At 35.2% G+C, this 72,089-nt stretch overlaps 4 protein-coding genes, 1 long non-coding RNA gene and 2 other non-coding genes across 9 annotated transcripts; 2 read left to right on the forward strand and 5 right to left on the reverse strand.

Annotated features, from left to right (window-relative positions):
- Window positions 1-2,824: 2,824 nt before the first annotated feature.
- LOC133805536 (uncharacterized) lies at window positions 2,825-3,278 on the reverse strand. The gene is made up of 2 exons (XM_062243720.1): window positions 2,931-3,278; window positions 2,825-2,842 (listed from the first exon to the last, which is right to left on the reverse strand). Exons 1-2 carry the CDS (start codon window positions 3,276-3,278, stop codon window positions 2,825-2,827), a joined length of 366 nt encoding a protein of 121 aa, XP_062099704.1.
- Window positions 3,279-13,042: 9,764 nt separating this feature from the next.
- LOC133807208 (glycosyltransferase family protein 64 C3) lies at window positions 13,043-14,891 on the forward strand. The gene is made up of 2 exons (XM_062245386.1): window positions 13,043-14,383; window positions 14,462-14,891. The coding sequence occupies exon 1, from the start codon at window positions 13,355-13,357 to the stop codon at window positions 14,357-14,359; it is 1,005 nt and encodes a 334-aa protein (XP_062101370.1). The 5' UTR covers window positions 13,043-13,354; the 3' UTR covers window positions 14,360-14,383; window positions 14,462-14,891.
- A 286-nt stretch (window positions 14,892-15,177) lies between these two features.
- LOC133807207 (uncharacterized) lies at window positions 15,178-22,733 on the reverse strand. The gene is made up of 13 exons (XM_062245385.1): window positions 22,582-22,733; window positions 22,436-22,501; window positions 21,956-22,021; window positions 21,751-21,826; window positions 21,053-21,130; window positions 20,233-20,330; window positions 19,771-19,844; window positions 19,039-19,126; window positions 18,779-18,936; window positions 18,068-18,110; window positions 17,285-17,350; window positions 16,935-17,012; window positions 15,178-15,669 (listed from the first exon to the last, which is right to left on the reverse strand). Exons 1-13 carry the CDS (start codon window positions 22,678-22,680, stop codon window positions 15,583-15,585), a joined length of 1,077 nt encoding a protein of 358 aa, XP_062101369.1. The 5' UTR covers window positions 22,681-22,733; the 3' UTR covers window positions 15,178-15,582.
- Window positions 22,734-36,542: 13,809 nt separating this feature from the next.
- LOC133803565 (uncharacterized) lies at window positions 36,543-52,704 on the reverse strand. Of its 3 annotated transcripts, none has more exons than XR_009878058.1 (4): window positions 42,055-52,704; window positions 38,461-38,644; window positions 38,214-38,316; window positions 36,543-37,933 (listed from the first exon to the last, which is right to left on the reverse strand). It is a non-coding gene; the product is annotated as an uncharacterized LOC133803565 (long non-coding RNA). The 3 variants fall into 3 exon arrangements; XR_009878059.1 differs by having other exon boundaries at window positions 39,471-52,704; XR_009878057.1 differs by having other exon boundaries at window positions 38,461-52,704.
- Window positions 52,705-55,409: 2,705 nt separating this feature from the next.
- Window positions 55,410-55,498, reverse strand: LOC133807516 (small nucleolar RNA snoR118). Its single transcript, XR_009879425.1, has one exon. It is a non-coding gene; the product is annotated as a small nucleolar RNA snoR118 (small nucleolar RNA).
- Window positions 55,499-64,991: 9,493 nt separating this feature from the next.
- Window positions 64,992-66,101, forward strand: LOC133805537 (uncharacterized). Its single transcript, XM_062243721.1, has one exon. The coding sequence runs from the start codon at window positions 64,992-64,994 to the stop codon at window positions 66,099-66,101; it is 1,110 nt and encodes a 369-aa protein (XP_062099705.1).
- LOC133807569 (small nucleolar RNA R71) lies at window positions 65,400-65,506 on the reverse strand. Its single transcript, XR_009879475.1, has one exon. It is a non-coding gene; the product is annotated as a small nucleolar RNA R71 (small nucleolar RNA).
- Window positions 66,102-72,089: the final 5,988 nt, after the last annotated feature.

The following is a 72,089-nucleotide window of genomic DNA, read 5'->3' on the forward strand; positions in this document are numbered from 1 at the left end:
AGCCAAGGAAGAGAAGTTGTTTAGTGTGGTGGTTATGACGACTATTTCTCAAACACCTAATATAAAAGAGATTCAACAAGAGATTGCTGAATTGCTAGATCTAAGTTTCGGCTAAATAGAGAGAGCATAGGCGAGAGAGCAGGTCTACTACAACAATGATTGGAGTCGAAAAATAAGATTTTGTTCATTCTTGACGACATTTGGAAGGAAATTGATCTCGAAAATATTGGAATCCATGATAAGTGCAAGATGCTACTAAACTCTAGATATCTACATGTTTTACGTAACTCCATGGATATTGCTGAAAGTAATGTGTTCTTAATTGGAGTTAAGGCTCGAGAAGCTATAAATTTGTTCAAGAAAATCATTGGAGATATTAAAGTTGAAAATGTTGATTACAAGTCTTTAGCACAAAAGATTGTTGGGGAATGTGCAAGCCTACCAATTTCCATTGCTACAGTGGCACATGCTTTGAAATGCAACATGCATGGACTTGCACATATGGGAGGATGCGTTGCAACGATTACGTAGTTCAAACTTTATAGGGATTGAAGAAATGCATGAGAAAGTGTACTTAAGCATTAGGTTGAGCTACGATTTTCTTGAAAATTGTGAAGAGGAGGCCAAATCATTTTATTTCTTTGTGCTTTTTACATAAAGAAGATCAAGAAATTAAAGTTGAAAACCTGATGAGGTAGAAAAAGGGTGAATTCGTTGGTTGATAAATTGAAATCTCATTGTCTTTTGGTGGATGGTTTGAGCAAAAATGGTGTGATGATGCATGATGTTATTTGTGATGTTTGCATATTAATAAGGAAAATGAGTATAGGATGAATAACATTACCAGTGTTGCTATGTATAAGGAATTTGTTTTCCATGAAGGACATAAAGCAACTTCCTTTCTCAATTATTACGATTTTGATAAGCTTCCGGAAAAATTGGAATGTTCTGGGTTAGGGTTACTTCTTCCATCTAGTTGGTCTTTGAAATCAATTCCAGACTACTTTTCTAAACAAACTAGGAAGCTTGAAGCTTTGGATATGAATGGTACACGTCTAAAATCATTACCATCATCCTTCATTTGATTCAAAATCTCCAATCATTATGTCTACGTGGTTCTTGTCTTGAAGACTAACTGTTATTGGTGATTTAAAGAATTTAAAAGTTCTTGATCTATCATAGTCTTATTCCATTAGGTGGTGCCAAAAGAAATAGGAGAATTGCAGCGTTTGCAACTGCTAGATCTACAAGGATGTCGTTCTTTAACATAAATCGAGCCGAATGTCATTTCGAATTTGACACGGATGGAAGAGCTCTATATGCCACACACATTTCAAGGATGGGTGAGTGAAGAAGGTGTTGTAAGTGAAAGAAGAAAGGCTAGTCTTACATGTTTTTCCAGAGGGGTTGTTTAGTGAAAAATTGGAGAAATACCAAATATTTGTTAGAGGAACATTTGAATTTCATTCTTCAAGATGTTTGCACCTAAATCTCTCACAGATGAATCATGAATGAAACAAATGCATTTGGACTTGTATCATTGATTAAAAGGTCTGAATATTTATCTTTAGAGAGATTAATGGATATCAATAATGTTGTTCTCGATCTTGATAAAAAAAAAAGATGGTTTTCCAAGTTTAGAGTCAATCACTAAGGCTTACACAGTTAACAAGCTTAGAAATGATATGTTATGGTAAACTCCAAAGAGGCGTGTTTAATGAATTGAGACAGGTGGAAGTGAGCAATTGTGGTAGATTAAAGAATTTGTTCCCTTTGTCTGTCACCAAGCTACTTCATGAGATTACATGAATAGAAAAATGCGAAATGTTGGAAGAGATAGTCAACCATGGGAGAGAAGATGATGATGAAACTTCCCATAACATTGATGAGTCTTTGCAATTAGGCTCCTTCTCTCTACATTCTTTACCAAACTTTGTCCACTTCTATTGCTCCAAGCAGAAGCCAACTTTTAGGTCTTCAGTAATCAATTATACAACGGTAAAACTCTTTCTGGTCATTAAATAACAAGTGCATATTATATATATATAGGACAATTCTTCTATAGGGGCTTCACTTTAAGCCCTACCGGTAGGACTTTCAGTGTTTCTCGACCCGTGAACAATTTTCGACGCGACTTTTTTTTATGACCGTGTATATTGTAGCTATTTAGAACATCCTGCAATTTTTCATAAAATTCTGAATAGTTTACAGTACCGAAAACTAGGTTCAAACATGTTTTTTCCACGCACATAAAAAAAATTAGTCACGCCTGCAACAACATGTTTGAACCTAGTTTTCGGTACTGTAAACTATTCAGAATTTTCTGAAAATTTGCAGGATGCTCTAAATAGCTACAATATACACGGTCATAAAAAAAATCGCACCGAAAACTGTTCACGGGTTGTAAACACTGAAAGCCCTACTGGTAGGGCTTAAAGTGAAGCCCCTATAGGAGAATTCCCCTGTATATATATGCATATTATACTAGATAGTGAATCTAGGTAAATTATATTTTTAGTGTAAATATTCCACGTATAAAATTTGGATTGATCAAGTGCTACATCTTCCCCATTCTAATTTTGTTGGGTTGAATTGTAGTATTCATGAGTAATGATTGGCAGGCTTTAATAAAAATAGTGGTCTCACTTTAATAAATTTAAATGGTTTAAAATTCATGTTATATCATTGTCTACAATTTGAATAAAAATAGTACTAAATATAATATATATTTATATTAAAGGGCAAATTTTTTTTTTTTTTTGATCAAGAAGAATAGAACTTCATTAATCAACCAACAAATACACCCTCAACTCACCACTTCAAACTAAGAAGAAGCAGCAGGCTGCAACTTCCAAAAAAACAAAAGCCTAATACATTTTTAATCTATGTATAACATCACTCTCTTGTCTTGACATTTTTCTATTTTTTACAATGTATAACCTGTAAGACAGAACACTTTTTATATCATGAGCAAGCTTTACATCAGATTTGGAATGGCCTTCAAAAACGCACCTATTCCTGTTTAACCATAAGCTGTAGCAAGTTGCTGCAATTGCAGCTACACTAACCATATTCACAATTCCCTTAGCAGGCACCGAAAGCCAACTCAACCAGCCATTAAAGTCCATCGGCCATCCTCTGAAACCCAGCCAAGTGAACACAAGCTCCACCACCCTTTGAGAAAGACAGCAGCTAAAGAATAAGTGGCTGTGAGTTTCAGGATGATCACCACACACAAGGCACAAAGTAGATTCTAAGACAATATGAAATTTGCTCATGTTGTCTTTCGTTAGCAGCTGTGAGTTCACCACTTGCCATAACATAAAACGATGCTTTGGCAAGTTGAGACTACTCCATATGGCCCTATGATAATGAAACTGAATCTAAGGAAGGGTGCTGGTATATAACATGATGGTACTGAACTTACCCGAGCCTCCTGCTTTCGATATTTCAGCTTGAGTGAATTTTTGTCTCAATCTACATATCTTGCGCCAATACCAGCTTGTGTCCATTTTTAGCTCATAGGACCAAAAAGGGGTATCTTTAAGATAGATGTTGTTGACCCATTTTACCCAAAGTAAGTCTCTCTTCTCAGTAATAGCCCAAATATACTTGGCTAGAATAGCTTGGTTCCATTTTGATCCCTCTTTGAACCCGAGACCACCATAAGCTTTTGGGAGACAAACTTTCTCCCAAGAAGCTACATGAATTCTGCTCCTATTCCCATTAACACCCCAAATAAACCCTCGACAGAGTTTTTCAATTTCTTTTGTAACACTTTGAGGTAGAACAAAGATACTCATCCAATAATTGCGAAGTCCAAGCAATACAGAGTGTATTAATTGAACTTTTCCAGCAAATGATAGGTGTCTACTCCCCCATGTTTGCAGCCTCAATCTGATTTTTAAGGATAATCATGCAGTCTTCAGCTCTCCATTTGGTTGGTCTTAAAGGCACCCCTAAGTAATTTAAAGGAAAGGTACCTTCAGCCAAACCAACTTCTCCAATGATCTCCTCTTTCTCCTTAGAACCAACCCCTTCGAAAAAAATTGGGATTTGCTAACATTTATAAACAGCCCTATAGTAACACTAAACTCATCAAGAACAGATTTCAACACCTTGATGGACTGCTTGGAACCTTTGCTGAGAAGAATCAAGTCGTCCGCAAAGCAAAGGTTGATCAATTTCAGGTTTTTGCACAGAAGGTGAAATCGAAAGTTGGATTTCTGAGCCGCTTGAAGAAGGCTTCTTGACAAATATTCCATAATCAGAACAAATATCAGAGGGGATAAAGGATCTCCTTGACGAAGACCTTTAGCTCCTTGAAAATCTCCTTGAACTCTACCATTCATTAGAAGAGAATAAGTTGTACCTTTAATACAATTCATCACCAAATGAACAAATTTACCAGGGAAGTTCATAGCATTCAGCAAGTCTTCTACAAATTGCCAATCCACTGTGTCATAAGCTTTACTTATATCAATCTTGATGGTGCAGCGGGGAGAAGTGTTTTTCCTTATGTAATTCTTCAAGATATCTTGAAGAATCATCACATTGTGAGCAATTGATCTCCCTTGAATAAAAGCACCCTGATTATGATGAACTAGGATAGGAAGAACCAAAGCAAGTCTAGAACATAACAGTTTGGAAATACACTTGTAAACTGTAGAACAACAGGCAATAGGTCTATAGTCTATGGCTCGAGCAGGATTCTCTTGCTTGGGAATAAGAGAGATCATTGTGTTGTGAAATTCAGATGGCATGTTACCTGTGTTGAAGAAACTGATAATGGCATCAGAAATTTCTCCTCCTATAACCGGCCACATCTTTTTAAAAAACCCTGAACCAAATCCGTCAGGTCCCGGAGATTTTGTATCTGGAATACTTAACATTGCTCTCCTTATTTCCTTGTTGGTGAAAGGTCTCAACAAACCCAGCTGTTGCTCAAGAGTAAGTTTCGGTCCCTGCTCAATACAATTCATTTTTAACCTGGCTGATGCACTACTTTTAATTCCCATGTAGCCACGGAAATGATTCAGAAAGTGCTTCACAACTTCAGGGAACTGATCAACAATCATACCTTGATCTGTTGTGTATGTAGTTATTCTATTTTCAACCTTCCTCTTCTTCAAACAGGCATGAAAATAAGAGGTGTTTGAATCCCCTTTTTGCAGCTAAGTTATTTTGCTTTTTTGTTTGAGAAAATTATGATACATTTTCTCTTGAATTATGAATAATTCAGCTGCTCTAGCTTCTTGCTGCTGGAAGCTAGCATCTCTCGGATTAGCTTCAGCCTGTTGTTTAGCCTCAATGTCTGTATGATAAGATTTCCCAATATCTCCAATCTTATCATGATTGAATTTCTTGAGACAGTGTTTAACCCTCATAAGCTTCAAGTAAACCCCTTTTAGCCCTCTAGCCGCCAATGGTATCTTCCAATTCTGCTCCACTAAGGTCTAAAATTCCTGATGCTCTGCCCAAAAATTAAAATATCGAAATGGTTTAACCCCTATCATTTCTGTAGTGCTTGCTGAAATCACACAGGAGCAGTGGTCAGAAGTGACCTCCCAACAAAATCGAGCTGAAGTGTTTGGAAAGTCATCATGCCATTCTTCATTCACAAAGACATGATCTATCTTGGAATAGATTCGCTTATTTCCATCTTGATTGTTGGTCCAAGTAAAAAAAGAATCATTACTTTGGAGCTTGTCAACATGAGCTTGAGCCAACCAGTTGTTTGAGTCATCCATTTCAGAACGAGTCACTGGATTCCCTCCATTCCTATCATCCACATTGAAAACAGAATTAAAATCCCCAAGCACTACCCAAGGTTTGACAGGAAACCTGAGCTGTAACAGGTTTTTCCATAGACCCTTTCTTTCTTCAATAGAGTTATAGCCATAAACAAAAGGTCTTGGCTTGACCAGTCCTTTTGACCACACAATGAACATGCTGATGTGATTCTGATATAACTATAAGACGCACAAAACTTCTCCTCCACAATATCAATAAACGACCCTTTATAATGGAGCTAGTATAACAGTCCCAGTTAGCAAATTTATTGGCCATTAACTCCTGAATTTTATTCCCTCTCAATTTTGTTTCTAACAAACCACAAACACCAACTTTACTAATATTGCAAAACTCCAAAATATAGTTTTGCTTCTCCTTATTATTCATTCCCCTTACATTCCAACTTCCTATGTTGCAACTGTCCATGATTAATTAGCAATTAAATCAGGACCCTTTGCCTCTCCTTTTTCAACTACCTGTCCCTCCCAACTTTCCACTCCTTGTAACACACTGAAAGTGTTGACAGATCTTTGACTCATATCAGGATCAATATCCATAGAGGACCCTGGAATAGGCTCCTGCATTTTTGGACCTGCTGGTTTTCTAGGAGTTTTCCAGCCATCAGCTTTCAATATCTCACTTTTCTTAGCCAAAACAGAGGGTTTAGACATCATCTTAGATGTAGTAGGAACTGGGACTATTGGCTTCTGGTTTTTCTCCTCTGGTTTAGGAACAGGTGCTTTGTCCTCTGCCTTCTTTACTCGAGCATCAGTATCCCCTTTCCTACAATCAGTCATGATATGGCCATAGCCCAAGCATTTTTTACACTTCACAGGTAACCATTCATAGTCTATGCCCTGCTCCATTAATTGACCATTTTCATTGAGAAATTGTATCGTTCTTGGAGGATCGTCTGTGATATCCATTTCAACCAAAACCCGAGCGAATTGAACCCTTGTGCAATCTCTAGTATGTTGGTCCACCATAATAGGTTTCCCAACAGTAATAACTAAGGCACTTAGGCACTTGTTCCCCCAATACTGAAGACCTAGATCGTGAAGCCTAATCCACAGAGGAACAGATCGGATTAGTTTCAATGCATCTAGGTCGGTAGACCAAGATCTAACTATAACTGGCTTCCTATCGAATTGAAGAACACCAGTCTCCAAAACTAAGTCTCTTGTAGCGTCATCGTTAAACTTCACCATCACTAACCCCATGGTCATTCGAGCTATCTGTGCAATACCAAGATGACCCCATATGTGTTTAATATATCCCTCAAAAACTGCCATTGGAGGATTCGCACCTAGTACCATACATATCACTGCTGAACTCAAGTTTGTTGTGTGTATCTTCACCTCCTCAGGGTCGACTTGCGCTATCTTGATGCCATCTTTGATGATAGGTTCCGTGTATATAAGCTGAGGGTCACGAACAAAAATGTTGTCCTTCGCAAATGACTTCCAGTGATTTTTAGCAGAGTTTTGGAATTTCTCATGATCAACATCCTCTAAAACTACTGTCTCCAACTCATCTTCCACCTCCTGAGCCCAATTCTTATTCGGACGACGATCCTGGTTCGAATTAGGGCGATTCTCTGTTTCAGCACAATTTTCAATCTGCACTTTCTCTCCCACTTTCGCTGCTTCAGCTATTAGGGACAATCCATTGGCGGCAATAGCGCCACCAGTCTCCTCCCTCTCATCAATCTTGCTGCTACTAGATCCTTGATCAGACAAATGAGGTGCAGGCTTCCGTACCACGCGTTTCTTCTTCGCCATTGAAGAGAGAGAACCGTGAACAAAAGCTCTTCCCTTTACAAGATACGTGCAAATTTATTTTTGGCATATGGAGAAATTATAATTTTTTTTTAAATGACGATGTACATTGTAGTTATAGTAGACATCCAACTAATTTTTGAGAAATTTCAAATAATGTACGGTGCCGAAATTATGGTTCAAAAAGTATGTTTTACAAGCATATAAAAAAATAGGCATGCGTGCAACTGACGGTTTGAACATTAATTTCGGTATCGTAAATTATTCAAAATTTCTTAAAAATTAGTGAGATGTCTGCTATAATATATATATAGACATGCTATCTTTTTAGCAATTTTCTATTTTAAGTAATTTATATGAAACTATGTTATTATAAATATTTGTGTGTTTCATTTCCTAGCTTAGTGCAATTAACTATGTCGAAAATGAATATAGAAAAGTTATGGGCAGATGAACATCTGTCAGGTTCATACTTCATATATACAAAACTTAACGCGCTTTGAAGTCCAAAGTTGCAACTGTTTAAAGTATGTATTATCTTATTCTCTTGCTAAAATGTTGTGAACCTAAAGGAAATAAAAGTGAGCGATTGCATGGCAATGGTAATGCCCCGGATTCCCTAATATGGTTTAATGGCTGGATTAGTAGGCCGGGAGGGTCATAACTGTTTAATTATGCAATTAAATGTATTTATGCATGTTTATGAGAATTATATTATAATATGATGTTAAATGCATGCATGTGAGTCCACATTGGTTTACAGGGGTGTTTTGGTAATTTGGCCCGTTGAGGGTATAATTGAATATTTGTTTGCATGTCAATGATATATTGTGAGACCACATTATAATTTGGATTGGTTCGAGTATTTCAGCATGAGACGATCCTTAAACATGATTTATCGGTTTGGTCATAACAGGTTTAAGCTCGGGGCTCGGGGTGAGTCTCGGGGTGATTTTAATGATTAGAGCGTTACCGGGGATTTTGGGGTAACGGGATATGAATTATTGGTGTTTGAGGATATTGAGATTAGCGGGAATTGGGAAGTGTTAATTATGATTAACGGGATAGGTGGAAAGTGCCAATTTTACCCTTAGAATAGTTTGAGAAGCTTTTGATGACTTAAGGGTATTTTGGTCATTTAGGTTTGGATATATATGACTTAGGTTAGCTGCTGGTTGTAGAAGCTTGTGGATTTAACAGAGTAAAACAAAGAGACTTTCTCCTTCCCGTAGACCACACTTCTCTATTTTCTTCTTTGGTGTTCTTGAGCTCTAGGTGGGGATTCAAGCTAGGAAATCCAAGGGCTGAGTTAGTGGACCTGGTTTAGCTATTGAGGAAGGTTCAAAGCTGGTTTCAAGGTGAGTTCTAGTCACTAAATTCAGGTTGTGCTCTGTTTTTCTCTTTAGTTTTTCAGTTTTGATTCTTGTTGGAAAATTGGATTTGAAGAGGTTTTAGTTGATGATAAGTTTGGGTTTTGATGAGGGTCAGTTGTGGGTGGTGTTTAGAGATTAAAATGGGTGTTTGGAGGAGGTTTTGGGTTGGTTTAAAGGGCTGGTTTGAGAGGAAAAACGCAGGGGAAAATTTCTGGTGCGTGCAGCCTTTATGGCTAGTTTGGGCTGGGCGCTGCGGCACAGCTGTGGTGCGCCGCGGCCCTTGGCGTCTGGCAGGGAAGGCCCTCTCTGTCTGGAGGGCACGCCGCGGCGCAGCTGGGGAGGGTCGCGGCCCTTAAGGCAATTTTGGCCAGAATCATGTTTTTAGCTTGGGGATTCAAACCTTAGGCCTCGGGGTTGAACCTAGTACCCGGTTGGGTAGTATTTGATGTCTCGGAGGCTAGGTTTTGGTTTAGGAACCCTCAGTTATCATTTTTATTGATGAATCCTATATTTTGGTTATGACCAGGTGACCGTCGAGGAATTTAAAGGTTGATCGTTCTCAGGGGTTGTTCATATAATAATTCTCACTCGAACCAGAGATAAGAAAACAGTGTATGAATACAGTTGCACCCTGTATAGGTATATGACATGCATGGTTTGCTATTGAAGCATGTTGGTTGATATATGTGGACATGGATTGCATATTAAATGCTAGTGAACGCTAATTACATGTTTATGACACTGACTAGTCAGGGACCGACTCTAAAGTCGATGAACACGCATTGAATGGCTCTATGGCATTAATGCGGGACTGACCCTAAGGTCGAAGAACTTATAAGCGCTTGCCTGGTTTAAGACCATATGTTCATAGCCAAGGTATATGACCCCGGTGACTGTTTGTCACATGGCTAGGAGACGTTGTCCATAGTTACGACTCTAGAGTCGAGAGGAAGGTTATGTTGGTGACTAATCACCATGCACCTGTCCTGATCAAACTTATGAAAGAATCACTTATCAGTTAAGCCCTGGTGACCCTATCGTCACATGGCTAGAGGGAGTTGTGCTCATTATTGTGACTTTTGGCTATTGTCACCTATTTGCTTGGACTGATAGTCCTGAATGGTTATTATGATCGTTGTTGATATTATATCATGCCTTATTGTGTTTTCTTGCTGGACCTTGGCTCATGGGTGCTATGTGGTGCAGGTAAAGGGAAAGAGAAGCTCACCCAATCCTAAGTGGAGAGCGTGGGCGATGTTGTGTACATACTGGGCCGCTTGACCACCACGGTCAGGGAGTTCTCAGAGGGACTAGGGGTTTACCCTATTTTTGCCGCTTAGGCCGGCGGGGATTGTACATTTGAAACTGTAGCGACCTTTTGTATTGTATACAGTTGTAAACATTTTGAAAGGCTCATGAGCAGTTTATTTACTTAATGAAATGTATCATTTCCTTTTTACTGGTTTTTCACCTTAACCCAATAATAACACTTAGATCACGTTTTTAACCAAAGGACTTGGGTAGCAGGTCAAATTTCCAGTTCACTGTTCAGGGGTAGCCAGGGCGTTACAGCAATGGAAAGAAACTCCTTAAAGAAAAACTACGTGGAAAAAAGCTAATAATAAATGAATAAAATGACATGACTATATATAACTGCAAAACACATTCAGTTTTATAAGTTTTACTTTGAGGATATCATATCCTTGTAGTTTAGATTTTCCTTTTTATCTTTCTATTCTAATATCTTAAGATAATTATTATATACGTGATTTCCATATAGATTCTTTGTTAGTTTTAACAGATCTATAGTCGCACCAAAATCAATTACTTAGATATAGCATGTCGTCCAATATTTTACACAAGTGTTACAAACATAAATTTTCCAATATATACAAATATTTATAGGTTGACAATTTGTTTAAGAATCGACCATTAATTCCTCTAATTTTAACCTTAATTAGAGTGACAATTTAGTTGGTAACTAGTATGTCTATTGATGAATAGTAGTAAAGAGGAATGATATATATATATATATATATATGTTTGTTTATTAACTAAGATTATTTGTTTCATTTTTAAGTACATATTTGAGGTATTCAATTCTTAAGTAATTTATGCAATTAATTGTCTTTGCGGGTTTCTTTCTCTCCCTAACTTTGGAAAAACTTATTTTAAAAAAATTAAATGTTGTAACATTAGAGCATCTCCAATGCAAACTACCCCAACCATTGCCTAAAATGTCTAAATCAACTAAAAGATATAATTTTTTATTTTCTCTCTCATCCACATCACTTTTGGCAACATATTTCTTAAAAATACTCAAATGCAAGCTACCCTAAAAATTGCCAACCATGGTCCCTACATATTATTATTTAATATATCATTTTATAATTATAAATATTATCATACTAAATTTTTTAAATTCATATATTAATATAAATAAATAGTACATGATATTTAAATTAGACTAAATTTAAAAAAAAAACTTATAAAATGACATAATCGTAATTAATCAATCTAACATAATTAAAAAAAAACTAATTAAAATGATTTCCAAATTTTGACCATATGTGTTCCACCAAGTCTGCTTGAAGATTGTGATTAATATTTTTTTTTTTTTGTGATATTGATAATTTGGAAGAAAAATATAGTGTGAAAATGAAATTAAGTGAGTATTTATAGAAAAAAAATTCTAACGGTAACAAAAAAAAATATGTATATATATATTTATATAAAAAACAGTAAGAAAATAAATATATGTATATATATATAATTATATGTATATATATATTTATATATAAAAAAAATTGAAAAAGGATCGTTGCCTCTCTGAGGCAACCAAGTTAGGCAATGGTCAAAATTTTTAAGAGCTCCAATGCATAAGCTACACTTTGTGTCAGATTTTGGTCAATGGCTACTGCTATAGCTCTCCCCATTGGAGATGCTCTTATGGTCAAACCAACCTATATCAAGTTTTGACATACAAAACTTAACAAGCTTAACATTCGAAAACTGCAACAGAATAAAATATATATTTTGTTTTGCTATGGCTGAAAGAAGTATGAGTATATTCAACAATTTATAAGAGTATACTCAACAATTTATAAGAGTATGAGTTACACCACTCATTACTAATTGGTTTTGAGATGGAACCTCATACTTCTTACCATGCACTACTTTCCACATTCTAACATGGTATCAGAGCCAGGAAAAACTCTAACGAGATCCGATCTAAATCCAAAATCGGTCCAAAAAAAAAAAGAGTCAAAAGAGTCATTTGTGATTCGGGGATAGTGAGCAAAAAAAAAAAGCCACAAGGCCCAACGGGCCACATGCAATCAAGCCGTCCAAGATTGGTAAGCAAAAATAGCCACCATCTTGAGAGGGATGTTAGAGAAAATATCCCACATGAAAAGCGTGAGTATATTCAACAATTTATAAGAGTATGAGTTACTCCACTTATTACCAATTGGTTTTGAGATGGAACCTCATACTTCTTACCATGCATCACACTTTCCACATTCTAAGCGTGAGTATATTCAACAATTTATAAGAGTATGAGTTACTTCACTTATTACCAATTGGTTTTGAGATGGAACCTCATACTTCTTACCATGCATACTTCTTACCGTGCATCACTTTCCACATTCTAACAGAGATGAAGGAGTTGAATCGAATGTGTGGCTATGGAAGATATTCTAGAAAGTAATAAAAACTGGAAGAAGAAGAAGAAGAAGAAAGAAGTAGGCTAGAAAATAATATTTTGTTGGCGAAACTACATATATAATTATAGTACACTACTACGTATTGACTAACAAGAAATTGATTTTGGTTGGTGGTTATGGAATAATGCAGGTATGATATAGTTGGTCTTTTGCTGTTTCTATCTTCTTTTCAAGGAAGCAGGAAAGTAATATCAGTTTTAATTTTACATACAATCTGTTATTATGCCTTTTACAATAAGTAATAGCGGTTTCTTTTACATTCTGTAATGAATGAATGAATGAATGGGGTGCTGTACTATTTTTACAATTTGTTTGTAGTATATATATCTTGCTAATAAAATAATTCAGCTTCACCTTGTGGTGGTCGTTTTAAATGGTTTTCCAAACTATTTTACTTCATTTTCAACCATTTTTGGTTCTCTCTAAAACTGATCAAAATCAAATAAGACTAGTACAATAAGAGAAGGTTTTGATTGATTAAGGCTTGGCTTCGATTTGGGAAAGAAGAATCTGATAGATGGAGATTCATGGTATATCTCATTGGGAAATAAAAACAGATGGTTAAACGACGACGTTTCTGATTTTGTCGTAAAAATAAGGTAAACTTTGTTAAGTAGTCAACGCAGCCAAAAAGTCAAAACATTCAGCTCATCCTCCTCCTCTTCCCTTCGAAAAGCTGCCATAGATGAATCTTTTTCTAACAAGCTTTGCATTACTCTTCTTCTTCTTCAACTCATCGCTTTCTCTGCGCAACCTCACCGTCGATCCATGTGATCCAACGGTCCAGCATGACCCGCGGACGCTCCGATCAGACAAAATCACAGTCCTCATCAATGGCTACTCCGAATCCCGCACCCCTCTCCTCCAATCAATCGCCGCCAAGTACTCAGCTGCCCCATTCGTCTCAGCAGTGCTTGTCCTCTGGGGAAACCCGTCCACCCCGACCCAAACTCTAGCTCGATTATCCCACAATCTCACACTCTCGTCATTCGGCGGCGCCACCATTTCCCTCGTCCGGCAACGATCGAGCAGCCTCAACGCCCGGTTCCTCCCCCGAACCGCCATTCGAACCGTCGCCGTCTTGATCTGCGACGACGACGTTGAGATCGACGGCAAGTCGTTGGCGTTCGCTTTCAGAGTGTGGGAATCGAACCCCAGCCGTCTGATCGGGTTCTTCGCGAGATCGCACGACATAGATTTGTCGAGGAAGGAGTGGATCTACACCGTTCATCCGGACAGGTACTCGATCGTGCTCACCAAGTTGATGATGATGAGAAGCGATTACCTGTTTTCGTACAGCTGCGGAGGTGGGCCCGTAATGGGCCGGATGAGAAGCGTGGTGGATCGGGCCCGTAATTGCGAGGACGTACTGATGAACTTTGTGATAGCGGATGAGTCTAAGGCCGGGCCCATCTTGGTGGGGGCAAAATGGGCCAGGGATTGGGGTGACAAAAGAAACGAGGAGGAGGACGGTGGTGATGGGCGGCGGAGATTGAAGGGTGCGGTGGCTGAGGTTGGGTTGAGTAGTCGGAGAGGAGAGCACAGGAAGAGGAGAGGGAAATGCATAAACGAGTTTCATAGAGTGCTTGGAAGAATGCCATTGAGGTATAGCTATGGCAAGGTTGTGAATTCAGTGGGTGAACAAGGGTTGTGCCGGAAAGGAGGGAAACTAGTGTTCTGTGATCACTGATACCCATTTTTGGCAAAGCTTCAGGTAGCTCAAAATTCTTATGTTGGTTATAAGGATTTGTGATTCACTAACTTATTCTTCTTCTTGGTTTCACATGCAAAGAAAGCTACTTCCATGTCTCAGTTTCTATCAAAGTTGTCTGCCAAAACATCTGAGTCACCTTCAACAAAATCATCCTCCTTCAGTTTGAAGCTCATACTCAAAGTTATATTAGTGGCTGGAAAATGAATGGCTGTTGTTGGAAGTTCTATTTGGAATAACATCACAAGTAGTTCTATGTACGCACTATGAACTAACTAATTTCATTCGTAGGGTAAACACTCGGATTCCAAATTCATTTTGAAATAATTTTATTTTACTTGTTTCAGTTTTGACAATGTTAAAGAACTTGACCAAAGTACTTGTATAATGTCATTGCACACAATTTTTTGGTAGGGAACTCTCACCATATGCAAGTGGAGATTTGAAATTCTTTAATGAATGAGTTGAGGTCTCTGAGAATTTTTTTTTTAAAACCAATTATTCAATCAAATTTGGCAGTTGGTAGTTTAAAAATGTGGGGACCCTTGACTATTGACCTATTATTAAAATGGAAACACTATAATGAGGACCACAATATTTACATATGTGGGGACTTATGTGGTTGAGACATATTAATAGAGCAATCAAATCGTACTGGAACAGTTTCATAACCAAATAGAGCATAGAGTGCTTGGACTTTTTCTCCTTTTTTAGAAAAATGTCTTTCTTGTCATTGAAATCTTATACTACAATCTCCACAGTAATAATAGGAGTAAAAAATAGCACTGATAGGAGCATAAAACATGAAGTGAAGCTTAACAACAGCCCATTACATTGGCCTAAGTAGTACTGGCTCAAAGAAACCATGCTTGTAACAAGAAAAATAGAAGAATAAAAATAAAAGGAACAAGAAAATGGCTTTTGAATTTGATAAGAGCCATACATGGTTAAGTTAAGAAGCTTATGTGAGAACATCAGATCAGGCCTTATTGGACTTTCCTGTGAGGTGGTAAAGGTTAACAGTCAATTACTTCTATGTAAAAATCAACATGGAAAGTCAATTTCTCGACTATATTAACATGTGGAATTCACTATCATTTCGTTCCTCATTGTTTGATTTGGGGTGAAATCTACAAATGACAACTTGCTGATATGTAGAAGATTTAACAGAGTAGCAGGAGGAGGATCAATTGACAAAGCTTTCATATCTCGCTCTGCTTAGCTATAACATCAGCCACAAAAATGCTGCCCGAATCGCACCAACCACCCAGAATATCTCTGTTGTGGCACTGCAATAGTCCATAAGATTTGTGTAATTACACTGTCAAATAAGCGCACCAAATTTGGTGTTGAGCAAGACCAATGACCAAAAAGTGAATCAAGTGTAACATCTTGATCAGCTTAGTTAGATATCCAATATGAAGTCATGACTTTATATTCAGTCACGAGAGTCCTAGGTATTCCTAATTGTAAACATCTTGACCTGCCTAGAGATTTTTCTACTATAAGGCCATAATTCATTATATTCAATGCAGATTTACAACATGCTACACAGAGATACACGAGAGATTGCATGGGAAAAAGAATACGTTAGATAATTATAACAAAAACACAAAAGTATGCACATCTTTAATCGTCAAATTAATCAACTCAACTTCCAACAGTTCTTATGCCAATATCTCAGTAAAAAAAAAAAAAAAAACCTATACCTATTTCCAACTAAATTGGTTTAATTTGTTCCTCTTGACTTCTGAATTGGTCTCAAAACAAAGATTGAATAATAATGGATGCCTTTTAAAGTTTTAGAAATATATTTTATTTGATTATTCATTGTTCTCTTCCCACACACCCTCAGTTTCTCTCATCATTCTTCCACTCCACTCCAGTCTTTAATCTCCCCTCACTCTCTCTTCTCACTTCACTTAACTTTCTCGCTCCTATTTTTTCTCTCTCTCTCTCTCTCATTCTCTACCCCACTATTCTCTCTCATCTCAGTATTTATCTATTTTCTCATGTGTCTTATATTATTTAACATGTTTTATCAAATTTCAAAATCCTATTTACAAATGGTTTCATTTTTTTTTCTTATTTCCACTTTAAAAACCCAAAAAAAAAATAGTTATCAAATTTTTTTTTATAGTAACCAAACTTTTTTTTCTTCAAAAAAAATAAGAATAAGTACTTAAATGTTTTTATTTTTAAGAAACAAAAATGTAGTTACCAATTTAAAAGATAAATACTTTTATTGTTGTTTTAAAAAAAATGAAACCTAGTGTTCTCAAATGAGGGAAAACTAAAAGAAAAGTGAATCCAAGCAAGCCTTAAGAAGATGGGATTGTCTCTTAAAGTGTTTCTTTCTCGTCCCTCTTTGCCTTTTCCCAATTATAATAATAGCAAATAACTAAACACAAAAGTTAATGTTTTCAAATGTCGAAAACTTGGAACTCCTATTGATTGTGTTTATTTGATTGGAACTAGTTGGCATTATTGTAAACAAGATACTGTTGGCCCTTGGTTTTTTTTTAGAGATCAATATAGCGTGAGTAGTGTGTACCTTGCTAAAGCCAAGCCAGTTTGAATCTCCTCTAAATGAGAAAATCTTATTGCTTGTTTTCCAATCACCACAAAGCACCTACAAATACCGGTAAGAATCAATGTCCTAAAAAACATGTGGAAGCGAGAGAAACTACAAACATCATATATGAAGCTTCCTGAATTTTCATCAAAGATTAATGCAACAACACAAAAACAGGCATATCATGGAAATAACTGATGCTGAAGAGGAAACAAAATATTTGTTTATTAAAAGGTGAAAGTTACTCAACTAGCTAGAAGTTGACAAGAGTAAACAGGCTGAAGAAATCAAGCACCAAGTGACATTGACTTGAATACTTGAAAAAATACCTCGTAATCAACTCCTTGTATATAGATGTAGTCAGGATCATTTGATGAGAAAGCAAGTCCAGTTATCTGCGGTACCAAGGAGACAAGTTATCCCTAAATGTAAAAAGAAAGCCTAAATTGTGAACTTCAATAGTTTTAAGTGAAAGAGAAACAACTTCAGAGTGGCAAATAGAGATATTTAGACATTTATTCCCAATAACTTCAGCCAACTAACAAATATATGCCTAACTCTACTTCTCATCACCCTAGAACTAATTAATTAATAATCGAAAAATAAATATGATCAAGATCATAACTTGAAAAACCTCTGGAATTAAAAATAGTACTACCAGAATCTGTCCAACTTCATGCACCATTTGGAAAGAATAACCTCTAAAAGTCCTTTATATTTCCTTCAAACTTAAACCTACTATTTCATTCTACCCAATGGCAAGACATACAAAAGAAGCTAAAGGGGAATTTACGATTATTAATAAAACAGTTCTATCAAGGAGATGATATTCATACAAGAGAGGCCTTAAACTATGATGTCTTTGGAAGACAGAAGTATCTTTGCAAGTGTTGGCTGTACTTAATTAAACAGTTTTATCAAGGAGATATCTATAGAGAACTTAAGACTGTATTGTCTTTGAAAAATAAAAGTATCTTCACAAGTAACAGCTTGCAGCAGTTTCAAGAAATGATTATGCACGAGTAACAGAATAACAATGAGGCCTATATTCTGGTATACATATGTAAATAACAGGAAGATACAATAAGAAAGAAATATAGCAAACTACTGACCTCGTATTTTGAGCAGTGAACCCATCTAGATAATGCTGACCATCTATATTTAATATAACAAAACAAAAAATAAATTATCACAAAAAATAATAGTAATAATAAAGGGTTTTTTTTTTTTTGGTAGGGGGGTTGCTCCATTCCTGGGAAGGAAAAATAGAACTGTGAAGAAGAAGGAATAAAAGAAATCCATTCCTACAAATTCTCAAATTCAAATTGTTCATAGCAAATCACTTGCCGAAATTTCCTCAGCTCTTTATTTTCGCTGTACTATATACGAGTGCGGACATTCTCTTATTTTCAAGGTCTACTGTGTACGAAAATTTGGTGTGTGCATGTGAGCGTACATATATTTTAATTATTCTAAGAACAGTAACGGCTATTTGCTAGGAAATATCTTTAAAGACTGTGCTTATTGGATAGAAAATCAGTATAGATTTACTGGGTCAAAACTAGTGAAGTTCAAGGCCAAGTCTAAGGGTTTTGTATAGGTGGACAACAAAGATCATTTCCATATGTTATCCTCTTTGCTTCAGAATTGTGCTTTCCTGACATTCTTATTACAGCAACTATAAAAGGAACGACCCTGTTCAGCCCTTTTCTCCTCCAAATTATAATAGAATAATCGATAAATAGACACTAAACTTCAAATTGACTAGCCATCACCAGTAAGTGAGCTAAGGCCTTGCTTTAGAATGGTTTAAGGCTACTAACTTGCGAGGATCATAGATAGTCACAGTACGATCAGCTCCACCAACTGCAACATTACCAGTTGATGAACTGCAGACTGCATAATATATATCACCAACAGGGCCACAAATCCGTTGCAGGCAACCACCATTTTCTTTCATTCGCAAGTCCCATAATGTCAGCTACAGTAAATTCAGCACATAAAGCCAAGAAACAAAAATCTAATAAATAAAGAGAACAAAGCTCATGGCAACATTTAGAAACAATGTAATGTAGCATTTTACCTGGCAACCTTCAGCAACAGCTAAAATAGAACTTCCACTCACATTACAAGAATTATGCATGAAGCTCAGTGCTGATGGATACAAGAGCCTGTAAAAGTGGCAACATTTATTAAAAGATCCAAAAAGTTGATGGAACTCTGTCTCTCTCTATCTTTATCGCAACCCACAAAAAAGGGAGAACGCTTATCTTTCAAATAAGCAGATAATAAAAGCACAACTTAATAAGTATCCTGGAAGTGATCTTAGAAATTCTCCATTTTTTAAAGAAGGAACCAAACAAACAAATCCAAGAAAATAAAAGACCACAACATAAAATAAAAATTACAAAATTGACGAGGGCAGGGCCACCTGAATGCCACCTAACTAAACTTCAGTCACATCAGTTTGATTGCAGAAAATTCAATTATCTTTTAACTCAACCCCATATCAGCAAAGTGAGCAAGATTATCATAAAAGTCAGAATAAATTCAAAGGAAAAGTAGTTGCAGACTTCTTTGTTTTTTTACTTTGTCCAAACTAATTAATAGTGCAATCCATAACAAGAAAACATGCAATGCAATCATCTTAAGACAGCTTTCTCCATTTAAAAACTGATTTTCTTAAAATTGACTGTTTCAGTAATTATGTGAAGTGCACTGCTGGTAAAAGTGAAACAACAAGAGCAACAGACAACAACGAGCAATGTATAGAAGTTAAAACGGTAAGAAGAATAAAAAACAACAAGTGACTTACGTACGAAAAGTTTGGACATGGATGTCCTGATCAAAAATATCAACAGTTTTACAAAAGCCACGTGCTACAGCTGCCTGAAATAAAAGCTCAGTCAGTCTCTACTGCTAGAGGGTAAGAGAACTAGGGCTCAAGACAAACACTATTTCTCAAATAAAGTTGGCCTAAAGTTTTAGAAAGAAGCAGTGTGTGTATCTCTTCTCCTCTCCCTGTTCCCTTTTCAAACCTCTAACCTAGAAATTTGTATCAATAACAATATGTCTTGCATGCTTCACATCTCCATTAGTTTCGCAATAAATTTGAATTGATATGTTTTGTGAACTCATTCTGATGACATATTTCACAGAAGCTTGTCAAGATAATAGTGTCCACAAACAGCGTATAAACAACCCAGGCATGAACTTAGTGAAGACATAATGCTATAAACTAGAACTCAAGGATATATAAATTAAAGTAACTACATACCATAGACCATTGGTTTGGACTAAAGCACAGTCCAGCCCAACTACTTTCTCCTATACCACGATCACGTGGTGATGCTGTATATGTAAGCCTATCAACATCTGAAGAATTAAATAATCCAAATAATGTGTCAGCACTACAATTCACAATCTGAATCAAATGTAAAAAAAAAAAAAAAACAGACTCAATTAGTATGAATATCATTTTGGCTATAGTGCAACACTAAGTCGGTGAAACATTATTCAAGTCATGCGTGAATCAAGGTTACATCGAAATGATTTCTATTAAAATAATCAAAAAGCTAACCCAATTCTGATTCCTATGAAATTTATCAATCCTTCTTTTTTGGAGAAACCTACAGATCATGTAACTATCAAATCAAGCAAATATAACCTAAATTTTAGGAGAAATATAAAAAGAGACACAAGCTTGTTCATATAAAATATACAATAAATATATATACACACACTAAATGTGCCCTATATGGGGTGCTTATAAATCATCACTTGGCATGGTTCTCTTTCCTTGTTGTGTGACGTAAACTTTATTGTGATATTTTACGCCATTTGATTTTGCATTTGTGTAGCTAGATATAGATTGTTGATAAAAGTAAATTTTGAAAGGACCACTCCTAAAAGATGAGGAAGTGAAGAAAAGGTCGATGATTTTTAAAAATATCATCACAGAAATCTCATTAATAGCCACCAAGTTATATTTGACTTTCTATTGAGTACTAATTGCTGCAAATATTTACCGCACAAAGATTCTTATCTAGAAGAATTAGAATAGCATCATACTAAATAGGATAAATGAAGAATTTTACCTTTACCATTAGTATCTAATTTAGACACAATGAGGTCACCGTGGGAATCCACACTTCCCAACATTACATATCCAGTTCCTACAAATTCAGGAAAACAGCTTCTATATTTATTTTAGTAGAATCTCACAATACATACATATATATATATATATATAATCAAAACAATAAGTTGAAAATGGTAGTTGCACATGATATCATTTGTTTGATCAAGACAATTACAGTTATGATCCTATATTTGCAAGTACATAGAAAAACCAGAACCCACCGATATCCTCAACCAAATAATTAGACGAGTGGCAACATTCGAAGAAAATTGGAGATTTGCAAGTCAATAAACAGAGCAATATGGGATGATGAATCATTAAAAAGTGTACGACAATAATACGTTAGTATAGGACTATAAACAAGAGCCAAAATTAGGAGTGCTTATTATCTTTGTTTGGGCAGGGACATTTAAAGTTCATATATGAGGTTTACAATTTCAGGAAACTGGACTTCTCGCCTAGCCCTAAAATATTCAGGAAATTATATATGCTATTTAAACTTCAAAATTTATAGAAGCAATGCATGACCATTTGAGCTATATCTTATGGATATTTAACATTAGTCATTATAAATATCTCAACATATATACTCCTTACATCAACCAATTTTTTTACTCAACCAAACCTCAATATTTTCAGTGTAACATCACTTACTCTCACTTTCTGCAAGCACTATACTCTGAATTTCTGAACGATGTGGGCATCGATTAACCATCGAAGAGTCTGTAACCTTCAAGAGTTCATATAAGTAATAGAACAACAATATCAACATACGAACAACAAAATTAAAATTGAAAAATCAAGACTTCATGTACATGGAAAAAAATGAATTCTTATACACTAGATCATAATATAATACCTCGGTATACATAGGAATGAGAAGACTTTCTTTTCCTTTACTGACCGAAGAATCGTCCAATGGAATCTACCCAATGAAATGAACAATGGATCAAAGGGGAAAATAAGGAAAAAAAAATGACGTTTGTATCGAATCACGTTATACCTTCTGAGACAAAATCAAGGACCAGATGACTCCACCTAGCCCTCATGGGTTATATTATGAAAAGGGATTTTAGACTCAAGCCAAGTTTCTACTAAACTTGATTAGGTGCATTACAAAAATCCAAAATTTTACTCTTTGAACTTTTTTGCTTCCTACTAAACGTCCCTATCTGAGCTTAACCTTGTAATTCGAGTAACTTCAATTTTGCGTACAAAATCATATCATTGACACTAAGCAAGTTCTTGTATAATATATACATATATATATATATATAATATACACACACTGAAACGGCATAGAAAGTAGAAAAAGAAGAAAATTGAATGGTTAAAGCACCTGGAGTTTGTAAATGTGGCAGCCGGAAGCGATGTAAACGAAACAAGAGGAAACGTCATCGGAGACCTGAGGAAGGAATGAAAAGCAAAGCGGAGTGAGATTTGATGTTAGGGTTAGGGTTTAGGATTAGGGAGAGAGAAAGGTACATAGAGGGCGAGGCGAGAGGACTGGAGATTTGCCGGAGATGGATTGGGGATAAGAGTGGACGGCACCACCGCCTTTCTCAGACTCTTCGCCTCCAGCATCTTTCTCTGTTTTTCTCTCTGGCGGGAAAATCTGTATTATATGTGGAGAGAGTCTATAACGGTCAATATAAGGTTATTCAATTTTGATTGTTGCATACTTGAAATGGTAAATTTCACTATCTACGGTGTACTATTACATTTTAATACTAGACTTTCAGCAAGAACCAAAAATACCCCTTTCTTTTTTTTTCCCTCCCAGAAACTATTCCTCCAAAATCTCTATTTATCTATTCTCTATCGGACCTGAACAAGAAATCCCCCAAACCCACAAATCCTCACCTTGAATCTCTCTCTCTCTCGCACAGACCGACGACGTCCACCCAGACCACCTGCCAATGACCACTGCACCACCTCCAAGGTGATGGAGCGACTGGAAAGAGACAGAGACACTCGATTCGAGCTTTCCAAACTTGAATCGAAAAGGTAAAGACTTGAATCTCTCTCGCGCGAAGCAATGCATATTTTCATTTAGATTTTGGGGAAGATTTGAGAATGTGTGGGGTGGGTGTTGATCTGAGTTTTGGGTTTTTTTGCTGGGTTTTCCGATATAGGCTCGATAGGTTCGATGAGTGCTCGATGGTTGCTCGACAACAGGATAGAAACTGAAAAATCTTAAGATCGATAATGCTCGATAGTGGCTCGATATGAGTGAGGCATTAGAACTCGAGGGTTCAATATAAGCTCGATGTTAGCTCAATAGAAATCGGTTAGGCTCGATGGGGTTGATATTTGTTAGCTCGATAGGCTCGACATGAGCTTGATGCATATAGCTCGATACTAACTCGATAGAGCTCGATGGTGGCTCGATATGAGTGAGGCATTAGGACTGATGGTGGCTCAATATGAGTAAGGCATTTTGGCTCGATAGTGATCGATGATAGCTCTATAGTAATTGGTTAGGCTTGATATGAGCTCGATGCATGCTCGATGCTCCATTGTTAAGACTGATTCATATATAGCTCAATACTTACTCGATAGAGCTCGATGGTGGCTCGATAGAGATTTGCTGTTGCTCGATGATGGCTCGATGCGCTCGATGACAGTTTGATGGCAGTGTTTACTTCAGTTTTACTATGATTTTTTTGACAATTTTTGCCTGATTCTGTTTTCTTACCAATTGTTTTCATGTGTCAATGCAGATGTCAAAGTTAATTGTTTTGTTTCAAGATCACTTTCCTGGTCGAGTCACATATAGGGGTGGCAGGACTTTGGATGACATTAGGAAAAGGTTTGTGGAGCTCGACCTGATAGAAAGAGCTAAGGAATCCTTTTTCAAGTAGTTTTTCTTGGCTTCGGAGTTTCATTTCTCATGAGTTTTGGTGCATCAGCTGATGTTGAGGAAAATAGCAAGTCAAAAAGAAGATAAGGTGCATTTCTTTTTGGGCTTGAAGTCCTTTAGATTCGGCATGGGAGAGTTTGCTCTGGTGACAGGGTTGAATTTTAGTTTTGCACCGTCACAGGCAGAGTTGGATGAGCGTTTGACCAGTGACCACTTGATCAAGGAGTATTTCAATGATGCTGAGAAAGTAAAGCTCCTATAGTTGGAGAATGCTTTCAAGACTTGTATTATGGTCGAAGATGTGTACAAGTTCAGTCTTTGTTTGTTGGTTGAGGGGATTCTAAATACCATAGAGGGAAAGTTGAATATATGGCGAGATATTCTAAAGATGGTGGAGGACATAGACTACTTATTCAGCTATTCATAGGGGAAATCTCTTACATGAGGCTTTTAAATTCTTGTAAGAAGGACATGGAGCGCTAGAAGGCTAACTTTGAAAATAAGAAGGATGCCAAGGTGCAACAGGAGTCGAAGTACAATTTTTATGGTTATACCCCGACGTTACAATATTGGGCATATGAGGTCATTCAACAACTTACGACGAAGTTTGTTGTGAGCTCGAGAAACATGGTCCCAAGGATGCTTAGTTGGTCACACCGGAAAAACAAGGATTTTACCAAGTCTGTCCTCTTACCGATGTTATCGAAGAGCAATGTAAGTTATATTTGATTGACGTTAAGCAATTATTTTTAGCTATATGTTTATCTTTTTTTATTATTTGAGTTAAATCAATGTTATATGTTGTTTGCAGTTGATCGTCCTTCCGTTGTTGAAGTCCCGACCATCAGAGGTCGATTATTACAGTTCCTTGAATATGGTAGATGTTCCCTTGTATCCTGGGATTGGCCAGGATACCAAGGATTTTTATGGGGAGGAGGCAGCCATGGATTTTGAGAAAGTGGCCAAGATTGTTTCTCAAGTTGCCCAGGTCGCGAACATTTTTGATGATGTTATCCCTAGGGAGGAGGAGGTTGCAGGTCCCACCCCTCCCATTGCCCTTGCTGCAGCCCCAGCCCCCGTTCTAGCCGATATGAAAGAGTTGATGCAGCAGTTGGAGAGAGTCGAGGGTCAACAGGAGACCCTCATGAAGAACCAACCAGTGATCATGGAAGCAATCAGTCAAATCTTGATATTTATTAAGGAGCGACCGAGGGACTCCAGGGCAGATTCAGACTTAGAGCCACTAGATATTCCAGATGACTTTGAACTTGATCCATCCACTCCTCCCACCATTGTTGTGACACCTGATGCTGCGACTATGGGAGTCGCTTTTGTCAACCCTGAGGAGGTGTATGAGGTTTAGTTTAAGAGGAGAAGCGCAAGCCAAATTGGTTTAAGGACTATACTGATCCAACTAGGTGTTGGGAATTGTGCCCTAAAAGCATATGTAATAGACATTGTTTTAAAAAATAAATAAATAAGTTGAATTTGTTATGCATATATTTTATGTACTATATTATTCTGTGATAATATTAAGTAAATATCAGAAAAATCCATAAGTTCATATATGTGATCTCAACCACGTATTGGTACGGGGGGATTGTGTTTGAGATAAATGAACTTGAATAGTTCGCAGTAAAATAAAGTTATGGAATATTTAGATTAATTACTGCAAGTACGATCCACTAATATTAAGAATACATGTGATCTAGATCTGGATTACTAGTGTAGTAGGATACTTTAGTGTAAGTACTTTATATATTAGAGAATATATAGAACTGGACCAGATATGTTTATTAATACTTACTTAAATACTGTTTCGAAGTATTAATTAAATATATCAACTGATGATCATATACAAATAGATCTTAATCCTAAAGTTACTATGAACTCCTGTTTATGTTATATGAGTTATTTGATTCACTCGTTAGGGTCTGTCAGAATGATCAGGCTAAAAACTTTTGTTTTGGGAACTTATTAAGGTAAATGGCTGGGGACATAGTATACAAATATTGAATCTATACATTCTCGTAAGAGATTGAATAATGGTTCTTTTAAGGGTTGACTTTTGGGACTGAAAGGTTATTGAGCTCAAATTCACAATTTTGTTATGAATTAACCTTCACTAGTAAAGTCAATGGTATTAAAGAAACAAGATATAATTAAAAGGGTAAAATGCTAATTTTATTCTCGGTTAATTATGAATCATTATTAGATGGTTAATTTGTATGTAATGATTATATCAATGGACGCTTTATTGTTATAAAGCACTAAGTAAATGTGATTAGTGCTCAAAAATGTCAATTTATTAGTTTAAAAGTGTAAAATAAATTAAGTTTTAATTAATATTTTCATGAATTTATTGTAATATATTTTGTAATTGAAAATATTAATTTTAATTTAATTTGTGTCTAATCTTCAGGAAATAAATTGCATTTGAACACTAGCAAAAAGAAAGAGAAATAATAAGTAAAGCTTAAAAAGAGAAGTGAAAAAATGGCATATTTTGGAAACAAAGGGGGCCCAATTCGAAGGAGAAGCCCAAGCCCGTTTGGCCCAAGGCCAGCAAGCTGTCACTACCCGCGCGCCAAGTGGCACCCCCTCCGCGCACCAACTGTCCACGAGCTCCTCCAGCAGCCTCTGACCCGCGCCCCAGCTTTGACCCGCGAGCCTTCAGCCAGCCCTCTCTAGTGTTGACCCGGTCAACCAAGCCCTTTCCTCCTTCACCCAGCCGTGCCATGTGTCCTCCTGCCATTGCTGCGGATTGGGTCAAACCCAGCTGCCATAAGTGCCACCAGCCCACTCCCCTATGCATTTTGGGCCTTGCACCTTTCCTTTTTGAGCTTTAAAGCTCATGGTTTTGTGATATTTTAGAAAAATAGCATATTGACCATACACCAAAATAACTAGGTTAATATTTATAATAAGATTTGATTTTTCAAAATTATATTTTATTATTGATATTTATGATTTATTGTGTAACCCTCAAATTGTTGTTTAATTTCCTTTTAGTCATTTCCTCCCTCTATAAATAGGGACTCTTCTTTCACATTTACCATGTAATTTTTGGGTAGCAAAACTCTACCAAATTTTAGTCTCATTTCTCATATTTTCTCTCTAGAATTTCATGAGATGTCTAGCATAATAGGCTAGCCTTCTTAGGAAGGTTAGGATGATCATACATGCACTATGACTTTGTTTGGTATTTTTGATTCACCACGTGCTTAAAGTTTATGTATTTGAGTGATTTATTTTATTTCATCTCTATTTCTTATTCTTGTTATATTTATTTATGTTTACTAATAGTATATAGATTTTGTCGAACACTTTCTATGTAGTATCAAATTATTGAAAATAATATAGATAATATATTTATCATTTTCTCATTCTCATTCATATATATTTACTTTTGCTAAATCTATATAGAATTAGTCATGCTCTTTCTATGTATTTTATAAATAGTAAAAGTAATATTTGTGTTAGGTTTTATGTCCAATCTTTTATTGCATTATTGTCAATGGTATAATGTCATTTTTAGATTTCTCATAAGATTTATATCATCTTTCCATGGCAAAGAATAATAATCACTTGAATACATTTTTGTAAACCATATTTGTGCTTCAATGTTAAATCTTCCAAATGAATAGTCGGAATGTGAACTTCTCATTTGTGTAATTTTTATGAATCAAATATCCAAATAAATAAGTATGCATATTGGTGACTCTTGATCCTTCTTACTTGTTACCTATTGTTACATCACACTTTAGTCTATCTTTATTTATAATCTATACATCTAAAAAATAACAAAAATATCACTTAATCTATTTTTCTCATATTATTTATCTCTTAACTTTATTTATTTGCCTCATTGTGGAATCGACCGCCCGATCTATATACTATAATCACCGTTTAGTGGATGCACGTTTTGGGCATTAAACAAAATGAAATGTCTATAATTACAAGAGTGTATTATCATATTTATAGTGGAGTAATCATGAGATTAATAAATTAAGATTATTTAATTAAAAAGTTTAATTAATAATCTAAAATTTATTGGAGCTTGAAATTATAGGTCCATAGGTCCCACAGCGGCTCTATTAACACTGTTCAAGGTAAGAGTTGATATAAAGGGTAAAATGGTAAAAATACATATTTAAGAATAAATTTATTATTCGGGTCAAATATGCAATTATGTGATAATAGTGATTAATTCATTAATTACAAATTAGTTGTAATTATCAAAATTAATTAATAATTAATTATTATATAATTTTCAAAATTATACAAATAATTAATTTATTATAATTTTTTTAATTATAATAAAATAAATATTTAGTTTTTGAAATTGGTACTTAATTAAAATTGGTTTTAATTAATTAGTAGAATTAATTAAATATCTTTATTTGAGTGGGGGATAATAATCTGATAAGTTCAAATTTGATTTTAATTTAAAAGATTGATATTTATTCAAATAATTAATTATATGTGATAATTAGTTAAAAAGATAATAGATTCAAATTTGAATTAATTATCAGGTTGTTGGATTTTATCGGTAGTTTGAATAAATAATTAAATAATTGTGGAAAAATCTCATATCCCTAATTTATAGGAGCTACACGACACACAGTCCCTGTACTGTGTGTGGCATGAGCTACAGTAAAAATCATGGAAAATCCATAAATTAGTTTTTGATATTTTCATTAATAATATAATTAATTAATTAAAAGATAAATTGGGATAAATTTTTCACTTTTTATTTAATTAATTAATTAATGGAAAATTCAGAAGTTAGTTTTTGATATTTTCATTAATAAGATAATTAATTAATTAAAAGATAAATTGTAAATTGGTTACATATTTATTTTTAAATTTAAATATTTTATATTTAAGTTAGACTTATCAGAAAATAAAAGAGCCTGAATATTTATTCGATCTAAGAAAAAGAACGATATTTTTATCTCTCTCCTTAAAAAAGATACAGAACCAATTTCAGGCCTATTCTCTTGATCTCATGTGTTGAGTACATCAAGTTGAATAAAAAATATATCATCATTTATTCTCTAAGTGCCCATACACTTCTTGAGGTGTAGAGAACATTGTGGAAGATCTTGGTGTGAGTACCTAGGAGAAGCGTGGATAAGAAGATCGTTTATTTTACGAAAAGATAGCAATGACACTTGATAGGCATAAATAGGTATGTTCTTTATTCTTTTCTTGTTTATGATTAATGTATGTATATTATTGGATCATCATATTTAAATGTAGTTTAAATATGTTACAAAAATTTTTGTTGTACACTGGGCCCACCCATCACTATTTCGTTGCGTATTAGGAAACTTGTTCCTTACACAAGGAAGAGACCTCACACTGATGTAGTTGCAGATACAGAGGAGGCATTGGTCCTCAACCCTTTCAAGAAGACAAATGTCAAACAATATAGGACACTGTGCAAGTGGATGCTTGGAGACGTCCCCAACAAAACTCCGAGGGATGTGAAGACAGAGTTTCATGATCCAGCATGGTTTCTAACATGGAAGATAACCCCGGTCGTGCTCGATGACGGGGTAAACTATTTATTTAAAATGTTAACAAATTCTATCATGTTTTAAAAATTTTAAGTTTTGTTTTGACTAGCTCAATATGGCTCGATAGGGCTCGATATGAGCTTGATGGAGGAGGGGGGTTGTATGAGCTCGACAGGGGCTCGATGGGGGAACGAGCTAGCATTGAGGTTAAATGTGTGAACTGGCTAGATATGAGCTTGATAGGAGCTCTACATGGCTCAATAGGGCTCGATATGAGCACGATGCACGCTTTTCAAACAGTACCCACAAGATCAATACCAACTGTTTAACGCCCAAAACGTGCATCCACTAAGCGGTGGTTGTAGTATAGATCAAGCGGTCGATTCCACAAGGAGGCAAAGAAATAAAGTTAATCAATAAATAAAGTTTAGAGATAAATAATATGAGGAAAATAGAACAAGTGATATTTTTTGTTGTTTTTTAGATTTAAAGATTATAAATAAAGATAAACTAAAATGTGATGTAACAATAGATAACAAGTATGAAGGATCAAGAGTCACCAATATGCATACTTATTTATTTGGTTCTTTGATTCATAAAAATTACACAAATTGGTAGTTCACATCCCAACTACTCATTTGGAAGATTTAACATTGAAGCACAAACATGTTTCACAAAAATGTATTCAAGTGATTACTATTCTTTACCATGGAAATATGAGATGAGTCTTATGAGAAATCTAAAAATAACATTATACCATTGGCAATAATGCAATAAAAGATTTGACATAAAACCCTACTTTTACTATTTATAACATACATAGAAAGAGCATGACTAATTCTATATAGATTTTAGCAAAAGTAAATATATATGAATGAGATGGAGAAAATGATAAAGATATTATCTATATTATTTTCACTAATTTGATAATACATAGAAAGTGCTTAACAAAATCTATATACTATTAGTAAACATAAATATAGATAACAATATGAATAAATAGAGATGAAAGAAAATAAATCACTTAAATATATAAACTTTAAGCCCACAGTGAATCAAAAATACCAAACAAAGTCATAGTGCATATAGGATCATCATAACCTTCCTAAGAAGGTTAGCTTATTATGCTAGACATTCTCATGAAATTTTAGAGAGAAAATATGAGAAATGAGACTAAAATTTGGTAGAGTTTTGCTACCTAAAAATTACATACTAAATGTGAAAGAAAAGTCTCTATATATAGAAGAAGAAAATGACTAAAAAGAAATTAAATTACAAATGGGGTCTACAAAATAAATTTGAAATCTTAATAATAAAATATGATTTTGAAAAATCAAATCTTATTATTAATATTAACCTAGTTATTTTAGTGAATGATCATTTTGCCCTTTTTCTAAAACACCACAAAATATGAGATTAAGAGCTCAAAATGGAAAGGTGCAAGACCCAAAACCCACAAAAATTGGGTTGAAAGGTGGCTGAAAATGTTGACCAAGTGCAGCCAATAGAGACGCGCCACAAGTCCAAGTGGTGGCAAGCTTGAGCTTGGGCTTGTTTGGGCTCATTTTGGGCCTAATCCCTTAAAAAATGCCACTTTTTCAACTATCTTTTTCACTTTTGATTCTTTCTTTCTTCTTTCTTTTTCTTTATGCCAAAATGTAACTTTAATTCCTACAAAATAACAATAAATTAAATTATAATAAAATATTTTCATTTATAAAATAAATGATAATAATTCTATGGAAATATTAATTAAAACTTAATTTATTTTGACAATTAAAATCAACAAATGTGCATTTTTCACTACTAATCACCAACAGTACCCACAAGATCTCCCACAAGATCTATTTCTGGAACAAAAGTGTTGTAACGAACCAAATTTACTAATAAGGCTTAAGGGGCTCGATTAGTGTGCCGGGAGGGCATAACTGGATTATATGTGATTTAATGATTAAAAACATGTTATATGATTATTTAGATATCTGCGATGCATGACTATGTGTATTAGTATGCATGTAGGCCCTGATTAGGTTAGAAGGGCATATTCGTAATTTTGGCCCGTTGAGGACATAACTGTAAATATCTGTGATAAATTGTTGAGACTACATTATTATGTGGATATATTTGTAACTTGTGACTCGAGGCGATCCTAGTGAGCGGTTTAGCGAAAAAGTCCTGAGGGTGTTTCTGGGAATTTAGGAAATATATTGGAGTCTATTTTGATATTGAGGAATATAATTGGTGATTAGTTAGGTGTCGGGAAGTAAACAGTAAATATTAGAGACATTCGAAGAATTAGTGGGAATTGGGTGTAATGACTAAAATACCCTTAAGAGGTTTAAAAGCTTAGTTTTAAGTGGGAGGGCAATATGGTCTTTTGGTGTTTAGAATTAGAGTTAAGGGGTTATGCTGCTTTATGCCTTAGTGAATTATGTAGAAAGTCTTAGAAGACTGAAGAAAAGAAAGGAAATAAGGAAAAAGGAAATAGAAGTCTCTCTCTCACGGTTTGAGGTTCTTCCTTCAAATCTTGGGGTCTTTTGGAACTAAAATTCAGAGGAGCTCTTGGCTATGGCTATGCACTTGAGACCTTGATCAAGTTTGAGAGTTCAGCAAGGGTTAGGCATCCAATTAAGGTAAGATTTTGAGGTTGTTATGCAATTCTTGGTTTTGGTGTTGAATTGGTTTTCTAAGCTGAGTTTCTGTGGGAATTCTAGGGAATTAATTCTAAGGGTTTGAGGAGGTGAAGGCTAAAGAAGTGTGGAGGATAACCTAGGTTGAATTCATCCATCAAAGGTAAGAAATCCTAGCTTTAAGTTTCATGATTTCAGTTGATTTCTGTTGAGTTTTTGAGCTCTAAGTTTAGCCATGGTGAATTCTGTGTTTTGGGGTGCATGTGAGTGAATTTTATATGGTTAGGTCATTTGGGGTGAGTTGGAAATGTTGGTAGGCTTGTTTTGATGTTTGGTTGAAGTTTGGAAGAGTTTTGGAAAGGTTTGGCTCGGAGAAAATTGAAGGAAGAAAAAACAGGGTTTGCTGTGCTGTGACTAGCGCTGTAGCGCTAGCCTTTGGGCGCTACAGCGCTAGGCCTTGTGGTCTGGGGCATTTTTGGCTCTGGTTGTAGTGCTGTAGTGCCCACTTTAGGGCGCTGTAGCGCTACCCTGTTCCCAGAAGGGGATTTTTGGGTTATTTCTTAGGGTTTTTGCCCGGGGGCTCGGGGTTTGATTCCACCACCCCGTTTGGTGGAATTAGGGCTTCCCGAGGGCTCGGGATTGGTCCCGAGGCTAGGTTTTTGAATTGAAGTTTGGAGTTGGTTCTAACTTGTAACCGTGACTAGGTGTACGCAAGGGCTCGGATGGGATTGTGCTTGAGGGTTGAATTGAACAAAGCTATTGGAATCTAAAGATAAGAAACTGCACCCGATTATGTGTTAATGATGGGACTAAGAGCTCCCTATACATGAATTGTGTCATAGATGGTATTATGCCATGGGACACGTGATTAGCAACCTAAGAGTGCCATAATCAATATTTGCGCACAGGGCGCGGCTCGACCACTGGTAGCTAAGGACAACTTAATATTCACAGAGCTCGGTTTAAGCGGGCCGGAGTCAGTGGGGTAAATAGAGGGTGCGGCTTAAAGACGTTGACCCTGTTTATTATGTGAATTGATTATAAATGTTTAAAGATGAGTTTGATATACTGAATATCTATTTATTTGAACACTATGGATTGTTGAGTTTATGGCTATGCATTATGAGTTGCTTGATTGCTGGTTTGCAAATTGATTACTTAATGATTATGCTCTGTTATCTGGTTTCTTGCTAGGCCTTGGCTCACGAGTGCTACGTGGTGCAGGTAAAGGCAAGGGCAAAGTGGACCAGTCCTGAGATGGAGAGCTTTGGGGCTGAATGTACATAGTCACTGATCAGCCGCCACGGCCGAGGAGTGGTACAGGACGAGAAAAACCTAATTGTCTGTTTTGCCTTAGAGTGGCTAGTAATTGTATTTTAATCCTAAATTTTTGTAAACTGTCTTTTAACTTTACTACTTCTGGCTACTCATGTAAGAAAATGTTTAATTATAAGAAATGAAACTTTTGAGACCAAAATATTTTAACCCTAGTTCAACTGTAGTTTCAGTAACACGTTTCTAACTAAATTACTTGATAAACAAGTCTTGCACCTTTATAAACACATAGTGTAACGGTCTTGGCTATCCAGGGCGTTACAAGTGTCCACCTCACTATGAACTTTATTAACATTAGGACTGGGAGTGGAATATGGATATGAAATGACAATCTTCTTAAAAGGAGTGACACACAAGGCAATCTTTTATTTCGCTGTTACTCCTAAGAATGCGCGAACACCAATATCACTTTCAACATGAACCAGTGCAAATGGTTGGTCGTCGCATGTGTAAGGAACCTCCAATTTCAACCCATACATCTGTTTATCAACATGAAGTTCCTTGTGTAATATGTCAAGAAGTTGCAAGTGTGTTACGTCATTCTCCATCGATATCACCGTGCATTAAGCATCCTTAAAAATCCTCTTCCGCCCTTCTATTTCCCAAACACCATTGTAAGATACAAAAAACGTAAACAGTGGAACTTGTGATGGAAAAAACCAAGAAATTGTTAAAAAAAAAATTAAAAAGAAATATATTGAGTTGTAATCGAACCTACATCGAGCTTTATCGAGCTTTTATCGAATCTACATCGAGCAACAAGTTTTTAAACCGAACATAACCCTAACCAAACATTTCATCAATCCCCTATCGAGAACTAATCGAGCAACATCGAGATCTTAACATAACCTACAACATATGTCTATTATAAAGCCCCTATCGAGAGACTACTAAGCCAAATAGTCTAGGGTCCAATCGAAACCCTATCAAGAAATAAATGCTAAACCTATCGAGCTATCATCGAGCCACTATCGAGCAACATCGAGCTCATGACTTAACAATCTTCTACATATCATCAATCCCCTATCGAGTTGTTATCGAGCTCCTATCGAGCAAAAATGTTGCAGAAAACGCAAAAAACCCATAAAAACGCAACTCGTGAAATCTATCTAACAAATCCTAGGGATGTTCATTGGTCGATTTGGGCGGGTTGGGTGGATTTTTGACAAACTCAAACTTATAATAGGGTTAGTACTTTTCAACCCGTAACACACCCATTTAAAAAAAAATTGAAGTTCAACCTGACCGTCGGTTTGGGCGGGTTAACCCGACCATCGGTTTGGGCAAGCTAACCTGCCCAAACCGCCGAATTTTTTTTTAAAAATTTTTTTTCTAAAAAAATAATTTTCACTAATTTTTTTGTACTATTTTCTCTATTTTTAGTGTAACTAAAATAATTGTTACTTTAAAATATAGGACTTTCTTATAAAAAAAATTTGATTTCAATTTAGTTTTATATATGTATAATTAATAATTAAATAAATATAAAATAAAAATATATATATACAAATTCTTAATTGGGCGGATCGAGTTCCATTTGGTAGTTTGAAATGAAGGTCGGGTTTTTCAAGTTGCATTTTTTGTCACTTTTTTGGGGTTGGTTTGGGGGGGGTACTCAGGTTGGGTGGGTTGCAAATTTTTTTGCACATCCCTAATAGACTCAGATTTGTTCAAAATAGCCAGAAAAAAAAGTAAACAAACAACACTCAACACAAAAAAATGAACAATTTTCTTATCCATGATTTTTCTCCTCCAAAATCCCTTAAAATGGATGTTGTCTTTGATATTGTGGGCTTTATAGAGACAATAGAAATGACTAACAACGATTTCAGCAAAATATTTGGCACTGACTGTAGGTTTTGGTGAGGGTTTCGTGCGAGAGAAAGAGAGAGGAAGAAATAATTTTGGTGTTCTTGATATAATAGGAGAGATATTTTGAGTAGATGGAGAATATTAAGCATCAGAATGAAAGAGTAAATAGTGATGATTTTTTTTTTTGTAATAGTAGACTATGAAGCATAAATAGTAAAATTTCCCCTTGAGTAAGACTTTTTTTAAAGAAAAAATAAGACATTTTTTTAGCATAAAATAAAATAAGGCATTGTTATGTATTAATTTACAAAACACTTGTCAATAAGAACTTCATATATAAATATATCACACTTTATAATGATGCATAATTTATATTATTTATATTTCTAAAAGACCAATAATCATTAAGTGTCCCTTTCAAAAATAAAAATAAAAATCATTAAGTAACATAATGGTCCATAAATTTCTTCCAGCAAGTAAAACTCAATTAAAAATCGTAAATGCCTAAAAATTATTATTAATTCATTAGCTTTCTATTCCATTGAATACTACTCTCCCAACAGTGGCAGTTGCAATGGCAATGGAAACAGGTAAAATTAATATCACCAAATGAATAAACCATTATCATCATTACAATCTAATTAACAAATAGTGGCGAGTGAGGGATCACTCTTCATAGCATAGCAGAGGACATGCCCTGAGTGAGTGCCACATATTTCTTTTTGCTCCAAATTCAATTTTAAATAAAACTAATCTTATGGAGATTATCCATAAAAAAATTGCTTGACTTTGATTGGTGAGTTTGAAGGCCAGGCTTGATGAGTCCCAATTCTTATTCCTTTTTCGTATAGTGTTTGGAATAAATAATTTGTATAGTGAATGCCAGAGCTTTTTTGGTTGCATGAGCTGAGTGGTCAAACGCCAAAGAAAGGCAGTGCTCCATGGTTCATCCCGTGCGTGGTAAAGTTGAGAGAAAGAAAAATGGACTTTCGGCCCTTGAACTCACTCAAAACTAAACCCTATATTTAAAACAAAAATTAAAAATCAATCTACTCTAACACTAAACCATCCAACATTCTCATGTTCATGTAAGATTTGTTTTTCCCGTAAAAAAAATGGACAGTAAGAGTAAATTTACTCTATGAAATGATAATGTAAATATATAATAACTTCTTATTCAACCATTTTTCAAGATTATATTTTTGGAAAATCTTGCATAAAATTTCCATTAGCAAATATGTAGAATACTTTCGAACTTAATTTTGAAGTCTCACACAAAAGGACTCGTAACATTGATTACTACTATTAAGCCAACACTCGTCCGAACTTGGTAAAATGCATTAAAAGATATTTGATCTTCACCGGCAACAGCAACAGCAACAAAAATAATAATAACGACATTTGCAGCAAAAATACCAAATATGTCTTCATTTTTACTTCAGAAACCAACAGCATTGGCTAGAAGCTTATAGTACAAGAGTTAGCTTACAATTAAATTAGGTAGAAAAAAATACAGCCTTCAGATCTTGTAGCAAAATTTCCACTCAGATGGCTTAACACCAAAACCACTACAACCACCACCACCACCACCACCACCACCACCACCGACATTCACCGCAACCACCTTCAGATGCAGATCATCACCGTCAACAGCAACAACAACAACAATAATAATAGGGGATATTTGCAACAAAAATACAAAATCTTTGCTGATGGCTACACAAAATATGCACCAATACATTACATACTGATAGGACGTGTAGGGGCATGGTGGCTTATGGCGAGTATCAATGGTGGTAGGGGCAGAAAGATGGAAGATCAAAATGAAAACTCAATGCAACAAAATGTCATCATCAGGCGTTAAAAAATTATTTGATAAATATTTGAGCAGCCAATATATATATATAAACAAAACAAGAATGCAATGCAAACAGATTAAGTTCATTGAAACGAAACCATTCAAAAGCATAATAGAAAAGGTAAATGCTCACAATACAGACTGAGATGGCATTGTTAAGTAGTAGTGGTCAAATACAAAATCTTCATTAACACATTTGAATGCAACAAAATAGCATTATAAAAGATCAAATAGAAACATACATAAATATTCAAAAGAGTATATTTGCTCAGTCGAACAAAGCCCTCAGATCTCATAGCCAATCTGGTGATTAGCAGTATAACATGAAGAATTTTCATTATGAACCTTGTTATACCATCCAAGAGAGAGAAAACGAGATATATACGAGTATTGTTAAGGAGCAAATGGCATGCTAAGGAGCAAACGAGTAGGACAGATGTAACAAAGCTCATGATGCAAAACCATGAAGCTGCTTCCCACAATGAGTTTTTCCATCAAATGGCCAAAAACATGTAAAGCACGGGATACCTGAACAGTATCTTACTGTATTATATCCCCTAATGTTGTAAACCTCCATACGCTAAAGTTATATCAAAAAAAATACTAATATGCCCTCAGAGATTACAGTTATAAATTTCATGAAAATTCATTAAAAACCAATCACATCCTCAAGGCATACCACCACCAAAAACAAGATAAAAATAATAATGATAGAGTAAAATAGTATACATAATCAACAAAAGTTGCACCGTAGAGGACAAACTAACAGAGAAGAAAATAACATACCAGTAATTTGAGATATCAATTGCAGGCCCTGGCATTAAAAAGGAAGCAAAGATGGAAAGGTTTATGCTGATGATAGTAAATTTTGCCAGCAAATTAAACAGAAATTTAAGAATTAACAAGAAATAATAAGTAAATTTATTCTGACAGTATCCTTAAGTATTTCAAATAAGTTGAGTTCAAAGTAAACAATTTGTTTTTCTTATGAAACTTTAAAATTATTTTCCTGATTCTGCAATAAAAATTTGATGGCAAAAACAATCAAAGAAGAAATATCAAAAACAATTTGATAAAAATTTGATGAATCTCACCTCAATATCTCTCTTGCAGGTAATCCGATTTCAACAATTCCACACATTCATCCAACACCTCCATCTGATTATCCCTCTTCAGGCCCATCACAGGTCACTGGTTCTGATACCAATTGAGAGGATTTCCAACCAAGTTAGTTAGAACAGAGACAATAGTACAGAGCTGAATAAGAATTTCAGACAATTGTATTGAAAAATAGTCAGGATTTCGAGAACCTGAATTCTCTTCCAAGGGAATAAAACTTACTCAATTTAGCATTTATTCTACTCACTCAGTAGCACAACAAGTGCACTCTACACCTCAGCCCCACCATACACAATCCATGCACACACCCGAGCACTCTAACTAACTCTCCTCTACTGGTTCTTTCCCTATTGCTCACCTGGCATTCTTAACCCCCTTTCTTGTGTACACGTAGGTAAGTGGAGGCCTATCATAAACCCAATTCAACAAGTTCATCAGGCAGCTTCACTTGGATAAAAATAATTATTAATTGAGAACCAAAAAAAAAAAAAAGAACCTACAAAGAGAACAACAATATCAAAGCCCTCAGACTTTGTAGCAAAACTTGCATTATAATGTAATCACATCATCCAGAAGGGTCCACTACCACTACGACCACCACCACAACCAAACAGCAATAATAACAGGAGTAATGATATGTGAATGGAACCTTTGGAGGCTTATGGTGAGTGGGAGCAGAAAGATAAAACCAAACAGAGGACTCAAAGCATAAAATTGTCATTATCAAGCAAAAGGAAAAAAAAGTTCATAATTTGAAAAGCAAAAATGGCCTGAAACAGATATAGACAAAAAAACAAAACCAATGTATACAAGATGCACTGCAAACAGATTCAAGTTAATTGACACAAAATCATCAAAAGGCATCATAGAATAGTAATCTAAAGTGAAATGGCATTGTGAAGTGGTGGTTATAGACATGCATCCACCACATACTGAAAGAGTAAATAAAATCATGCACAGAAAGACAGGTGAAACAACAATAGAGCATTATAAAAAAATGCATTAAAAACTTCAATATTCAAAACGGTAGATGAATGGACAATGAAAGCCCTCAGATCTCATAGCACATCTGGTCATTACAGTATAACATGAGAATTTTCATTACAAGCCTTAAGAGCACTCTCAATAGATAATGTGAAATAGATATTTCCTGGAGAGAGAAAGAGAGAGAAATACACACACACACATATATATATATAGAGAGAAAGAGTTTATTAAGTAACAAGGCTTACAATGCAAAACCATGAAACCGCTTCACAAAATGAGTTTTCCATCACTGGGCGAAAAAACATAGATCTTCATTTTGACTTCATATGGACCAAACAAGTTAATATTTCGTAGCTATTTAATCATATGATCTTGATAGATAAATGCCATCAGAGATTGCTAAAATTTCATGAACATTGAAAATTCATAAAAACTAATCACATCTCAAGGTTTAAACAAAGCCACTTCAACTACCATCATCGACATGAGAAAGTAATAATAATGATTGTATTTATAAGTGTGTAATGTTTGGGTGACAATAAATATTGGACTTTTGGAGATGATGCTGTGTACCGAAGATGGTGGGAGCAGGAAAGATGGAGGTTAAAAATGAAATCAATGCGCACATATCAATACAAAAAAAATCTCATCATCAGGCAAACTTTGAACTTTTAATCACCATATCCCGAAAGTAACTAGCTAATACAAAAGATTTAACACAATTTAGTAAAACAAAAAACATATTTGAAATTCAAAAGTAACAAGTATTACAAAAATAAAAAATATCATGATGTTACCAACAATAATGAAGAAAATTCTCGATGAAAACTCGTGGAATTAACTATAAACTACCAACATTTTCATCAGAGTTAATTAAACAACAATCCTTAAATTAAAACAAGAACAGACTAAGGGGGAATTAGACACCCTCCAAATTCTTTACTAGGCAATACACAGATTGAGTTAAGTTCTTTCGCTTTTCAGCACAGAAAGAAAATCATTAGAAGAAAAGATCACGCATGAATCAAAATGGAAAATTACTGCTTCTTTTTAATTTCTACTCTATTACTGTTGTATGGCTATATTCAAAAACCACATTTATTAAAAAACTAAATGCATAACACTAAAAATATTCAGAGATGTTCAAATGAATGCTGTATCATAGACAGTAAACCAAAATGGACTGGTAAACATACAAGGGTTAGTTTACAATAAATTGAGGTAGAAACTACAAGAATAATAATTAAAAAAAAAACAACAACAATATGAGCGCCCTCAGATCTTACTGCACAATTTTCAATCACATCATCCAAATGGCTTTACACCAATACCACTACAACTACCACCACAGACATTTACCGCAAACTCCTTTGAAAGGAGATCATCACCACCACCACCAACAACAACAATAATAATAATAATAATAAGAGTAAAGATATGTGCACACAAATATGCACCAAAACATCACATAGGGCACTGGTGGCTTATGGTGAGTATCAATGATGGAAGGAGCGGAAAGATGGACGATCAAAAAGAAAACTTATTGCAACAAAATGTCATCATCAGGCATTAAAAAGTATAGATAATGATGAGGAGCCAAATATCATATAGCCTGCAAAATGATTAACTTCTGCAAAGTAGTGGTCAAATACAAAACCAAAACCTACTAGAAAGCAAATTTCTAGTTACTAATAACAAAGATAATCATTAGAAAAATGCAACTCAAGACCTTTAATAACACATCTGATTAACTGGAAGCATTATAAAAACATGAAGAAACAAACATGAATATTCAAAAGAGTAAATGATCAGTAAAAGAAAGCCCTCAGATCTCATAGCTAATATGGTCATTAACAGTATAACATGAGAATTTTCATTACATTTGAGCCTTACTACATGTCCAACCACCCTACGAGAGAGAGAGAGAGAGAGATAAATATAAGAGTGTTGCTATTAGGCACCATAGAGTAAAGAAGAGAAAGATGCAGAGACAGAGACAGATGTAACAAGGCTCATGATGCAAACCATGGAACTGCTTCCCAAAATGAGTTTTTCCATCACAGGACAAAAAACAAGTAAAGCACGTGAAACCTAAAAAACCACATAAACAATATCTTGACATAATACGTCCCCTGATCTTGTAAACCTCCAAACGTTAAAGTTATACATCCTATACATGCCCCCAGAGATTATAATTATAAATTTCATGAACATCGAAAATTCATTAAGAACCAATCACATCTTCAAGGTTTAAACACCACCACTTCAACCATCACCATTACCACCACCACTACCAACAACAATGAACAAAATAATAATAATAATAATAATAAAGGAGTAATGATATGTGCACATATCACTGTGTACTAATAATAACATTAATAATAATAACATGGCAGTGCCAGCCATCACTGTGTCATGTTTTTGTGCATATTTTGTGTGCACATATCATTACTCATAATAAAGATCGGGCTGATGATGATGGGAGCAGAAAGAGATGGAAGCTCAAAATGAAATCAATACAGAACTAACTCATCATCGGGCAGAAACAAAGATTAATTTCATTAGTTTTAGGCTTTAACTATTTGAAAGATGTTGCATTATTCTGTATTATGATACCAAAAAAAAAACGATATTAAAAAGGAAAAACACATGAAAAAACAATAAATTTGACAAGAATTACTGCACTGTCCCAGATTGATATTTGAATGGACCAAAATGCTAATTGACATGAAACAGATTAAGTCCACTAAAACAAATAAAGTAATGGATATTATCAACAAAAGTTGAACAATAAAGGAGATAACTAACAAAAAGAGAATAACATACCAGGCTATCAGTAATTGGAGATAAATTGGAGATATCATTTAGCAATTACAGGCTGCACATCCAGCTTTTTTCACTCCAGCCATTTTGTAGAGTAATCATGATTTTAATTAAAGCCAGTTTACATCTTTACACACCTTGAGAGAGAGAGAACATAAACAAGAGAATAAGAAAATGTAAAACAAAGTTTAGCATTATGCAAGAGATAATGATAATAATGTAACTTGGGGAAGAAACAATCTAATTATGAAGAAATTTAAGAATTTTAACTACAAATCAAATCATAACTGAATTTTTTTTAACATTTTGCTAAAGTATTACAAATAAAATGGAGAAGTTAGACCAAACACTTTCTTAATTTTTATGGAAATTTAAAAATACTTTCCGCAATCTAAGATACAAATTAATACACTTTCATTGGACATTGAAGCTTTTTTTTGCACAAGAGAAACAAACGATAAAAACAAGTATTGAGAAGAAAATGCAGAGAAGAGCGTGAATGATAGTAAAAGTTGAGAAAATGAAACACTAGATATAGATTACAAAATCCAACAAAGTTCTCCAGGCAAAAGTAAAACATGAACGAATGTTGTATTCTATAAAGAAAAATGCATGGAATTGTAGATTAAAATACAAGAGTTAGCTCATGTTCAAGAGACTGGAAGATAGACAATAAAATCCTCTCACAGCTAATCTGGTCATCAACAGTATAACATGAAAATTTTCATTTTAAGCCTCAAGAGCACTCACAATGGCTTAAATAAAATAGACTTTTTCTGGTGAAAAAGAGAAAAGAGAAACTAAGATTGATCTAATCGGATTTAGGGATTAACTAATTGACAGATGTAGCATTAGTATGCAGAGTTGCATTAAAACAGAAAGTAAAAAATAAAGCAATATATATGATCAACAAAAGCTGCACCGTAACGGACAAAACTAACAGAAAAGAAAACATACCGGTAATTTAATACAGGCCATTAATAAAAAGGGGCTTTTAGAGAAACAACCGACAAGGAAGCAAAGATGTGTGCCAGTAAATTACAACAACAAAAAATAAAATAAAGAATTTTAACAAGAAATAATAAATAAATATATTTTAACAGTATCCTGAAAGTAAACAATTTGTTTTTCTTATAAAACTAAAATATTTTCCTGATTCCTCCATACAAATTCGAAGACAAAAACATCAAATAAGAAAGATCATCAATAATACACTTCTTTTTACACAAAAGAAACAAATGATACAAACTTCACTGGATATTGAAGCTTTCAATAGAATGAAATGCAGAGAAGAGCGTCAATGGTAAAAGTTAATTAAAAAAAAAACAAAAAAATCACTACATATAGATATAGTAAACACAATCCAACAAGTTCATCAGGAAGATTGACTTAGACTAAAATAAGGGTCAGTTGTAATTAATTGAGAACCAAAAAACAAAAAAGAACCGATAAGAAAACAACAAATATCAAAGCCCTCAAACGTTGTAGCAAAACTCATATTATAATGCAATCACGTAATCCAGAAGGTTATATCCATTACCACTACGACCACCACCATTGGCATTCACCATAACCACCGTAACCCTAAACCCTAATCATAACCACCGACAACAACAATAATAACACAAAATGCGCACCAATTAGCATCTTTTTCTACCAAATGGAACCTTTGGAGGCATATGATGAGTGTCATGATGGTAGGAGCAGAAAGACAAAACCAGGACTCAATGCATAAAATTGTCATCACCAGGCAGAAAAAAGATTAAATGGCCTAAAACAGATATGAACAATAATGAATCCAATGTATACAAGAATGCACTGCAAACAGATACAAATTACTATATACAAAATCATCAAAAGGATCCGAGGAATAGCAATCTTAACAGATACTGAAAGAATGAATAAAATCGAGCACAGATAAACAGGTGAAACAGCAATAAAGAATCATAAAAACTTCAATATATACACGCCCACACACGCACACACACATATAGAGAAGAGTAGAAGAATAGACTACGAAAGCCCTTAGATCTCATAGCACATCTGATCATTACAGGATAACATGAGAACTTTCATTACAAGCCTTAAGAGCACTCCCAATAGATAAATAGATATTTCCTGGAGAGAGAAAAAGAGAGAAATATATACACGCATGCACAGAGAGAGAGAGAGAGTTCAATATGTAACAAGGCTTATAATGCAGAACCATGAAACTGCTTCACAAATGAGTTTTCCATCACCGGGCAAAAAAACATATATCTTCATTTTGACTTCATTTGCACCATTTAATATAACGGAATAAGTTAATATTTTGTAGCTATGTAATCAGCCCATCTTAATGGATAAAAGCCCTCAGATTTAAAAGCTAAAAATTTCATGAACATTGAAAATTCATTAGAAACCAATCACATCTTCAAGGTTTAAACACCACCACTTCCACCACCATCATCGACATTCACCACCACCAACAGAAAACACAACATCATCATCATCATCAATACAACCACTACTACTACTACTACCACTACCACCACCACAACCAACATGAGACAATAATTATGATTGTGTAATATTTTGGTAACAATATTATAAAGGACTTTTGGAGATGATGGTGTTTACCAATGATGGTGGGAGCAGAAAAGATGGAGGCTCAAAATGAAATCAATGCACGAACGTATCAATACAAAAATAAAATCTCATCATTGGGCAGAAATAACTTGTCACTTTTAAATGATCTGAATCATTTTTAAGATAAACTGATGAAGTGTCAATATGTCACAAGCAAAGTTAACCATATTCCGAAAGTACACAATTTAGTAACATGAAAAACAAAAAAAAATCAGTAGTAACATCTATTACAAAAAGAAAAGATATCATGATGTTACCAACAATAAGGAAGAAGGTAAATGATGAAAACTCAGTGGAATTACTAGAAACTGCCAAATTTTTCATGCATCATCCTTTCTAGCTAAAATAAATAAACAAATACAAAAATCACATTTAATAAAAAAAACACTAATAATATTCAGAAAAGTTCATATGAATGTTGTAACATAGACAGAAAACCAACATACATTGACTGGTAGTTTATACAAGGGTTAGTTTACAATAAATTGAAGGAGAAACTAAGAGAATAGCATTTTTTTAAAAACACCTACAAGAAAACAACAACATGAGAGCCCTCAGATCTCACTGCAAAATTTTCAATCACATCATCCAAATGGCTTAACACCAATACTACTACAACGACCACTAGACATTCATCGCAATCAACTTAAGATGGAGATCATCACCAACAACAACAACAATTAAAAAGAGTACAGATATGCGCACACAAAATATGCACCAAAACATTACACACTGATAGAGCGTTGGTCACTTACTGAGAGTATCGATGAAGGTAGGAGCGGAAAGATGAAAGATCAAAATGAAAACTTATTGCAACAAAATGTCATCAGGAATTAAAAAGTTTAGATAAATGATTGAGGAGCCAAATATACTATAGCCGAAAAAATGATTAACTTCTACATAGTAGAGGTCAAATACAAAACCAAAACCTACTGCAAAGTAACTTCTAGTTACTAATAATAAAGATAATCATTATTTGTCATTAGAAAAATCTTCAATAACACATCTTATTAACAAGTAGCGTTATAAAACAACATGGATAAACAAACATGAATATTCAAAAGAAAAGAGTATGATCAAACAAAGAAAGCCCTCAGATCTCATAGCTAATCTGGTCATTAACAGTACACAACATGAGAATCTTCATTATGAGCCTTTATACACCGTCTACCCACCCTATGAGAGAGGAAGAGAGAGAGATATAAATATATATATATATATACACATACACACACGAGTATTGCTATAAGGCACCATAGAGAAGAGAAGAGAGAGACAGAGTGTGTAGGATAGATGTAACAAGGCTCATGATGCAACCCACGGAACTGCTTCCCACAATGAGTTTTTCCATCAAAGGTCAAAAAACACGTAAAGCACATGAAACCTAAAATACCGCATAAACAATATCTTGACATATCACAGGCCCATTTCTTGCAAGCCAAGTTATATGTAGAGACATCCTAATATGGCCTCAGAGATTTTAGTTAAAAATTTCTTAACATTGAAAATTCATTAAAAACCAATCACATACACCACTTCAACCACCACCTTCGGCATTCACTACCACCAACAACAAACATAGATCATCATAGTGCTGTGCATCATCACCATAACCACCAACAACAAAATAATAATAGATTAATGATATGTGCACATATCATTGTGTAATAATAATAATAAAGAATATAGCAGTATCCCATAATGTTTTAGTTCATATTTTGTGTGCACATATCATTACTCGTAAAAAGATTTTAGTGCCTTTTTTGTGTGCACAAATCATTACTCATAATAAAGATTGGATTTTTGAGGGTGATAAAATGTACAGAAGATGGTGGGAGCAGAAAAAGATGGAGGCTCAAAATGAAACCAATACAAAACATCCTCATCGTTGGGCAGAAACATAGATTAATTTCATTAGCTTTAGGCTTTAACTAATTGTCATTAATTGGGAGAGCTGCTCTATTTTGTTTAATGATAAAAAAATAATAATAATAATAATTAAAAAAACCTATTCAAAAAAGGGGAAAAAAACAAAAAATTTACAAGAATAACTGCATTGTCCCTGAATGATAATTCAATGAAGCAAAATGCTAATTGACATGAAACAGATAAAGTCCATTAAAATAAATAAAGTAACGGATATGATCAACAACATTTGAACAATAAAGGACATTAATAACAGATAAGAGAATATCATACCAGTAATTACAGATATCTTTAGCAATCAGATCTCATTCGGCAATTCCAGGCCATTTTAGAGATGCATCCAACTTTTTTCACTCAAACCAGTTTGTAGATTAACCATGATTTTCATTAAAGCCAGTTTACACCTTTATATACCTTGAGAGAGAGAGCACAGAGAATGCAAAAAAGTGTAATTTCTGAATGTTTTTCTCCAACTCAACGGATGCAAAAGATAATAATAAAAATATTAACGAGGGAAGAAACAAAATTTTAGAGGAACTAATTACAGAGAAATTTAAGAATTTTAATATTATGCTAAAGTATTACAAATAAAATGGAGAAGTTAAAGTGATCAAAAACTTCTTTTTGATGAAAATTTAAAAGCATTTTCCTAAACAAAGAAGAAAGATCGTGAATAATACTTTTTTACACAACAGAAACAGAAGATAAAAATTTCATTGGTCATTGAAGCATAAAAAAAAAACAAGTATTAAGAAGAATAAAATGCTGAGAAGATAATGAATGATAGTAACAGTTACAAAAATGAAACACTCGATGTAGTTTACACAATCCAAAAAGTGCTCCGGGCAGAAATAAAATATGAACTGAATGTTGCAATTTATTAAGAAAAATGCATTATCTTGCAGATTAAAATACAAGGGTTAGTTTATATTCAACAGACTAGAAGATTAGACGATAAAAGCCTTCAGTTCTCATAGCTAATCTGGTCATTAACAGAACATGAGAATTATCATTATAAGCCTTAGGAGCACTCACAATAGCTTGTGTAAAATAGACTTTTTCTCCAGAAAAAGTAGAGAGATACATAAACATATTCATAACTAGAATGCAAAACCATAAAACTGCTTTTCAAAATGAAATTTTCCATAGGGCAAAAAAACATGTAAGTACGTGAAAACTATGCATTAAAAAAATTAATTAAAAAAAAGCATTATAGTAAAGTATCATCACATCCTTTCCATGCAAAAAAAAAAGTACAGAAATATATACATGCATCCTCATATCCTCATTTTGAGTTCATATCAACCAATTATGCCCTCAGAGAGCTAGTTATATCATGAACATTGAAAACTAATCACATCTTCAAGGTTGAAACACCGCCACTTCAACCACCATCATCAGCATTCACCACCACCAACAGAAAACACAGAACATGGTCGTCCTTGTCGTCACCACCACATGAGAAAAAAATAACAATAAATATAAAACTTCTGGAGATGATGGTACCAAAGATGGTGGGAGCAGAAGAGATGGAGGCTCAAAAAAAAGTACTCATCATCAGGCAAAAATTTAAACGTTTAATAATCTTAATAACATTTTAAATAAGAAGCCCTAAAATATAGGAACAAAGTGAAGCATATCCCAAAAAAAAATCATAACTAGCTAATACAAAAGATTTAACACAGTTTAGAAACATGAAAAAACAAATAAAAGCAATTACAAAAATTAAAAAAATGAAGAGAAAGATCAACAACAGTTGCACCATGGACATAACTAACACAGAAAAGAGATTAAACATACTTAGATACACCCCTCTGTTCTTTTAGACAAACAATATAGTCAAAGAAATTCAAAATTGAAACACGAATTAGAGTAAGAATGAATGAACTATCATAAACAACACAAAATGCATTGACTGGTAGTTTATACAAGGGTTAACTTACAATAAATTGAGGAAGATACTACAAAAAAAAAACAACAATAATAATAATATGCACCAAAAATTTACATAGAGATAGGGCATTTTTGGCATATGGTGAGTATCGATGTTGTTAGGAGCAAAAAGATGAAAGATCAAAATGAAAGCTCATTGCAACAAAATGTCATCCTCGGGCATTATTTTTTTTAACAAAAAAAGATATATATTTTAACAGACAATATTACATTGATTAACTGGTGATACAACAAAGTAAAATAGAAAAACAAAGTTGAGCATTCAAAAAAGTGTATGATCAGTCAAAGAAAGCCCTCAGATCTCATAGCTAATCTGGTCATTAACAGAATACCATGAGAATTTTTATTATGAGCCTTGCTACACAGTCCAACCATCCTATGAGAGAGAGAGAGATGGAGAAATACAAATATATACGAGTGTTGTTATAAGGCACCACAAAGTAGAGAAGCTAATGGGAGTGCTCTTAAAGTGGCAATCACAACAAAAGAGAGAGAGAGAGAGAGCAGGACAGATGTAGCAAAGCTCATGATGCAAAACCATGAAACTGTTTCCCACAATGAGTTTTTCCATCACAGGGCCAAAAACATGTAAAGCACTTGAGACATAAAAACCCACATAAACAATATCTTAACATATCAAGACCCCTAATATTGTCAACCTCCAAACGTGAAAGCTATACGTAGAAAACATCCTATACAAGCCAAGCCCTCAGATATTATAGTTATAAATTTCAGAAAAATTGAAAATTCATTAAAAACCAATCACATCTTTAAGGTTGAAATACCACCACTTCAACCACCACCAACAGCAAACATAGAAAATCATCATCAGCATCACCACCAACAACAACAAGAAAATAATAATAATAATAACAACAACAGCAGTAAAGAATGAACTTTTGATGATGATAATATGTACCAAGTATGGTGAGAGCAGAAAGAGATGGAGGCTCAAAATGATATCAACAAATAAATCAATTTAGAACATTTTCATCATCGGGCAGAAACAAAGATTGATCTGAATAGTTTTAGCCATAAACAAATTGACAGATATAGCTTTAGATTGTAGAAAAACTATTCAAAAAGAAAGAAAAACAAAACCAGAAAATCAAAAAATTTGCAAGAATTAATGCAATATTAATTGACATCAAACAGATTAAGTTCATTGAAACAAATAATAAAAAAGCAAATAAAGTAATAGATGCAACAAAATGTCAACATTTGGCAGAAAAAAATATTTGATTAATAAATTAGCAGCCAATATAGCATGTAAAGAAGTCGACAAAAACACAACCAAATATAAACAAGAATGCAATGCAAAGAGATTAAATTTATTAAAATAAAATCATCCAAATGAGAATCAAAGAAAAGTGAAATGCACACAATTCAAACTGAAATGGAATGGTAAAGTTGTGGTCAAAGACACGTGAGTAGCAAAACAGATTAAAATAAATATTTAAAATAAAGTATATGATAAGTCTACCAAAGCCCTCAGATCTCATAGCTAACCTGGACATTAACAGTATAACATGAGAATTTTCATTATCAGCCTTAGTACACCGTTCAACCACCCTTAGAGAGAGAGAAATTTATTTATATATATATATAGATATGAGCAGTGCTACAAGGCACCAACAGTGCCCAGCACAAGATAGATAGAGAGATAGAGAGAGAGAGAAAGTAGGACAGATATAACAAGGCTCATGATGCAAAACCATGAAACTGCTTTCCACAATGAGTTTTTCCATCACAGAGCAAACAACATGTAAACCACCACGATAAACCTAAAAATCACATAAACAATGTCTCCACATATTACAGCCTACATTACACACAAAATGTTGTGCACAAAAAATATAATAAAAGTTTAGCACAATTTTGTGTGCACATGTCATATCTCATGATAGTAATTATAACAATGACATAAACAATGATATGTACCAAAGATGGTGGGAGATGGAGCTCAAAATGAAATCAACACAACACTCGCATAATCGAGCAAAACCAAAGATTGACAAATAACCACCAATAATTTGTAGACTCACTATAAACTGTTAAAGAATAAATTTAATAAGAAAAAAAAGGGAAAAAAATTAAATACTGCTCATTAGGAGAAAAAATATTATTTGACATCAACCTTAGTAAGTACATTAAGATAAAAAAAATACAAAAACTGTAATATAAATGATAAACAAAATTACATCATAAAGGACTGACAGAGAAGGGAATAACATACCAGTAATTTGAGATATCAGAAGGCTATTAATAAATAAAAACGGGCTTCTAGGGATACAACAAATGTTTAAAAATCATTTTAAAACAATCTTTCTTTATTCGCTCAAAGCATAATCATGAATTCCATAATTTTCAACTGAGAGGGAAAAATAACATAAATAAGAGAATTAGAGAGGCATAAGAGATTAAAGACAATTCATTTAATTTCTAAAATTTATTTTCACCACTATCAGATGCAAGAGAATGATAACTTAGGGAAGAAAAAATCAATTTACTCTAGCGAATAAAAATAAATTTTGCCACTGTAAGAATATTTTAGAAAAGTAAATTACAAAGAAAAGAATTTTAACAAGAAATCATAACTAAATCTATTTTAATAGTATTGTAAAGTGTTAGAAATAAATTGTAGACTAAAACTGTCCAATCTAAGATACAAATTCCAGAACACATCAAAAGAAGAAAGATATAATACGATTTTACAAAGAGAAACAAAATACAATATTTACAACAAAGGTTTGAATAAAAAAAAAGTACTGAAAAGAATGAAATCCATTCCCAGAAAAGTATCAATGAGAGTAGACGTTAAACAACAATGTAGTACTCAATCCAACAAGTTCCTGAAGAAAACAACAATGTTGAAGCCACCTTGTAGCAAAACTTGCTAAAAATTCAATCACATCATTCAGAAGGTTAAACCATTACCACTACGCCCACTGCTATCGACATTCACCAAAACCACCATAAATGCACTTCCAACAGATTATTTATTCTATCCTTTAGAGAACAACAATAATAATAGGAGTAACGATATGTTGACACAAAATATGCAGCAAATGGCCTTTGGAGGCTTACAATGAATGTTGATAATTGTGGGAACAGAAAGATAAAACCAAACAGAAGACTCGTACATAAAACTATCATCATCAGGCCAAAAAAAAAAGTTCATAATCTAAGAAGCAAAGATTGGCCAAAACAGATAACGACAAAATCAAATCCAATGTAAACAAGAATGCACTGCAAACAGGTTCAAGTTACTTGATACAAAAGCATCAAAGGCATTGTCAAGTAGTGGTCAAAAACATGCATTATAAAATAGATTAATAATAAAGGTAATCTTTAAATAATTCTTCCTCTAATCTATTAACAGGTGATAAAGCAAATAAAGCATTATAAAACAGAGAATAACAAACTTATATATTCAAAAGCCCTCAGATCTCATAAGCTAATCTGGTCATTAACAGTGTATATGAGAATTTTCATTATAAGCCTTAATAGCACTCACAATAGCTTCTGTAAAATAGACTTTTTCTGGTGAAAAAGTAGAGAGAGAGAGAGAGAGAGCAATATATATGTATGTATGTATGTATAGAGAGAGAGAGAGAGAAGGCTTATAGTGCAAAACCATGAAACTGCTTCTGAAAATTAGATTTTCCATCACAGGGCAAATAAGCATGCAAAGAAAGTGAAAACTAACAAAAAAAAATGACAATATCTTCATCTTATTACATTACGCAATAAAATATATATTTTGTAGCTATAAAAAGAGACCATTTTAATATATAAATGCCCTCAGAGACTAATGCTAGAAATTTCATGAACATTGAAAATTCATTAAGAACCAATCACATCTTCAAGGTTTAAACACCACCACTTCAACCATCACCTTTGGCATTCACCACCACCAACAGCAAACACAGATCATCATCATCATCACCACAGCCAACATGAGAAAATAATAATAAATAAATAAATAAATAAAATAAAATAAAATAATGGACTTTTGAAGATGATGGTGAGTACCAAAGATGGTGGGAGCAGAAAAGATGGAGGCTCAAAATGAAATCAATGCACATATCAATACAAAAATAAAAGTTCTCATCATCAGGCACAAAGTAATCTAGAAACAAACTAAAGAACTGTGGAAAAAAAACGTATATAATTAATAAAAAAAAAAATTACAAAAGACCCAATAAAAGAAAGTTATTAAAGGAAAGAGATTGTAGATATGACAACTTTACTCAGTAAAAAGAACAATGAAAATACATATATGATGAAGCAAATTTTAAATTTTAATCATCTAAACAACATTTCATATAAAAAGTACCAAAATATCAAATGGCAAAGTTAAAAATAGACCAAAAATATGAAGTCATAACAACGCAATTAAGAAAAATACAAATTTTGAAATAAAAAAAGTAATAAGAACACTTGCAAAAAAAAAATTGCAACATGAACAACTAACAAAGAAACGAAATCAAAACATAGCAGTCATTTGAGATAAAGCCCTCAATTCTTTTAGACATACACGTTTTAAAATCATATTAAAATGGAGCCTTTTTTATACTCAAGCACATAACCATGATTTTCATTAAAACCATTTTGCATCTTCACCAATCTAGAGAGAGAATGCAAAGAAAAAAAAAAGATCATCTTGTTACCATCTAAAGATGAAAACGTTTATGATGAAAAATCATGGACCCATTTGAAACTACTACTATTTTCATCATTGGGCTAATGAAACTACAATCCTCAACATTAAAACAAGAACATAGACAAATACATTTTACTAAGCTATACACAGATTGAATTTAGTGCAACAATTCAACTCGTTCAGAACAATTCACATAAAATAAGATTTTACAATTCTACTGATTCAAGTAATGAATATTTTATGTCAATCAATGATAAAACATAAAGGGTGTTAATAGTACACTGAGGAACATATTAACATACAACAGTACATGTAACATATAATAGTTATTAAAAGCCCTCAGATCTCATAGCTAAATCAGATCATTAACAAAATAACCACCGACTTTTCATCAACGCCATTCTACATCTTCAATAACCTCGTAAGAGAGAGAGAGAGAGAGAGAGAGAGGATAAAAAGAAGAAGATGATGATAATGAAGATGATGAGGCAAAAAAGACGTAGCGGCTCATGATGAAAAGCCAAGGCAATGTTTCCAACATTGAGTTTTTCCATCACAGGGCAAAGGATACTACCATATGTAAAACCCACTAACATTAAAAAGGAAAATACTGCAAGATCAACTTTACAGCTTACAAATAAAAAATCAGTACATAAGTTATATTGTAGACATCATTAGTTACTAATCATGGATTAAGTTCAGTTCGACATTACATATGATTTTTCAAGAGTATATGAGTGAGGAAGAGAGCACAAGGATTGCGACCAGGATCCATCTCAGTGAAGATGTTGACACAGTAAAAATGTCATCACAAATCAGCAACTCAAGTTATACATTATCTAAGAATCCGTAATGGATGTGAACAACCATTGAGGAAACACAAATTCATTATAGAAGTAACAAGCCCTCAGATCTCATAGCTATATCAGATCATTAACAATATTAACCACAGATTATTTTCAAACCCCATTTACATCTTCACCCACCTCGTAAGAGAGAGAGAGAGTAGTGGTAGTAGTAGTAATAGTAGTAAAGAAGGAAAGAAAGAGAGATAGATAGATAGATAGATCTGAGGGTGGTGGTGGGCAGCGATAATGAGGCGGCAAAGATGTAAAGGGCAATTATGAAAAACCAAGGAGAATTTGTTTCCAACAATGAGTTTTTCCATCACAGGGCAGAAACACTATTATACATGATATAATCATATTGAAAAGATCAGTGAACAATACAATGCAGAAATAAACACGAAAATGAAGTGAAAGTTCCTCCCTTAGGTTCATATAAAGCTTTCTAGGATGCATGTCCATCAATTAACGCAGCTAAAAAACTACTCATAAACATTTGCCATCATCTATTATGGAACCCATTAACATACCAAACCAGAACAACAAAATAACATTTAGTGAGAAAAATGCAAAGAAAAAAGCTCAAACTAGAGCCATAATCATAGAGATTGAGTTCGGTTGGAAATTAAATATGATTTTTCAAGAGAATGCGAGTGAGGACGAGAGCTAAAGGATTGCAAAAGATAGGTAGAGCGAGAGTATGAGAAACAATTAAATTTGCAATACAAACAACCAGAAACTAACCTAGTGATGTTATTTAGAAGTTGTAAACAAATGGGAATGGGACAAGTTAAAATATCGTCACAAATGAGAAACTCAAAGTCAGACGTGATCTAAGGATACGGTACAAAGTAACAGATGTGATCATCCACTGATGAAACAAACAGACATTAGAGAAGTAACAAGAAAAACCCATTAAATGTAATCACTGTATTATTAGAAAGCCCTCAGATCTCATAGCTATATCAGATCATTAACCTTGTTAACCACAGATTTTTCTTCGAAGCCCATTTACAACTTCACCCACCTCGTAAAAGAGAGAGAGAGAGAGAGAGAGAGAGAGAGAGAGAGAGAGTAAATAAAGAAAGAAAGAAAGAAAGAAAGAAAAAGGGAGATATAAATGGTTATGGTGGTGGTGCTAATGAGGCGGCAAAGATGTAAAGGGCAATGATGAAAAGCCAAGGAGAATTTGTTTCCAACAATGAGTTTTTCCATCATAGGGCAAGAGCACCATCATACACGCTATGATCATCTTAAGAAGTCAACTGAAAGATCAGCGAACGATACAATGCAGAAAATGACACGAAAAATGAACTAAAGTTCGTTCCTTTAAGAGAGTGTGTTCACATAAAGCTTTCTAGGCTGCATAGTCCATCAATTACCACAGTAAGAAAACTGCTCAGAGCCCAGTGCATTTATCATCATTCCTTCAAGACCCCATCAACAGAACAACAAAATAAACATTTAAAAAATAAATAAAGCCATAATCTTCCTACAAGACACTAAAAAAAATCATTGCTATAATCTTTAAAAAAAAAAATCAAACAAAACGCTAAAGGAATGGCTTCACTTCACAACACAATTTTAACCTGGTTTGGAGCTATACATTCTAAAATGTGTATAAAAAAAAAAAAACATGCAGAAAGCCCTCAGATCTCATAGCTTTAAAAAAGACTCATCTGCAGAAGAAGATAATGGGTGCTTTTCAGAAGCCCTAACACGCCACCACCGTACCACCTGCAGTGAATGTGTGTGGATTTGTATATGTGTATATATATATGAATGATGATGAAGTAGTAGAAGTAGTAGCAGTAGCAGGAGCAGTAGCAAAGATGGTGGCGACAGCGGGTTAAAGCTCGTGAAAACATGAACCATGCTCATTTTGATTTGAGTTTTCCATCGTCGGGCCCCAAAATGTAAAAAATAAGACGAAGTGAATAAATAGAAGTTGAAGGTTGTATTTTTGCGAGACTTGAACTGCCGAAAATACCCTTCGGCGGGAAATTGTTTGAGCCCCATGGCCGATTATATTATTATTGTAGGCTCTCGGGAAAAACGATGTGTTAGTATACTAATCCAATTTTATACTATACGAATCCAATCTGATTGTTGATCTATAAGAATCCAATTTTATCATTTAAAAATTTTGAAAATATTGAACCAATCACATTTTAAAAAATATGTTTTCACATTATAAATTTAAATTTTTATTTCAGAAATATATTTTTTGAAAATGTAATTTTCAATCGTGAACTAATCAGATCCTTAAGGTGTAATTGGTAGTTAATTTGGAAATGATTTTATGATTTTGAAAACTTAAAATTAGTGGAACCTACCAAAATATTTGATTGGTATATTGTTTTTTAAAACTATATCCTAATCAAAATTTTAATTTTGTTTTGTAATTTAGAAAACAACAATTTTGCGTTTTCTCTGTTTTGTGATTTTTTCTCCAAAAACTTAAAATCAAAATCAGGATTTGTTTATTCTCTATACTCCTATCCTTTGTATCATTGCTTGTATTTATTTATTTATTTTTTTGCCAATTTTTATAACTTGAGTATGTTCCCACTGGTAATAAGGTATTTATGGAACATTTTATGACATTTATGCACAATTCAAAAATAAGTTGTACTGGTATTTTTATAGATGACAATGCAATATTGTTATGAATTTAATCAATAATTATTATTAAATTTTAATTTATCAATATACTTAAATTTTACTTAATTAAATCTATTGATAAATCAAAATTTAATATTATACAACCTATGTATATAAAATATATAAAATTAAAATAATATTCAAATTCAGCTGTTCCAATCACATATTCAGCTTCTGTTACATTTTCAAATTTAATACCAATCACAGATTCATTTTTTTAAAACTCAAAAACAGTTTACTGACATTGAACCAATCATATTTTCAGAAACATGATTTTAGTTACTAAATTCAGATTTTCATTTTAGAATCCCACTTTTCAAAAATACAGTTTTCTAATCGCGAACCAATCAGACCCTTAGCATTTTAGCGGAAAAAAATAAAGGGTAATTCCGTATTTTTGCAATATTTACCGAATTAAATGACAATTCAAAGTCTATACTTTGCAAAATAGAACAAAATAATAACATAAGTCTGATTTTGGTTAAACTATTTTTTAATACGACTAAAATACCCTCATGTTTTACTAATTAATAAATTAATAATAAATAAATTATAAAAATAATTAAAATAATATTTTAAATAATAAAAAATTAACATAATATAACAAAATTTACATTTACAAACCCTATTCTAACTAAAATCATTTAAATCCTAAATCTAAACTAAAATAAATTAAAAAAAATTCTTATTCTTCTACTCGAGCTTAAACAGAACCATGTTTAAAATCAATCTCTATCCTAAATCAAAACACAAAATCAATATTTTTTTTCTTCATATTCTTCATCACCATCAAAACAAGAAATCTTCAATACAAAATATCACAAAATCAAAGTTCCATTTCCCTCACCTTCTCCTTCTTCTTGCTCGAACCCAGTTCCCATCCCTCGTCTTCTCCTTGTCCCATACTTATAAACAACATCGTTTCTCCTTGCTTCGCACAAATCAGAGGATGACAACGATACCCATAACCCACATCGACCCTCCCTCGCCTTGCATAGATCTAAGGACAAAAATGATGCCTAGAGTGAACCGCCCCTCCCTCACCCTCTTCTTGCCTCGCACAGATTTGAGGACGTATGAAAATGATACCCAGAACCCACCGCCCCTATAACACCATAGTTAGCCAAGACTGTCACACTGTGTACTTTTAAATAGAACTTGTTGACGCCTTTTTTGTCAACTTATAAATGAAGAACAATTAAACAAAATACCAGAGGAAACAACCAATAATAGACACGATTTTTACGTGGTTCAGCAGTTAAAATTTGCCTAGTCCACGAGTCGGTGTTATTCATTTATGGAATTCTCTCAAAGCTTTCTGGAAGCAATTTTACAGAGTCTTCCCAATACAAATTTCTTCGTCCTTACAAATGAATTGCTCCACACTATTTATAGAGTGGTTTACTAAATATCTCCCCTCATATTTTGGGGAGTTAATATATAAATCAATTAAATAAATGCAATTAAATGCATATAGTTACTACGTAAGCGTATAAATCCCATGATATTTGAGATTTTAACAACAAATTACAACCAATCCCTTAAACATAGGGATTTTATAACAATAAAGATGTTCACACTTAATTTGTGACCTTAAACATTCAATTCACACGCCTTCGAGACCGATCAACCATCACGAGCTCGGTACCTCGGTTCTCCTCAACTTTTAACAAGTAACATTGTTCATATCATCCTTTTCGAGCTCACAATGCCCGAGCTCGAACCGTCTTGTCTGATGGCGGGAAAGGAATCAAGGAATTTATACAAGTGTTGAACCACTGTCATTGTAGCTTTGAGCATGACATATATTCTCAGAACACCTTCGAGACCACGTAGTTTCCGAGCTCACAAATTCTGATGTTGTCGCGCTTACTGCACAACGAGGTTGTTCTTGATATTTTCATTAAAGTCATTATGACAAATCTGATTATTCCGAGCTTACACTTTACGAGCCTAACTTTCGAGATCAAAATTTATATTCTCGAATTTTTGGTGTAACATTTTTCCCCCTCAAAAGTATTAGTTCGAATCCTATGAGAAGGAAACTTTTGAACTGCTACCTCCAAAAACCGAGCCACCCACCACACTCAAGTGTGGACACGCATTAGCCATGGATTGCGCAGTCAGAGTACTCAAGTACTCTTTTCATCTGCCCACGTCTTTTCGTATCTCAGCTTTTTGCCGCCATTGTCATATTTGCACCCTGTCTGTTAGATCAAGTACCAAATCCAACCAAAGGCCCTGATTAGTTTGACATTTGACCTCCCTCTTGGACATATATATAGTCGCGTCATCTTCATCTTCCTCACTTTTATATTCTAATTTTCATAAAGAAGAAAATGAACCAGAGCTCTCTTCCTCTTTTATACATGTTCTCCAAGTCGAAGAAACAAAATAATCTTGGCATTTTTGACTCCGTGAGATCATTCTTGCAACCGATCCTTCAATCAACGATTTCTCTATATCCTCAAACTTCTGTGTGTAAGTTTTAGTTCTTTGCTTTCTCATTCATTTTTATGTTCTTCTCTATTGTATGAATGTGTTTACTAGTTCCCATTTCTAGCTATTGCACAGTAATTTATCTGATATTACACAAACTTTTGATTCAAATTTTTTGACATCACGGTTCTCAAACCCAGGTTTAGTGCAAAAAATGCAAAAATAGGGTTTTTTCATATTAAGGGTAGTGGGTCGTGTAAGCCAAGAAATAGGGGTTTTGATTTAGGGTTTTTAACTGCACAAATCTCAAAATTATCACCTTTTTTGGTAACTGTCAGCTTTATCCCCGAAAATCCAGGATCCTTAAAATGAATCCAAACTTCCCCACTCTCGTGTTAAGTACACGCTCGAAGCCCGAACTTTACAATAATTTGGGGTTCCATTTCGAATTTGATGTAACCTTTCGAGACCTCAGTCTCAATTGAGTTTACTCCGTGATCTCATGCTTTTGAGCTCGAATCACCAAAATTGTACTATGATTTCTTGCATGCCTGGCCCTCACCCTTTTATTTCTTGTTAGATGTCGCAGAACTCTGAGATTCAGTGGGGGTCAGTGCTCGCAATTCCTTACTCTCCATCAACTCCCAGTCCGAAGTCTCCCTTCACTCGGAACCAATGCTTGATACGCGAGCACCATGAGAGGTGCGAACAAGAGGACATCTGAGACCGTTTTCGACGTCAGATTGAAGAGGTCGAGAAAGGAAAAAGGAAGATACTCGAGGTCGCAATTTATCCAGATCTGGACCCCTAGATCAGACCTATCCTGCTTGATCCCAAACTCAAAGTCACTGTTGCTTACGAGCCTGGTGCACTTTCCTTCTCGCTGATGGAAGACCCTTTGAACCATTCTTCCACTTCTCGAGCTGCATCCATTCCCACCCTGCAAGAGGGTTTTTTTTTAGGCTGAGAATTATTGGAGCTGAGTCACCTCAACGGGCCAAATTTCTGAGCTATTAGCTTGCCATGGCCTGAAACTTTTCGGCGCACTGATGTGCTGACCTGCGACTCCGAGCGAGCGGAGCTGCTTCGCCCCGGGAGATGGCAATCCTGACAACAAGATTAAGCTTGCGGACTGGAGTCGCGAGCACATGAAGGCAGGGGCTCTACTACCCTTGAAATCCTATTTTAAGGATTTTCTGGACTTTGTTGGGCTTGTTCCCTTCTAATTCCAGACCAATTCATATAGGGTTTGTTACACCCAGATTTCGAGACCTGAGGGTGTGACCTCGAAAGCTGGACTCGTCAGGTATAAGCTCGTGATGACTAAAGTGAATGTTCGTAATCCAGGTGTCAAACCCTCGAAGCAAGGTGGCAACCTCGAAGATATGTAACCTCGGAATGATATCTAAGCTTGAAACTAGCGTCGGAGTATATCCGTTGTCGGGTGTCTTCGGATCAAGTAGCCCGAGCTCGACAAGGGTATAAGCTCGGAGTATAATGGCCTTGGTGGTGTTCACCCGCTCCGAGCTGGTCTTGGGGTAAAGTGACCAGCTCATAATTTACCTAAAGACCCGGTCCGGCATGATACTGATTACCGATCTCGAACAACGTAATGGGTCATCTGATGAGACGCGGTCCATGCGTTTAAAAGATATTTATTGTTGTAACTCCCCTACATTAAAGGGATATTAACTAGTATGTTATATGCCCCATGGTCTTCAGGGGACGTTTCCTTGTATATGGGAGTTACAAACTTTAAAGTAATTAAATTTATTAATTTACAGAATAACTTCCCGAAACGTGTGAGATTGGATTCTGAGATCTCCTCTATAAATAGAGATGTCATGTACCTTTGTAAATGACCGAATTTTTGTAATATGGAGAGAAATTCTGGAGAATTCATCCCTGAAGGATTTCCAGAAAATCCCAAAGTCCTAATAAAATTGACTCGTGGACTAGGCAGAGTTAACTGCTGAACCACGTAAAAAACTCTCATTGTTCTACTGTATTATTCTTCCTTGCCATAGTTATTACTGTTTACGTGCTCTATATTTTAAGTTGACGAAAAAAGGCGTCAACAGTTTGGTGCTTTCATTGAGAGCCTTAAGCGGTACAATCCCTAAACAACTATGGCCGCGAATGATCAAAATATTCCTGAAGAAAACTATCCACGACACCATGGGAAGCAGCCTATGGTAAATCCAGAAACTGAAGAGAGAAGCGAGTCCTTCGATTCTTGGGGGCCTCCAGCACCTCCGGCCCTAAGGGATGATGAGGACATGTACTATAATTCTGAACAGTACGTCCCCATTGTGGAACTTGAAAACCGACAGTTGAGAAAACAGTTGGCTGAGGCCAATAACCGAAACGAGGAATTAACTACGTTAGCCGCGGAGGCCCAGGTGGCTTAGCCCCCACCTCCGCGTGAGAACCAAGCCCCACCTCCGCGGGACGTGCATGTTCCTCCCCGCAGGCCTCGTGGGCGACCTCGGAAAAATGCTGCCACAAGGAGACCGGAGCAACCTCCGCCACCGGCGGAGCAACCTGCTCCCTCGAGACCCCGAAGAAGTACTCGGGTTAAGGCTCCGATTAACTCAACTACGGGGGTACCAGCGAAAATTGGGAATAATCGAGCCCCTGCAGAGGCTCGGACTCAGATTCCTAGTAACACGCAAAATGTTACCGAGCCAACACGGGCGAATTCAGGACCGTCCAGGCCCTGAAATGGGTGGCTCGGGATGTAGAGGAGTCGGGATGAGGATTATGATGAGGAGCTCAAACCATTCGCTCCCCATATTTCCAACACTCTGTTTCCTCAAGGGTTTCGAATTCCTCATGTCCGGCCTTTTGAAGGGAAGTCCGACCCGTACGGCCATCTGAGTACATTTAACACCATAATGAGAGCAAGTAATGTGGGTTACGAGCTCAGATGCATGTTATTTCCAACATCGCTTACAGGACCAGCAAAAAGCCGGTTTAAGAAATATAAAAGACATTCAATCACTTCTTGGGATCAGCTATCAAAGGATTTCAAGAAACAGTTTAGAGCCATGATTGGGGTAAGACCCGAGGCATCAACTCTGACCAACGTTCGGCAACAGCCAGGCGAAACGTTGAAAAGCTACCTTACGAGGTTTAATCTGGAGGTTGCCCGAGCTCGAAATGTGGATGACAGCGGTCATCTAATGGCTATCCAAGCTAGGGTAATGCCGGGAAGTCCTCTCTGGGACAATATGCAGAGAAAACTTGTGAGGTCCATAACCGAGTTTAATAGGCGAGCTCAGAGGTTTGTCAATGTAGAGGAGGCGAGGTCAACACTGAATATGACTTCTCAGCCCATAACTACAATGATAAACGTAAAATCTGCCTCGACCTCGGTGGACCCACCAGCTTCAAAGCCTCCTACGGAAAACCCTTCCAAAAGGAAGAAGAACGAAGGAAGTAACCCCAAGGCAGAAGGGGGAAAGAAAAAGAAGGGGGAAAGGTATTTCTCCGTGTACAAAGTGTACACCGAGCTCAACGAGTCTCGGGAGAATATATACCTGGCTAATGAAAACCAGGTCCCTTTCAGGCGTCCAGACCCCATGAGAAATCAAAAGTCCAAGAGGGACTCCAGCAAGTACTGTCGATTTCACAGAGACACTGGGCACACTACTAATGAATGCAGGCAGTTGAAGGATGAGATCGAAGGACTGATCTCGAGAGGATATTTTAGACAATATGTCAAAAACTAGAGTAACAATCAGGCTTCTACTAGCCAGAGGGCAGCTGCGCCATAACCTGCTCAAAATAATAATTCCCGAGCAAGAGAAGAAGATAGGCCCCCTCCAATTGATGGAGAAGACGTGATAACCATCTTGGGCGGGCCTCATCTCGCAGGGACGGGCAGGAATGCCCAAAAGCGGTATGTGAATGAGCTAAAAACTGGGGACGGGTCCCCCTATGAACCCGAACCTAGAGCTCCAAAGTGCCAAAAGATTGAATCTCAGCCGATAACCTTTACCGAGGACGATGCGTCCCATGTTCAGTTTCCCCACAATGACCCACTGGTCATCACTCTCCAGCTCGCGAATAAGAGAGTTCACCGAGTTCTCATAGACAATGGGAACTCAGTGAACATTCTCTATAAGGCCACCTTTGAAAAGATGGGACTCGCGCTTCGAGACCTAAAAGCCTGTGCAACGACCCTGTACGATTTTTCAGGAGAGGGGATTGCCTGTATGGGGTCCATTGAACTCCCGGTAACCTTGGGAGACTACCCAGTCTCAGCAACCAAGATGATGGAGTTTGTAGTAGTGGACCTGCTGATGAATGAGTTTTAGACTCATTTATCTATGTGTTTTTTTAGGAAAAATATTAGGTGTTTGTTTTGTTTTGTTCTATTTTACGTTTGTTTTTGTATGTTTTCAGGTGTCGAAGGGCTTAGGTGACTTAGGTGTGGAAACATGGTGGAAAAATCGACAAAATGACAAAAAATGGTGGAAAACTGTGTTTCGGAGCACTTCCTGCGACTGCAAGAAGTGTGTCTTGCGGCCGCAACTCCAGAGAAGTTTTTGCATTTCTAGAGCATTCCTGCGACCGCAGGAATGACATCCTGCAACCGCAGGATATGTCTACAAATGAGAAAAACACAGATTTTTAATTAAGGGTGTTTTGGTCCTTTCATGTTTAAAAAATCACTAATTAGGTTTAAATTACGATTAAGGAGAGGAAAGGAGACACTTTTTGATATCTGGACTGGGAGAAGAGGCTTAGGAGGCTTTGGATGAAGATTGGATTGATCATCTAGAGTTCTTTTCTTTTTAGTTTTAGTTTATGTTAATTTCATGTTTATGGATTTCTTAATGATAAACATGAACTAAATTTCTGTTTAGGTTTTCTAATTGACTCTCTTGAAACTCTATTATGATTTAATGCATTTATCTATTTCTTCTTCATCTGAAATCTATTCAATTTGTGTTTATTGTGTATGTGATTGATTGATCAACTTTTACATACGAATTATGAATTTGAATCAAAATCTGAAAAGTGAGATTTGAATATGCTAAAATTTAATAGACATAGATTTCAATTTAGAACGAGACTATTAAATTGGTTTATGTGATTTCTGGTTGTATTCATTGCTTCCTATTGTTTGAATTGACCATAGAAATATAGGGAATTCACATTAGGTTGAGTTTTCAATTTCTTAACTCGAATAGTTAACACTTTTGCATGCATATCATTTCAGTGAGAAGAGTTTCAGTAGTAATTGAATTAAAGATTAATAGAGTGGATAGTAGAGAAGATTATGATTCCTAATTGTTTTACAGTGAATTTAATCCTTGTGTTTTTGTTATTATTTGATTTCTGCAATTTTCATTTATTTCTGTTTTCTTGTTTTCAAAACTCACAAATCTAGTTTTCATTCGTCAAATAGAAACTAAAAATTAATTATTTGGTAATTGATAAATCAATCTCCGTGGGAACGATATCAGTCTTACCGAAATAAACTACAAAAGCAATTACGTATACTTGCGTAGCTTTAAATTTCGCAACAAGTTTTTGGCGCCGTTGCCGGGGACTGAAAAATTATCAATATTAAAATAGTTAATTTTATTTCTAATTTGGATGTTTTTTTTTACATAATTTCTAATTTGTTTGGCTGCAGTTGTTCTTTATCTCAGGTATTCTCCTTATATGCGCAGTAGAAGGGGAGTTGACAGTCAAAGTCCAATTAATCTTGAGATTGAGAAAGAGTACAAGCGAAACAGAAAAAACAAGAGGGTTGAAAGTTCCACTGTTGTTACAGCAGTTATTAATAAAACAGTGTGGAAAACATGAGCGGGGGAGCACCACAAAATCATAATCCTACCCGTCAAAGAGCTCTACGGGACTATGTACTCCCTACTATCACAGGGGTACACTTGTGCATTCGTCCTCCAGCAGTAGAGGAAAATAATTTTGAGATCAAGCCTGCTATATTCCAGATGGTCCAGACTGCTGTTCAATTTAGTGGCCTCCCCACTGAAGACCCCAATATGCACATAGCCAATTTCCTGGAGTTGTGTGCTACTTTCAAAATGAATGGGGTGAGTGATGATGCCATTAGATTGCATTTGTTCCCATTCTCACTACGGGAGCGAGCGAAAAGCTGGCTGAATTCACTTGAGGCCAATACTATCACCACTTGGGATGCTCTAGCTCAGAAGTTTTTAGCGAAGTTCTTTCCACCTGCTAAGGCTGCTAAACTGAGAGGGGAGATCAATAAATTTTCTCAATTTGAGGGAGAATCCTTGTATGATGCTTGGGAGAGGTTCAAGGACTTAATCAGAAAATGTCCCCACCACGGTATTGAGAAGTGGATGTTAGTCCACAACTTTTACAATGGTTTGTGCGGTACCACTCGCACAATCATTGATGCAGCAGCGGGAGGAGCGTTTATGAGCAAAAGTGCTAATGAAGCTTATGAACTCTTAAAGGAAATGGCCACTAATAATTACCAATGGCCAAGTGAACGAGCGGGCAGTAATAACAAGGTTGCAGGGGTTCATGAATTAGATGCAATCACAACCTTAACTGCTCAAGTTGCATCTCTAACTAAGCAGTTGCAACAAAATACCATGTCTGCCCAGGTTGTGCAAGCCCAAGTAATGTGTGAATTGTGTGGCGGGTCTCATCCTTTTGACCAGTGCCAAGCTGTTTTAGATCCCAACAATGTTCCATTAGATCAAGCTCAAGTTCAGGTAGTGGGTAGTTTTCAGAGGCCCTACAATAACCCTTACTCTAACTCATATAATCCGGGGTGGAGAAACCATCCTAACTTTTCCTGGAAAAATAATCAAGGACAACAACAACCGTTTCAACCACCGTATCAGCGGCCTATGACTCAAGCTCCACCACAAGCATCAACCTCTCAACAACCTGGGCCGCCAGCTCCTACAGAATAGCCTAGTGAATTACAGGCTGCCCTATTGACTCTCACCAATACTCAAACTCAGTTTATGACTGAGACTAGATCTTCCATCAGAAATTTGGAGATGCAAGTGGGGCAGTTGGCCAATATGTTGAATACTAGGCCTCAAGGGAATTTGCCTAGCAATACTGTGGTAAATCCTAAGGAGCAATGTCAAGCTATCATCTTGAGGAGCGGGAAAGAAATTGAGGGTCCTTCTCTTAAGGGGACTCAAGAAAAAAAGGCAGAGGAAGAGGAGAGTTATGAAAAAGTTGAGTCCCAAGTGAAGAAAAAGGTTACTGAAGATCTTACAACCCAAGAGAAGATTCATCCGGTAGTTGTTGATTCTAATGTCAAAATCTTGTATCCACAACGACTCCGGAAGAGTTCTCTTGACAAACAATTCTCAAAGTTTCTGGAGGTGTTTAAAAAGCTTCACATTAACATCCCATTTGTTGAGGCTTTGGAGCAAATGCCGAGTTATGTGAAATTCATGAAGGAGATTCTGTCCAAGAAGAGGAAGATGGAGGATTATGAGACGGTGGCGCTCACTGAAGAGTGCAGTGCCATTCTGCAAAGGAAGCTTCCTCAGAAACTAAGAGATCCTGGGAGTTTCATAATACCCTGCACTATTGGGAATTTTGAGAGCATGAATGCTCTATGTGATTTGGGGGCGAGCATTAACCTAATGCCGCTTTCTGTTTTCAGAAGATTGAAGCTTGGGGAAGCAAGACCTACAACAGTGACTCTTCAGTTGGCAGACAGATCAATAACACATCCTCGGGGTATTATTGAAGATGTTCTAGTAAAAGTGGACAAGTTCATCTTCCCAGCAGACTTTATTGTACTTGATATGGAGGAGGATGCCAACGTCCCAATCATTCTTGGAAGGCCATTCTTAGCCACAGGACGAGCTTTAATCGACGTATAAAAGGGGGAGTTACGGTTGCGAGTCCAAAATGAGGAAATAAGTTTTAATGTCTTTGCAACAACTGAAATTCCTACATGTTGTAGAGTTGATGTGGTGAATGATTGTCAAGAATCAATTGGTAAAAAGAAGAAGAAGACCAAAGAACAATTTCGAACAGTTCGACGTCGTATGAAAAGATTATTGTGTGGCAAGTTTGAAGGTTTCGATGACATTGGGGATAATTTCAATATTCTCAACAATAGAAGGGAATTCTCCTCGTATGACACGATGGCTCTCAAGGATGCAAGGGGTGGACTTGACCCGAGTTGAAGTTTAACAAAGGAAGTGAGCGTCCAGTTGGAGACGTTAAATAAAGCTCCATTGGGAGGCATCCCAAGTTCATTTAAATTTATTTAAGTTTGTTAAGTTTTTAAACTATTTTAGTTGAGACAATTTTTATTTTTTTTAGTTAGTTTTTGTTTAATTTTAATTTTCTTGTAAATATTGTTGATTATGGAATCGTGAAATACGTGAAAAAAATAGAAAAATGATGAAAAAAATGGAAAGAAAAAAAAAGCGCAGAACCAATATGCCTACAACCAAGCCTTCGCCACTCATTTTGGCATTGGCACTAGTGGATTTTCACCATATCCACAACCACCCAATTTTGCGTATCCTCCATCTAAGGGGGATGACAAGGCAGGACCTTCATCATGAGTCGAGTCAGGTAAGTTTCCTTTCCTTAGCTTTTATTTAAACATTGGGGACAATGTTTTTGTTAAGTTTTGGGAAGATGGATTTATGTTAGTTATTTGTGTTAGGTTAGTTGAGTCAAGTTTCTGTTTAGTTTGATGTTTTGTTAAATTGTGTTTGGTTTTGTGTGTTAATTGTGTTGTGTGCTAGGGTATCTAGAGAGTGTGTTGAATCAAGATAACAATGATTAGCCGATGAGAATACGTGAATGACTTGTAATATAATTCGAGAAAAATATGCTTGATTGTAAAAACAATCTGTGTGCTTAGTTTGACCACTTCTTTGGATTACTTTAATTCATTATAAAACTGAATATTTGATCATGATTGGTAAATTTTTACATTTAGATGTATTTACACTTGCTGAATTTTGAATGTGGAAAGAATGTATGAACAAATTCTAGAACTTGCTTGCTTACTATTTGAGGCGAAATCATAGACAATGCTTGTTTAGGAAAATGATTTAGGTGACTTTTTTGGAACGTTTGAGCCTTTCAAGCCATCCTTGATTAATTTATCCTTAGTTACCCTTTTTCGAGCCTAAAAGTATAACTTTTTATTGTTAACCACTTATGTTGAGCCTAATTGAACACTTCATTATAAATTTGGCATTCTCTTGATTTATACCATGAGCATATAAACATATAAATGGGGATTGAATTGTAATGGGTGTTATTGTTTGATTTGGTTGTGACAATAGAAAAATAAAAGGAAAGATTGAGAGGAAAATTCAGAAAAAAAAAGATTGAAAATAAATTACACTTTTTATGTTTGTTCACATTGAAAAACATAAGTTTGGGGAAGTGTAGTTGAAAAAAAAAAAGATGCATCTAGTGTGAATTTTTCTCAATCTTGGAAAATAAAGGGAAATTTGGGGTTGTTTGGATTACAAAGTGGATATCAGGTGTGGTTTGTTTGGATTATATGCTTATGGTATATATGAGCCTAAATGACTATTTTATCTACCGTTACCTAAGCCTTTCAATACAAGCTTTAAAAGACCTTTTGATTCTTGAACATGCATTGATTTATATTAGTGGAGAATAATAAGTTAGCAAGCATATGGAAATTCAGGATTTGATGGATTGATGGTGAGAGTTTAGCATGTGTAAATTATTTTAAATATGTGTTATTTACTGTTCATGATTGAGTAGACAAAAATGATCAATGGGTTAGGGTGAGTTGAAGAAGTGGTTGGATTAATAAATCTGGATGACTTGTTAGTTACTTTTCCAAAATTATATATGCTTGTCATTCATTAATTTTGAGGCTTAAAAAAAATTGTGGTTATCTTGATTCATTTGTTTAGTGTCTGTATTTATTTGTTTCGTTTATCTTGAGTCTTATTTTCTTTGCTCGAGGGCGAGCAACAATTAAGTTTGGGGAAGTTTGATAAATGAGTTTTAGACTCATTTATCTATGTGTTTTTTAGGAAAATATTAGGTGTTTGTTTTGTTTTGTTTTGTTCTATTTTACGTTTGTTTTTGTATGTTTTCAGGTGTCGAAGGGCTTAGGTGACTTAGGTGTGGAAACATGGTGGAAAAATCGACAAAATGACAAAAAATGGTGGAAAACTGTGTTTCGGAGCACTTCCTGCGACTGCAAGAAGTGTGTCTTGCGGCCGCAACTCCAGAGAAGTTTTTGCATTTCTAGAGCATTCCTGCGACTGCAGGAATGACATCCTGCAACCGCAGGATATGTCTACAAATGAGAAAAACACAGATTTTTAATTAAGGGTGCTTTGGTCCTTTCATGTTTAAAAAATCACTAATTAGGTTTAAATTACGATTAAGGAGAGGAAAGGAGACACTTTTTGATATCTGGACTGGGAGAAGAGGCTTAGGAGGCTTTGGATGAAGATTGGATTGATCATCTAGAGTTCTTTTCTTTTTAGTTTTAGTTTATGTTAATTTCATGTTTATGGATTTCTTAATGATAAACATGAACTAAATTTCTGTTTAGGTTTTCTAATTGACTCTCTTGAAACTCTATTATGATTTAATGCATTTATCTATTTCTTCTTCATCTGAAATCTATTCAATTTGTGTTTATTGTGTATGTGATTGATTGATCAACTTTTACATACGAATTATGAATTTGAATCAAAATCTGAAAAGTGAGATTTGAATATGCTAAAATTTAATAGACATAGATTTCAATTTAGAACGAGACTATTAAATTGGTTTATGTGATTTCTGGTTGTATTCATTGCTTCCTATTGTTTGAATTGACCATAGAAATATAGGGAATTCACATTAGGTCGAGTTTTCAATTTCTTAACTCGAATAGTTAACACTTTTGCATGCCTATCATTTCAGTGAGAAGAGTTTCAGTAGTAATTGAATTAAAGATTAATAGAGTGGATAGTAGAGAAGATTAGGATTCCTAATTATTTTACAGTGAATTTAATCCTTGTGTTTTTGTTCTTATTTGATTTCTGCAATTTTCATTTATTTCTGTTTTCTTGTTTTCAAAATTCACAAATCCAGTTTTCATTAGTCAAATAGAAACTAAAAATTAATTATTTGGTAATTGATAAATCAGTCTCCGTGGGAACGATATCGGTCTTACCGAAATAAACTACAAAAGCGATTACGTATACTTGCGTAGCTTTAAATTTTGCAACACCTGCCATCGACTTACAACGTGTTGCTCGGGAGACCCGCTCTAGTAGGGCTGGGGGTAGTCTCGTCTGTAAGGCATTTGGCCATCAAGTTCCCGACTTCTAGTGGCATCGGGACGCTAAAGGGAGACTAGTTAGCCGGAAGGGAATGCTACAGCATTTTCGTAAGAGGAAAGAAGCAGGCGAGCGTACAAGCAGTCATCGTTATCCAGACTAAGGACGGGACGGTCTTGGAGATAGATGAAGAGATCGATCCAAGAGTGGAGGAAAAAGCTGATCTCGAACCATTGGAAGAGCTCGAAGAAATCAAGCTCGAAGAGTCAAATCTCTCGAAAACGGTAAAGGTTAGGAAAAATCTCCATGAAGAAACTAAATAGCAATTAATTTTCTTTTTGAAGGAAAACCAGGATGTCTTCGCGTGGTCACATTCGGACATGGTAGGAATAAGTCCAAATATAGTGAGCCACGCGCTGAATATCGATAAAAGCTTTCCACCGAAGCAACAAAAGCGAAGACAACTGGACGACGATAGGAAAAAGGCCCCAAAAGAGGAAGTCGACAGGTTAAAGGCAAACCGATTCATTAGGGATGCTTTTTACCCCGATTGGGTAGCCAATCCAGTACTGGTCCCGAAGCCCAATGGGACATGGCGAACCTGCATTGACTACTCGGACCTCAACAAGACCTGTCCTAAAGACTGCTTTCCTTTACCACGAATTGATCAGCTCGTGGATGCCACGGCAGGGCATGGACTAATGTCATTCATGGATGCCTATTCTGGATATAACCAGATTGCCATGCATGCCCTCGACCAGGAACATACGAGCTTCATAACAAATAAAGGGTTATATTGTTATAATGCATGCCATTCGGGCTCAAAAATGCTGGGGCCACATACCAGCGGCTCGTGAACATGATGTTCTCCGAGTAAATAGGGAACAACATGGAATTTTATGTTGATGACATGTTAGTCAAGTCTCAACTTAATGATAACCATGTTGATGATCTCGAAGAATGCTTTGCCGTGCTCCGGAAATATAACATGAAGCTTAACCCTCAGAAATGCTCCTTTGGAGTATCTTCAGGAAAATTCCTGGGTTTCTTTGTAAATGCTCGAGGAATAGAAGCTAATCCAGAAAAGATCCAGGCCCTGATCGATATGCCCTCACCTCGAAAATACAAAGATGTCCAGAGTTTGACCGGCAGAATGGCGGCACTAAGTAGGTTTATCTCGAAATCTACAGATCGTTGTCTTCCGTTTTTCAACCTGTTGAGGGGAGGCAAGAAATTTGAATGGACAGAGGAGTGCGAGTTGGCTTTTCAGGAACTCAAGAAACACCTTGCAGAACCCCCTATACTGTCAAAACCTATTGCGGGAGAAGTTCTGTACTTATATCTTGCCACTACCGAGCACGCCGTAAGTGCAGTGCTCGTACGAGAGGAAGAAAAGGTGCAAAGGCCTGCATATTATGTCAGTAAAAGGTTATTGAGGGCAAAATCAAGATATCCCTTGATGGAAAAGCTAGCTCTCAGCTTAATTCACTCATCTCGGAAACTTCGACCCTACTTTCAAGCGCACCCCATCCATGTACTATCTGATCAACCACTAAGACAAGTCTTGTCTAAGCCAGAAGCTTCAGGTCGACTTCTTAAATGGGTAGTTGAACTCAGGCAATTCGAGATCACCTATCATCCAAG

Source organism: Humulus lupulus, chromosome X (assembly GCF_963169125.1).
Source record: "Humulus lupulus chromosome X, drHumLupu1.1, whole genome shotgun sequence".
NCBI classification, from domain to species: Eukaryota; Viridiplantae; Streptophyta; class Magnoliopsida; order Rosales; family Cannabaceae; genus Humulus; species Humulus lupulus.

Excerpts from the sequence above, each read along its gene's own strand:
- LOC133805536 (XM_062243720.1), bottom strand. The coding sequence starts at position 3,278 with ATGAGCAAATTTCATATTGTCTTAGAATCTACTTTGTGCCTTGTGTGT.
- LOC133807208 (XM_062245386.1), top strand. The coding sequence starts at position 13,355 with ATGAATCTTTTTCTAACAAGCTTTGCATTACTCTTCTTCTTCTTCAAC.
- LOC133807207 (XM_062245385.1), bottom strand. The coding sequence starts at position 22,680 with ATGCTGGAGGCGAAGAGTCTGAGAAAGGCGGTGGTGCCGTCCACTCTT. Across the intron at positions 19,127-19,770 it reads CATGTCCAAACTTTTCGTAC|GCTCTTGTATCCATCAGCAC; the intron begins GTAAGTCACTTG and ends CCACTTTTACAG. Across the intron at positions 17,013-17,284 it reads TACAAGGAGTTGATTACGAG|GTGCTTTGTGGTGATTGGAA; the intron begins GTATTTTTTCAA and ends CGGTATTTGTAG.
- LOC133805537 (XM_062243721.1), top strand. The coding sequence starts at position 64,992 with ATGAGCGGGGGAGCACCACAAAATCATAATCCTACCCGTCAAAGAGCT.